The sequence below is a fragment of the Lactuca saligna genome, chromosome 5 (genome assembly GCF_052625555.1).
Source record: "Lactuca saligna cultivar CGN05327 chromosome 5, ASM5262555v1, whole genome shotgun sequence".
Taxonomy (NCBI): Eukaryota; Viridiplantae; Streptophyta; class Magnoliopsida; order Asterales; family Asteraceae; genus Lactuca; species Lactuca saligna.
Genome location: NC_136421.1, coordinates 172,925,157 through 172,997,245, shown reverse-complemented (window position 1 = coordinate 172,997,245; position 72,089 = coordinate 172,925,157). Strand labels below are relative to the sequence as shown.

Genomic DNA, 72,089 nt, shown 5'->3' with positions numbered 1-72,089 from the left:
CAACAGGGGAAGTTGGGGAGGACGTCTAGACTCGTCGAGTCGCCTTTGTACTCGACGAGTCCGGTCAAGTTGACCATTGACCAGAGTTGACCTGCATGTAATTTCGTAGGGTCAGTTGTCTTGTTTGATAAGATTATTAATAAGGGTATATGGTATTATAGGGAGACTGCAGATCGGCGGATCGAGTACGAGTAGTTTCAAGATTTGATAGCTTACATTATCACGAGGTGAGTCTTCTCACTATACTTCACCCGGAAGGGTTTGACTGTGAGATCGGAAGGTCGTATATGATAGGTGCTATTTATAAATAGAAAGGTAGTTGCTATGCATGATATATATGTTTACACGGGCCGGAAGGCGATATGTTATATGACAGTAAGGTCAGGTATGATGTATGATATATGTGCTATGTGTGTTATATTAAATGTATTATATGTTGTAAATGTTATGGGCCGGAAGGCAATATGTTATGGGCCGGAAGGCGATTATGTTACGGGCCGGAAGGCAAAGTGTTGTAGACCGGAAGGTCAGGGCCTGGAAAGGCGTATATGTGTAAGTCGTATACTGGGGAACTCACTAAGCATTTATGCTTACAAGTTGTTATGTATGTGTTTCAGGTACTAGCGAGGACCGTGGGAAGGCGCCGGCATGATGCATACACACTGCTGTTATTGGAGATCTTGGGGATTTTTATATATGTATTTGATATGGAACATGGAATAAATACTTTTGATTGAATGAAATCACTTTATTTTAAATGAAAAATTTATTCGAAAATTTGCGTTGTTAGAATTGGTATCAGAGCCTTGGTTTTAGGGATTCGGGTGTACCTTCGGGTGTAACTGAACTCAAACCGAGGATTTGAGGGGAAAAAAATCTTTTAAAAATAATAAATACATAAACTTTTACAAATGGTAAAGTGGTAAGCAAGAAAGACGCAGTGTGTACGATCAGCCAGCGCCCGAACGGTAAAGATCCCTAGAATACCTTACAATGTTATGTTATGCACTGAATTATGAATTGTTATGCATGCTAGAAGACTAGGTATACATGATAGGACTAGAATGGCCTGTTTTGTGATGCTTTAGTCTAGGGAGGTTGCTTATATGAGATGATTGGTAGCGTGCAAGTAGATAGTGCATACTAGAGGTAGAGTACTCAATATTCGGGGTTTGGGGAGGAAGATTTGGGACGAATACTGATACGGTGTGGTCGGTAGTATTGGGCCCGTACTACCGAAGACACCGGGTCGGTGGAAGACCCAAGTAAGAATCCCTAGATATCGGAGACTGAGTAGGGTTGCGTTATCGAGTACAAATGTACTTGATGGAGTCTCTGATAATTTTATGTTGTATTTCAGAGACATTATGGTTACAACACGCCACGGAGCGAGTTCGAGCGGGGTGAGTGACGAGGAGATTCGTCAGATGATCCAGGAGGAGGTAGCTGCGGCGGTTCGGGCTGAAATCCCGGAGATGTTTGGGTCCATTAAGACCACCCTGATGGAGGAGTTCGAGGAGCGGTATGCCGCACTGACCGAAGCTGCAGTCGCTGCCGCTACCGCAGCTGTGGTCGCTGCTAGGCCGCAAGGGGGCGATTCGTTGCTGTTTCGGGAATTCAGCAACACGAAACCCCCTGAGTTCGATGGGACGTAGGACCCGATTGCTGCAATAAGGTGGGTCGCTGATGTTGAGGGGTGCTTCTACACTTGCTCGTGCCCGGAGCACCTGAGGGTACGGTTCGCCTTGAACCAGCTCCGTCTGGGAGCGAAGAATTGGTGGAAGTTCGTGACGGCGAACTTCACTCAGGCGGAGATTTCAGCGGTGACATGGGAGAGGTTTATTGAGATGTTCAGGGACGAGTACGTTCCCCCAGTGGAGAGGGAACGATTGATTCAGGAGTTCTTGACCCTTAAGCAGGGTACTGATTCCGTGGCAGTGATCACGCGGAAGTTTCATGAGAGGGCGATGTTCTGCCCTGACCTGGTATCTACAGAGCAGTCACGGATGAGCCGGTATTTGGGCGTTCTGAGGAGGGATATCCGGGAGTTTGTGTCAAACTCCACCTATCGTACTTTCACTGAGCTTTAGGCGAACGCCAGGAAGCGCGAGATCGAGTTGGAGACTCAGGCGAGAGAGGAGGCCGAGTCTCGGCAGACGGATCGGCGACCGGCTCAGTCTCAGCCGGCAGCCAAGCGGATCAAGTCCGCTGATTCGAGGATGGGAGGTTCGAAGAGTCGTACTTGCGGAAAGTGCGGCAAGGGTCATGAGGGGGCGTGTCGATCGGGTGGTTGCTACAAGTGAGGCAAGGAAGGACACATTGCCAGGGATTGTCCTAAGGGGTTCTTGGTTTGCTTTCATTGCAACCAGACAGGCCATCGGAAGGCCGAGTGCCCGCAGCTTCGTCAGGGACCTACACCTACTACCAGGACTACCGAGACACGACCGGTGAAGGTCGAGGCCCCGAGGGCTCGCGGGAGGGCCTTTCAGCTGACTGCGGAGGAGGTCCGCGCTGCACCCGATGTTGTGGCAGGTATACTGTAATTCGCGTATTTATTTAAAGTTGAAATGTTATGCTTATGTTAATATATGTGTAGGTACTTTTATTGTGAACTCTATGCCTGCTCTTGTGTTATTTGACTCGGGTGCGAGTAGATCCTTTGTATCTCTAGCTTTTAGTCAGCATATCAGCATTGGTTGTGAGCCGTTAAGTCGGCCTCTGAGCGTTTCTATAGCGGCTGAGAGGGTGGTTTGTGCTACGGAGGTTCTTCGGGGATGCGTGCTAGAAATTTTTGGGGTTGCATTCCCGATTGACCTAATTCCTATTGCGATGGGTGATGTCTGTGTCATCGTGGGCATGGACTGGTTGAGCCGATTCAGCGCCGTCATCGACTGTGAGCGCCAGCTGGTGACTATACGAGACCCTAGTGGGGGAGTTCTTACGGTGTACGGCGAGGGTACCCGTTCGGGATCAGCTTTTTGTTCGGCCGCTAGGGCGAGACAATGTCTACAGCAGGGATGTAAGGGTTTTGTGGTGTATGTGATGGATACGCGGGAGGCTTCCGAGAGACCGAGGTCAGTGGAGGAGGTACCAGTGGTGCGCGAGTTGCCAGATGTCTTTCCCAAGGATTTGCCGGGAGTACCTCCTGCGAGGCAAGTGGAGTTTGGTATCGATCTGGTTTCGGGGGCTGCGCCTATTGCGAAGGTGCCTTATCGTCTTGCACCTCCAGAGATGCAAGAGTTGTCCTCGCAACTCCAGGAGTTGCTGGGGAAGGGATTCATTCGGCCGAGTAGCTCGCCGTGGGGAGCACCGATTCTATTCGTTAAGAAGAAGGATGGTTCACACCGGATGTGTATTGATTACCGGGAGTTGAACAAGGTGACGATCAAGAACCGCTATCCGTTACCAAGGATCGATGATTTATTCAATCAGTTGCAAGGAGCATCTTGGTTTTCCAAGATCGATCTGAGATCAGGGTACCATCAGGTAAGAGTGCGGGATGAGGACGTCCAGAAGACAGCATTCAGGACGCGGTATGGGCATTACGAGTTCGTGGTGATGCCTTTTGGGCTCACCAATGCCCCGGCAGTGTTCATGGACCTCATGAACAGGGTATGCAGGCCGATGTTGGATCGGTCTGTGATTGTATTTATCGACGACATCTTAGTATATTCGCGAACTAGAGAGCAGTATGAGAGACATTTGAGGGAGGTCCTTGAGGTACTGAGGTCGGAGAAGCTATATGCAAAATTCTCCAAATGTGACTTCTGGTTGCGGGAGGTCCAATTTCTTGGACATGTTGTTAATCAGGCAGGGATATTGGTCGATCCGGCCAAGGTGGAGGCAGTGATGAGTTGGGAGGCACCGAAGTCACCTTCCGAGATCAGGAGTTTCCTTGGGTTGGCGGGGTACTATCGGAGGTTTATTAGAGACTTCTCCAAGATCGCGGTACCGCTTACCAGATTGACCCGGAAGGGTGTCACATTCTCATGGGGACCCGAGCAACAGACTTCCTTCGAGACACTTCGTCAGAGACTGTGCAAAGCCCCGGTATTGGCTCTCCTGGAAGGGATGGAGGATTTTGTCGTATATTGCGACGCATCGATTTCGGGACTGGGTGCGGTGTTGATGCAGAGAGGTCATGTGATAGCTTATGCGTCGAGGCAGCTGAAGCCTCATGAAGCGAGATATCCCACACACAATTTAGAGTTGGGGGCAGTGGTGTTCGCTCTCAAGATATGGCGTCACTACCTGTACGGGGTTCGTTGTACTATATACACGGACCATAAGAGTTTGAAGTATTTGATGGATCAACCCAACCTAAATATGCGACAGAGGAGATGGTTGGACATGGTCAAGGATTATGACTGTGAGATCCTATACCACCCAGGCAAGGCTAATGTGGTAGCCGATGCATTGAGTCGTAGAGCGGAAAGCACTCCATTGAGAGACGTATGTTTGAGACTGACAGTGATGACCCCGATACTAGATGCTATTCGTGGGGCGCATGCCGAGGTTGTGAGGTCCGAGATGCAGAAGAAAGAGAGAGTCGTTGGGTTGATTTCAGAGTTCGTTAAGGATGGACGAGGACTTCTGACGTTTCAGAGTCGGATTTGGGTACCATTCGTGGGCGGTACGCGTGCTACTTTGATGGAGGAGGCTCATAGATCGAAATTCTCGATCCATCCCGGTGCTACGAAGATGTATTTGGACTTGAGGAAGGAATATTGGTGGCCTTGCATGAAGAGAGACGTCGCTTGGTTCGTTGAGAGGTGTTTGACCTGTCGTAGGGTCAAGGCCGAGCACCAGAGACCGCATGGTAAGTTGCAGCCCTTGGAGATTCCTGAGTGGAAGTGGGAACATATTACGATGGATTTCATCACCAAATTGCCGAGAACTGCCAGAGGAGCGATGCAATTTGAGTGATTGTGGATAGGTTGACGAAGAGTGCACATTTCCTTGCCATTAGCGAGAGTTCATCAGCGGAGAAGTTGGCGGAGTTATACGTGAGAGAGATAGTATCTCGGCATGGGGTGCCGATTTCGATTGTTTCAGACCGTGATGTACGTTTCACATCCACGTTCTGGAAGAAATTTCATGAGGAGCTGGGTACTAAACTGCATTTTAGTACCGCATACCATCCCCAGACAGACGGTCAGAGCGAGCGGACGATTCAGACATTGGAAGACATGCTTAGAGCGTGTGTGTTAGACTTCGGGGGTAGCTGGGATGCGCATTTGCCTTTGGCTGAGTTTTCCTACAACAACAGCCATCATTCGAGCATTGGTATGCCACCTTTTGATATATATGTTTACACGGGCCGGAAGGCGATATGTTATATGACAGTAAGGTCAGGTATGATGTATGATATATGTGCTATGTGTGTTATATTAAATGTATTATATGTTGTAAATGTTATGGGCCGGAAGGCAATATGTTATGGGCCGGAAGGCGATTATGTTACGGGCCGGAAGGCAAAGTGTTGTAGACCGGAAGGTCAGGGCCTGGAAAGGCGTATATGTGTAAGTCGTATACTGGGGAACTCACTAAGCATTTATGCTTACAAGTTGTTATGTATGTGTTTCAGGTACTAGCGAGGACAGTGGGAAGGCGCCGGCATGATGCATACACACTGCTGTTATTGGAGATCTTGGGGATTTTTATATATGTATTTGATATGGAACATGGAATAAATACTTTTGATTGAATGAAATCACTTTATTTTAAATGAAAATTTTATTCGAAAATTTGCGTTGTTACAATATATATATATATATATATATATATATATATATATATATATATATATATATATATACTTTAATGACTTATAATAAAATGAGAAGAAGAATAGAAAAAGCATACCTTCTTTGTAGATTTTGAAGAAGTAAACCAACTAGATGATGATGAATTCTGCACCTCAAGATTACTTAAATTAATGTTAATAGAGAACATCAAAAAGTATAGGCATAAGTATAGAATTGTGATTTTCTATTGTTATGATTAAAATTACAGCCCTTTGATGACCATGCTATGCTATCCATAGTATCTTTCCTTCCAAGAAAGCAGTCTCCCTCATTTATTTTCACAAGTATTTTTTTAAATACTATTATTATTTATCCATTCTAGACAACACTTAATCTGTATGTTGTCCTTTTTCTTACAAAATTATATCACAAGTTTATAGGAAAAGAAAAGAAACAGGATAAGTTTTTTTATCATGCAATTACACCATAAGTAGGCATGCACATGCAGAGTTATATATAATAGGAAATCAAAACAAGTACTTCATAAGAATCATGTGCCTTTACTGTACCTAAATGTTATCACCTCTAAGATGCTTCCTCGCCCCCTTTTCAAGCACGTTCACTATCTGTAGAAAAACCACACCAGATGATGTTAACCTTTTCAAATGTAATATATACATCCGAATCATTCAAGAATTTAAGTCCTAACTCTTTTACAAATTTATCATATAACCAATTCAAAATGAAGCAAGTTACCTAGAACAAATGCCTTGACAAGAATTACAACTAGTGATGTGTTTGATGAAGTTAATAAGCATATTATCATCTCTTGAATTCGGAAATCAACAATTGATTGATTTTCCCAAGTTATCACGAATATAATAATAATAATGGCTTACAGTTCCTTCTAGCATCTTAAGTAGAGCTTGTTGGACTCCCTCACCAGAGACGTCTATGCTAATGTTTAAGCTCTCAGCCTGTCAAATTATATTTATAGCAAAATCAAAACTTTCACATCTCAAAAAACACAGGATCACAATAAAGTAAATTGGTTAAAACCTTTTTGGTTATCTTATCAACTTCATCAATTTAAACATCCCTTGTAGTGCAGCTTCAACATTTAATTCAGCAACCTTGAAACTAAATGGAAACATTATATATCAATTTCAACTCTAGCTCTCTGTGGATCAAATATCACAAAAATATTATTTAACTTTTCATCTCTCATCTTCTATCAACTAACTAACAATATGAATCCGAAAATAAGAACAAAATCTTCACTATATTCGTTAATCACTCAAAATGAACAACAACCCTAGAGAATCGAGAGGCTAGCCTCTCCCAAAGGAATAATTTCTAGTTTTCACACAAATGATGCCTTCCACTCATTCTCCTTACTCCTATATAACCACTACATTAACATAAATGCCTAAAATGCGCATGCACTAAAGGATGCTCTTTATTTGTTAAGTGTTCCCACAATACCCTTTCCTGTAATAACCTGATGCATAGCATTTACATTGCCAAACACGATAGAAGAATGATAACAATTTGCCGTGGCTATGTGTAATGATAAAATCGAAAGGGAAAAACACATAATGGAAATGATAAAAGTTAGACACAGAAATGAAATGTAATTAGGTTGTTAAACTCAGAAAATGAGAAGAACAACAGAAAAGCATACCTTCTTTGTTGATTTTGAAGATGTAAACCAACTAGATGATGATGAAGTATAAACCTCAAAATTGCCTAAATTAATGTTAAGGGTGAACATCAAAAAGTGCATGCATCAGTGTATAATTGTGATTTTCTATTGTTGTGATTAAAATTAGGATAAATAATCATTACCATTAGTTTCAAGATCACTTTTTGGATGCTTTTTTGTCTGCAAACATTGACAAACAAGTTAACTTTCAAGAAAAATATTTAGTTTCAAGAAAAATATGACCAGATCCTTCTGTTCCTAACAAGGACCTAGGCATCAAATGAAATGTAGTTAGTAGAACTTCCTTAATACGTTTATACTACACGTCAATTTCGAAGTTGAACTAACAAACAATGATCATTGTTAAAATCATGAACTAACGAACAATGGAGATTTTCTATGATAATGAAGTGGCGGTTGCCATAATAAAGGAAATGACAGATCGCGGAAAATACCATTTCATTAGATATATAGTAGAAGAAGGTAACCTCATTGTCAAGAGCATGTCATCAGAAGAGAATCCAGCAGATCCCCTCACAAAGGGTCTGAGTAGGGTCAAGCACATAGATATTTAGAAACTTGTGGCAAAATAAATGAAATTGACTTTTGGTGATTAAGTAATGGAGATTTATTTATGAGTTGGATTACTACCTTTTTCTATTGTTTATTTTGTGTTTCATTTTGGATGTTTTACTTCCAGAATAATTGGATTACTAAAACTCCACAGTCATTCGTACTATTGGAAATAAGTAGTGAATTAAGGTTGTCATGAACTGGAATGTTGATTGTCTAAGGGTTTAGACATAGCAATGGTTTGTTGCATCATTCATGAGTACTTGAAAACAAGGATTTTAAGTATTGGATTAACCCACGCTCATAGAATTACTTCAAGGAATTTATCTCGTGTAAATCAAGACGATAATATGCTATAGTCATTAAACGGAGATATAAGAGTCGTGGTTTACAAATCAATTTCCATAGATAATATGTAAACGCATTAGTAAGTTGATGTTATAAAATGTATAATTATGCATGATTTGGTGAGTAAATAGAAAAAGCATATAATTTAGTGTTTATTTATTCCTTTTTGCCCTTAGGGGGAAAAGCGATATCTTTGGGCACCTATATGATTTTGGTGATTAACTTATAGTGTTGCGCTCGCCAAGACTAAATTGATGTGTTCGATTAGTAGTTCATTGTCATTACAAATCAGAAATCGGGAAACAAAGTATTGGACAATGAAATTGATTCTATTCCATGTCTCATGTCCACATGATATCTTGCAGAACAAAGGATTATATGATCACTTATCTTAGGAAACGTATCTGATTGGGTCAGAGTTCGACAACAGCTTTTGAGAGCTACAATTTGCTAATCAGTATTTTATATTTATATTGGCAACTATAGTTATTAGACTTATCCAAGTAGTAACCTGTTGGAATAGAACATAACTATAATTGGTATATACTTGAATTGATAGTAGCATAGTCCTTTTGGGTTGCCCATAAAAACTAGCAACTGGATAAATGATTTTGGAGAAAGAGGTTGATTTATTATTGATTAATAAATTCAAATAAATGATTTGTTAACATATTATGAGAATAATATATTAATTAGAATTAGTAATATTTAATTAATATTTAATCAGAAATTAATTGGAATTAATTTAATTTGGGATTAAATGAATTAATTAAAAGTGTAAGGACTGAAGTGCAAATGTTCAATAGTTGAGTAAGAGGCAATCTAGAACCCTCCACTATGCATGTACAGTTTCTTCATGCCTAAGGGATTTTAGAATAATCCCTTATGGATAAACAAGAAAATGGATAATTACCCAGTTTAAGATAATCTTAGATTAGAGCTTATCTGGGTTTCGTGATTGCATTATAGATATAGCCTCAACCTTATGAATTTCGGCCACTCTTTCTTTTGAAGGGATAACCAAATTTTCTAGCCTCTATCCTCATTCTCAATCATCTTCCTTTACTAGTGTCGGGTGTGAACCATTAGAGGCATAACATTTGTGACACTTTCTCTCAAGGCTCCAACAACACAAGGATTTGCATTGTTATTACTATATAACAATCAATGTATGATTCTTCTTACCCTATTTATATTTTTCGAAAATATACTAGTATTCCATGGTTTTTATTTTTTTGTTCAAGTTGTATGCTCAATAAGAGAAAGCATAGATCAATTATTAGGGTTCATGCACACACACAATTTCTATGTTTTGCATAATTCCCATCACCATGACCACCACCCACCACCACCACCTACCTCCACCAACCATACAACCCACCACCATTATCCATCACCATCGAACGACACCACCCACCACCATCACCCCCACCAACCATCCACCAAAACCACCATACACTACCATCACCAACACCATCACCCCACCCACCATCCAAAAAAAACCGCCACCCACTACCATCACCAACGCCAACTCCCACAACCAACCCTACCCCCACCCCCACCCTTACTACCCACCAAAACCACCACCACCCACCTAATGGGTTTTATACATAACAATCAATCCTATGTGTGCATACAACCCTAATTTGAGGATCTATGTTTTCACTATTAGACATACAAGCATTGAACATAAAAACTAGCTAGGAGGCACATGTAGTTTTTGAAATTAACATACAATTAGGGTTACGATACATACATTGATTGTTATACTATAATAACAATAAAATCCTTGAAGATCTTGAACTTTAAGAGCAAGTGTCACAAATGGCACACCTCTAATGGCTCACAAACAAACCTAGAAACCAACGAAAACTATAGAAAGAAAGAGGAGAAGAGAATTTTTGATTCTATGCCTTTTGGACGAGTTCATGGATGAACTATAATCCTATGGAGGCTTTATATAGGTGTTAGGAGGGTATTGGATAAGGCAGGTGCATCCAAGATAACCCTAATCCCTTAACTTCCTCCCTAAAGCATCCAAGGCACCCTTAGAGCCCAGTAAAACCCTAGGAACATCTAGAATTTGTTCCCCACTCTTTAGGGAGGTTCTAGAATTGCCCAATGCCCAACTATTAAACATTGTCACCTTTAGTCCGTGCAGTTTTAATTAAATCCTTTAATCTTAAAATTAATTTCAAATTAATTTCTGATTAAATATTAATTTAATAATATGATTTTTAATTAATATATTATTTCCATAATATATTAATAAATCATTTATTTTTATTTCTAATTAATTTATTAACCGCACAATAAATTAATAATCATTCTTCTCTCTCTAACAGTCATCCAATTCAATTGTCAGGTTTGAAGGCAAGCCAAAAGGACTATGCTACTATCAATTCAAGTACATACCAATTATAGTTATGGGCTTCGACACCTAATCCAACAGTCTTCCACTTGGATAAGTCTAATAAGTATAGTTGCAAGTACGACTTCAAAAATTGAAAAGCAAATTATAGCTCTCAAAGTCACTGTTGAGCTCTGACCTACTCAGTAATATGTCGTTAGATAAGTGATCAAATATTCCTCCATTCTACAAGATATCATATAGACATGATACATGGATTATAATAAATCTCTCCGTCTAAGATGTCTTTCCCGATTTCTGATTTATGACAACTGATTCAGACTACTAATTGAACACATCAATTGAGTCCAGGCTGGGCCAAGCACTTTAGTTGTCATCACCAAATCATCAAGGGGCCCATAGATATCAAGATAAACTTCGACTTATATGCTTGCACTATTTACTCATCAAATCCCACACAACAATATGTTTTATAACATCAATTTACTGATGCGTTTATGTATTATCAATGCACAACCGAATCGTAACAAACAACTTATATATCTCCATTTCAAGAATATAAGATATTATCATCTCAAAATTACTCGTGATAAAATCCATGAAGTAATTCTCTAAGTGTGGGTTATCCAATACTTAAAATCCTCATTTTTAAGTACTGATGAACATTGCAGCAAAAACATTTCTATGTCTAAACTCCATATATAATCTACAATTTAATTCATGAAAGTCTTGATTCACTACTTACTTCCAAAAGTATGATCGACTATGGATTTTTAAATAATCTAGTTGTTCAGGAATTAAAACATGCAAAATGAAACACAATAATAACCTAATTAACTATCGTTTTGAAATTGTTGAATATAAAGAAAACACTTATTATTTAATCACCATATTAATTAGACTTTATTAATTGTATAATGTTTCGATTAATCAAATAAACACATGAATTAAACATCAGTCATGCCATGTTCTAAACGTGCATACTATGTTTTTATATGGTCCTTCATTTGTGAACATATGAATTGGACATAATTCCAATGATGCTTATATCACAATTCCAAATCCTTATTACAAGTGTGAGAATTCCAAATTCTTGTCACCATTAAATGTGTTAGTCTAACCTTGCATGTAACATCCTTTTGTGATGGTGTGGTGTCAAAGTCACCGAGACATAGCCAATGATGTCACAAAATGCTCCATTGAAACTTTGTTACTTCAAACAATTTCATGGTAAAGTAGTCTCAAATTCAAGATAACTCCTTGAACACCTTCTTGACTTAAGGTTCGAAACTCACATATAGACTCTAATCATCAACTCCCACTATGGAAACCTTTCCATATTTCCATACAACAATCAATTCTGAATAAGAATCACTTCCACTCAGAATTATGTCAATATGGTCCGTCAAAATATCAATATACTTCCAATTGTCCACATGCAACCAATCCATTGGAATAACCTCATAATATTCTTGATAGTTGATGTTTGCAGACTCAACTAGTTTATTGTTACTCCTAAATTATAAATTAATCACACAAAACTCAGTGGACCTGTCAATTGGTGGTATAGATCTAGTAAGCAGGGTATCGAACTTAGGGAAAGGCAATTATACTAATTACTAAAATTATCTAAAAGCAAAATAGCAAATAATAAAAGAGGGGTTTTCTCTAGTTTTACAAGACTATAAACTTACTAATTAAACTAAATAACTAACTAACAACTAAGCAAGCAATGATCAACTAAATTCAATATCTAAAGGGACTTATGTTCACGTTCGAATCAATTGATCCTATGGTTGATTTAATCGTAATAGTGCAATGGATTAAACTTTTATTTGCTACCGATTCAACTGATTAAATTCACATTCACTATTCTAATCCTTAGAAAATAAACTAATTCAAGCAGTGGTCAGTTGTCTAAATTAATTAACTCTCTAGGTTATTTATTCGGGTTAAATAAGACTTGTAATTGTTAATCAAACTGGTCAATTCAATTGGCCTCTTGTTGTTGGTGTTGGGTTTTGACCAATCTAACACTTCCTAAGTGTGCATGCAACCCTAATAAACCTTTGATCTATGTTTGTCTAAATACATGCAAAATAATAATTTTTCCAAGGTTCATAACCTATCTAACATGGCATGGGGTAATTTTAAACATAAAAGAATTAGATGAGATTACATACCTTTTTGATGAGTTTGATTCTTAAGGAGTTTGAGGGCCAAGCACCAATAGTGTGAATGCCTCAAATGGAATCACAAATCACCACAAACTCTTGGAAAACTTTGAGAGAGTGTATACACACTTATAAAATCAGCCACACACAAACACACACACTCTAGTTACACTAGTTTCACTAGTGGCTATTTCATGCAACATAAACATGCTTATATAGTGTACATGATTAGGGTGAAACCCTAATAACCCATGACTTTTCCTTTCCCAAGGATCCATGGGCTAAAAGCTCCATGGACTTCCATATAAGCCTAGCCCATTAACTAATGAGTATTAGCCCACACCATATAAAACAATAGCCCACAATTTAATTAGTCTTCCTTTTAATCTCTAAATTAATTCATAATTAATTTAAGACTAACACTAATTAAATAACTTCATATTAATATATTATAACTCACAATATATTAATATACATATGTGTATAACTCTCATAAAATTATCCATAAATAGTTTGAATGAAATGCAACCTAAATGGACCATGCCAGGTCGGGTCAAGTATATACCAAATAAGTTATGGACTTAGACACCTTATCCAATAGACTCCCACTTGGATAAGTCTAATAACTATATTTGCGTACGTTACTTCAGGAACCAACCAGCAATCGTAGCTCTCAAAAACTCTGTTGAACTATGAAGCGCCATTTTAGATAAGTGATCATATAATCCTCTGTTCTCATGATATCAGTCGGACAAATACATGGAACAACGTCGTACTTATTGTCTAGCAGTTTGTTTCCCGATTTTTGATTTGTTTGACAAAGAACTTAATCAAACACATCAATTTAGTTCTGACCAGCCGGTACATAGGTCACAACAAATCATCAAGGGGCCCAGATATCGCTTTATATTTCTAGAAGGAACAGATAAACTTCGACTCATATACTTGTTCTACTATTTGTTGAATTGTACACAAAGGCACGTTTTATAACATCAAGTTACTGATGCGTTTACGTGAAATCAATGCACAACCAACTCATAGGTAACAACTCATATATCTAGGTTTGAAGATTTATATGATATTACCGTCTCACGATCACTCGAGATAAATTCCATGAAGTGATACAAGTGAGCGTGGGTTTATTCCAATACTCATAACTTATGAGCACTCATGAATGTTGTAGCAACCATTGCTATGACTAAACCCATTTAGCCATCTACAAACCCGATTCATGACAGTCTTGATTCATACCTACTTCCAACATATGAACGACTGTGGAGTGTTTAAATAACTTAGTCATTCGGAAAGAATAACCTAACTATTTTGGAAGTCAAAACATGCAAAGTGAAACACAATAATAATCATATCCAATATGGTTTCAGAACCTTTTTGAATATAAACAAAACCACCTTTTATTTATCACCATATTGATTACACATTATTCATTGTATAATGTTTCAAATACTCAACTTAAGACTTGAATAAAAACAACAGTCGCCCCATGCTCCTAGCATGTACACTTTATTTTTCTAAACAATAGTTATGCTGTCACACCCCGAAAACCTAAGGCGGAAACATTTCCGGGGTTGAATCCAAGTTGAGTATCAAATCCAATGTACATATTAAGCAAAGTAAACAACCATTACATTACATATCAAAGTTTACATTTGTTCAAAAGTAAAGTGTTACAAGTGTTATACATATATATATCATATGAATAAAAGTAGAGACGAGTCTTCTGTACGCTCCGTCTTCTCCAAAAGATTTGCTAGGTACCTGTCTAATGTTGACCTGAGAATACAAGCAGTTTGAAAAGCAGCATAAAGCTGGTGAGTTCATAAGATGTTTGCTTTGTGAAAACGTACGAGTTTCCTTTAGTTCATCGAAAAGTTGTTATCCAAGAAAATCTCATATTTTCTTAAAAGAGAAGGTTGGTTGATTGTTAGGTTACATGGTTCTGGTTGTTTAACTATGATCCCAGGAAAGTCCCATACTTTCCTGATTGTATATTACTAATTGTGAAAGATGTATAGTTGTCTAGTTTATTACTCCTTTTTAGTTATGTAATGTTTCCCGAGGAAAGTCCCGTACTTTCCTAAAAGTAATTTTTAGTTATTGAATTTCAATATACTGATTTATTACCATTCGTACCTATTGTATTAACTAGGTATTCTGATATCCTAATAGTATTCTCTCGAAATATACTTAAATACATATCTTCATATTCGTGTTCTTATTCTTAATCATATTCTTGTACCTATTCGTGTTCGTATTCGTATTCGTTACGGTATTCTTTTCCCTATTCCTACTCCTATTACTATTCGTATTCATATTCGCAGTCGTATTCGTATTCGTAATCGTATTCGTTTCCCTATTCCTACTCCTATTACTATTCGTAGTCGGATTCGTATTCGCAATCGTATTCGTATTCGCAGTCGTATTCGTATTCCTTCTGTTCCTAATTATAGTTTTGTTATCCATTCTATTTCTAGTTATAGATGTGTTATTCGTTCTGTTTCTAGTTATAGTTTCGTTATTCGTTCTGTTCCTAATTATAACTTCATATTCATTCTATTCCTAGTTATAGCTTCGTATACGTTCTATTCCTAGTTGTAGTTTCGTTATTCGTATTCGTATTCAAATTAGTTATAATTGAAAATTAGTATATATTATTCGTAGATTATGAAACACATTTTAGATTAGAACATTTTATCAAGAAATCTATGATTAGTTTGAAAGCTAAATTCGTAATTCGAACTATTTGATAAACACAGTTATTGATATTAGAACATACAGAATGAAAACGATTAAACTGAAAACAATAAGTTTGAGTACAAGATTTCCTTGTACTTTTGCTTGTATTCCCCCCGTGAAAACAGGGAAAACAGTTGAAAAAGGGTAGGGGTATGAACTCACCGGACGAGAAATGTGACGATTTGTATGCTAAGAGTTGATCTAGGGCTTGTAAATACATGAGGTTCCTAATTATAATGTAAAGATACACATTTGTATTTAATTAGGACTTAGATTGGTTATTTGATAAGGACAATTGTTTCTAGTCGCGAAAACACCCCGATACAAGTGTTTGGAGGGACCCGGGTGGCGTTTAGGGACGCATATAGTTAGGATAATGAGTTGGGACATCAAAGGAACACTCCTTAAGGAGTTTACGGCCACATGACCCTCTACCCATGAGTTTACGGCCATAAACTCATGGTGGGGTGAGTTAAGGGCAAAAATGGCTTCAAATTACTGAAGGGAATTTTCTAGTTTTGGATTTAAAGGCTTGGAATGGATTTAAATCATCAAAATGATTAATTTATGGGAGTTTACAGCCTAGCATAGGCTCCTGGCTGTAAACTCCTTAATTCTCATGAAAATGGTGTTAAATGATGCTAAAACAAATCACATGTGATTGATAATATTGTTCCAAGGTCTTATATGCATTTGTTTGAAGTTTTGAAAGGGTTTTTGGAGTTTACGGCCTATGAGACTGTCACACCCCAAAACCAGGAACGGCGGAAATGTTCTGGGTTGGAGGACGTCATGTATAATATCAACAACAATGTAAAGTAGTAAACAAGTAACAACAATGTAAAGTAGTAAACAAGCAACAACATCATCCATTGCATTAATAATATAATTATTATACAAATGTGTTCTGTCAAATTTTGATAAACACTAAAGCATAAATCAAATGAAAGATAAGTCTTGAACAAGCTCCATCTTCCTTTCTCCTTGCATCGGTACCTATTTATGATGACCTGAGGATACAAGTAATTTTGAAAGCGAGTATCAGCTTTAAAGCTGGTGAGATCATAAGTATTTAGTGTCTTAATTTGTATGTAAGAATATGTAAGTATATGCATTGAAAGTATTTAAAGTGTATATGAACTGTATGTGTTTGAAAAACCCTAGAATCCCTATGATTCCTATTAGTAACAAAAGGAGTCTTCTACCAAGACCTAACTGTTCTGAATGTAGTCTTCTACCAAGACCTAACTGTTCTGAATGTAGTCTTCTACCAAGACCCAACTGTTTTGAATGTATGTGTGTCTCTTGTAAGAGGATGTATTTTCCAAAGTATAACTATCATTATTCAAAAATATAGTTTGTACAATAATGTTTAAGTGAGGTTATCACTAAAAATATGTAATGGAAAATCAATGTAGTACTATGGTGTAGTGTCGAACTACAACCGTACCTATTACCTTAAATCTAGGGTAATACTTCCAAGTACTGTAGTATTTAATAAAAATAACTACATCGGTACTCAACTGCCTTATTTGAGGGATAAGGTATAATGTGATGTCTAGATCCCAGACTATACGCTCCCCTATCAAAGGGATTTTGGGACCTACCCACGACCCCTGCATGAATGCAAGCCGTGAGCATCCACATTACCAAATGATCATATATACTCGATATAACTATCACAATTTTGGTGTGATTCATCAGTATAATTAGATCCTGAATTGGTTCCGTGCTATAGCACGTAGTGACGTCTGTTCTATGTATATGTAAGTGTACTCATGTAAGTGTGATCATGTAATTGTACTCAAGTAAGAGCGATCATGTAATAGTACAGTAGTGTACTGTAATGTTTTACGTGTGCTAGCTGTAATGTGTGTTCTCTCTATCTAGGAGGTATAGTAATGTAATCATTCTAGTATTGTTGTATATGTTCTCGTTCTAGTATAGTTGTATATGTTCTCGTCCTAGTATAGCTGTATATGTTCTCGTCCTAGTATAGTTGTATATGTAATGTACTGAAAAGTTCTAGAAAGTATTGACTCATGAATAAACTGACTCGTTGTATGATATCGCGTTCTAGTAATGGTTCTAGTATCTTCCTGAACTACCCATATGGTAGCTTTCTAGTAATCTAAGTGGTACGTATGGACATGGATGTATACCCTTGCTACCCAAGGGCATATGTTGAACTGGAAGGACCTTTTATGACTATATATGTACACATGATATATAACTAATATTTAAACGACCTTCGGACGAATACCCAATATCCCACCAGACCACATCTCAAGGCGCGAAAAGGAAATAGGGTGGATAGCCTTCCTAAGTCTTTTAAACATTTCTTATATAACTATACATATAGAGGCATGCAATTTATAATATAAAAGCATAAATAAGTTTTGTAAGACATTTGAAATATAAGTATTATTTTAAGAAAAGATCGACTTGATGTCAATCTATAAAACAATTTGAAGGCATAAGTTTAATAAAACAGTTTAAGTATAAGGAAACATTTGTTTGAAACACAGTTGTAAATAAGTTTGAAAGGAAATGTACGGAGTAAGCTGTACAGTGTAAAAAGGGGTTTAAAACATATAGAATGCTTATAAAAAGTCATTTGAAGGAAACTGTTTGGTAAAACGGCTAATGAGTAGCCAAATCATTTGAATGATGTATATTAATCACATGTGATTGATGTAATAAGTAATATAATCCTACTTGCTAATCACATGTGATTGACATAATAAGTAGCATGATTCTACTTGTATCCCCCCCCCCCCCCCATAAAACATTTAAAAAGAGTTTAAAACATTAGTTAAGGGGTATGAACTCACCTGTAGTAAGTGACTGGAATTGAACGGACTGTTATCGTACGGAAGGATCGGACAAGTGCTTGGTGTCAAGTGGAGACTTAGACACACACAATGATCCTAATTACATATGAAAACATATGTATACAAATAATTAGTGATTATAACACTAATTATACAAGCAATAACATTTAAACGCGAGGAAAACACTTTTGGTCAAGTGCTAGGAGGCTAATGGGTTGCAACAAAGGAGTGCAATGCCCCTAATGTGAGTTTAAAGTCAAAAGACCATATTCATTGGAGTTTATGGCCCAAGGAAGTATGTTCCTGGCCGTAAACTCCCAACCAAGGCTTGGGATTGTACTTTCAATTACTACAACCTTAGTGGGAATTGTTTCAAGGCATATACAAGTGTTTGGGCACCATATTGACTCCTTTGGGGAGTTTACGGCCCAAAGACCCTTTTCCCTTGGAGTTTACGGCCGTAAAATCCCTTGGGAGGGTGATTTTGGTGCTATCAAGTCCCTATAATAACTAGGAACAATTCTAGGCTTTTGTACTTGGCTTTGGAAGAGTTTATGGCACCATTTGGTACCATTTCTTGGAGTTTACGGCCATAGAACATCTTGGGCCGTAAACTCCCTCAAACATAGGGTTCTAAATGTTTTAGCTAGTCCATAACTCATCTAGGTACTTGTCAAAATTGTCCCTTGGCCTTAGGAAGTGTTTAGGGTGTCCTTTGACCCCTTTAAAGGAGTTTACGGCCCAAGAATTACTCTTGGCCGTAAACTCTTCAACACATGTGCTTTCCTTATGTTTTCTAGGTCCTAGATACTTTAGGGTATTTTTCTAACATGAAGTCCAAGCTTTAGGTGCCTTAAAAACACCAATTGAGCATGTTTTAAGGGAGTTTACGGCCATAGAACATTTTGGGCCGTAAACTCCAAACTTTTGGGTGTTTCTTGGCTGATTTCTTGTACCTAAGACACTCCTATACATGTCCAAGGTAGTTACTAAGCACGGGGGACAATCTAGGCTCGGTTTCGGGAGTTTACCGCTCAAGAACACCTTGGGAAGTAAACTCCTAAATCGGATGATTTAGCTATGTAATCTATGTTATGAACACATTTAAAGCTTTCTAACACTTCTAGAAAGAGTTACTCACAATTTGGGATAAAAACCCGAAGATCCATCAGAGAGAAAATGGCTTTTCTCTAGTTGGAATTGTGAATAATGAATGAATTTGGTTCAGAAAACTATTTATAGTCCTGAAATATTTTGGCAGAAAATATTTCTATTCTCGGAATGGATTCTAATGATCTAGGGTAATGGAATTTACAGTGTTGCACAAAATCCTAGTGCAACCACTCTCCGAATAACACTTTTTGGTGTAAAACCCTGAAACTGCCAAACATATATTCTAAGTCTGAATTCTTACTGTAACTGCTCTACTTCTATTGGATTGAAATGGTTTGATTAGAATGGAAAATTTCAGGTTGTCACAGAGACCCCTCTCATGGCCGTAAACTCTCTTAGAGAGTATATCCATGTGTTTTAATGCCAAAAACTTGTTTGTAAGGACTTCTAAAATTCATTCCAAGGCTTTATGGGTGATATAAGTGCTAAACAACACTTAAAAAGGAATTTATACCATATTTTAAGGACTTTACGGCCCAAGCATATGCCTTGGCCGTAAACTCACACAAACCCCTCAAACGTTATGTTTAAGGTGTCCAAATGCTAAAACCAATATTCTATAATTCATATCTAAGCCTTGTTTGTGATTTGGAAGGGTTTAAGGTCATGAAAACCCCTTTTACTTGAGTTTACGGCCCAAGCTTGTGCCTTGGCCGTAAACTCCTTCAAACCTCTCAAAATCCATGTTTTAAATGTTTTAAGTCCATATCTTGAAGTCATTTAGCCATATCTAGGTCCCAAAATTGTCTAGGAAGGGGTTTAAGGGCTCAAAACCCTTCAAACTTGGTGTTTACGGCCTAGGCAGCCTCCTGGGCCGTAAATTCATATATTGTGTCCCATTTCATGTTTAAATCTCGAATTTGGAAGCCAAAAATGCTTTAGATTAAGGTTAGGAAGGTACCTTAGGGATTTGAAGCCTTAAAATTGAGTTTTGGACCCTTAAAATTGGATTTTAAGAGAGAGGTTAGAGAGAGAGTAGAGAGAGAAGGAAAAAGCTTCAAATGAAAGTTTTAACACGTTTATATAGTTCCCAAAACTTGGACACGGTGGAATTCTACCCGATACCGGCATTAAACGGGGCTTTTGGTCGCACCCGATTAAGTTACCGTCACCCGGTGGGAATGTTTCTAACTTTTTGAAGTAAACACTTTTGGGTTAATTTCATGAGTTCCTAAGGGGTTTGGACACTCATTCAATTATAATAAACATATAAATTTTAAATTAATTTAACCCAAAACGAGCACGAAACGAATTTTCTAACGGCGAAATTTCACGGGTAGAACAAGTTTTCGACGATGGAAAACTTCGGGTTGTTACATATGCCATTCTCCAAGTATGCACACTATGTTTGTCTATTCTCCTTACATTGTGATGTAGATCAATTGAACATGATCCCAATGATACTCATTTCACAATCCCAAATCCTTATTGTAAATGTGAGAATCCCCGATTCCTATCATTTACCAAAAAATCTGTTAGATTTTAAACTTTTATGCAATGTTCCTCTTGTAATGATTATGCACAAAGTCACCAAAACCTTGTCACCAGTTATTACAGAGTATTCCAAAGAAGGTCAACTTCTATGGAACAGAAGTCTCATATTCAACGTACATTGCTTTGAACATCCTTCTTGCATTAAGGTTTTCTAATCTTACATAGATTGAATAACCTCCACCTATGGAGACATTTCCCTAGTCCCATTTTGACTATCACTTCCGAACAAGAGTTACTACTTTTTTAGAACATGTCAATACGGTCCTTTCCGACAACTTACATCATACTTCCAACTTTCCCTAAGCAACCAATCTTTGGCAAACCTCAGATTGTCCTCGACAATTGCTTAATCACTTTAGTCATATCCAGTTCTAGACTTTTCCCTTCTAAATGCCCTGAGCATTTGGAAAATTTAGAAAGGATGAATATTATAGCACATGAAATCGATCCTATATCCGAAGCATATGGGACACGATTCATGATGTTTGACATAAAGACATGATACTAGACCAGTCTTTTGCAACAATATTTTTTATTTGTCATGTTTTCAAAATTTAACTATGAAGAGGGATGCCGTAATAATAATCAAATTTTGAAAACGCAATATATATAGAATTTCTTCAAGTCGAACCATTCAGACACAAAATTCATATATATGTCCTTGACTAAAGATGATTAGAATCTCAATCTAAGCTTCTAGATTTGAAATGAAGTATAATTTTCTCTCCCTTAATTATAGCAAAATGGCTTTTTCAACCCCTGCAACTTCACGAATTGAAACTTTTGTTTTTCTATAATTAACATTAATAGCTTGCAACACTAATCATGATTATCATGCTCCCACTAACATGATGATTATTTGCATAACACTTATGCTCCCACTAGCTTTGACATGTATTCAGAAATCGGTTGGACTTCTAAAATTTAGATTCATACACCCTTTCTTAGATAGCTCACATGTGTGTCTAAATAATTTTTAGAACTATGAAAAGGGATGCCGTAATCATAGTCTCAATTCCTTAGACCTTTTCCATTTCTCACAAGTCCATGTTAGTGTGCCGGTTAACCACACGCGCTCCACTAATGACTTTTGAAAATGCAAATAACACAATTGCTATCTACTTAAAATCTACTTAGTGAAAGCGTTTCCTCACCATCATTTTCATGAATCGGAGAGAAACCTTATGACACTTAGATTTTAAAGTGTATGAGTTCCTATCCATGTGAATTTGTCAAAACCATAATCACAAGATAAGGTTAGTGACAAATTCAGCCTTACATGGATTAAACTTGTTCAATCTTAGTTTCTTGTCACCTTGGTATCAAAAGGCCCACCAATGCTTCCAAGTTGAACTCTGATAACTCACATGCAAATTCAACTTATTTGAAGTAGGTACAGAAATAAGAATTATGTCAACATGATAGGTTGCAAACCTTAAGTCGTGTGCTAGTGATAAATTACAAGTTTTACTCTTGATTAAATCTAGAAACTCTTTTAGGATCTTTAAGGCTCCCACTGACCCCTTGACATATAAGTTTCCCCAGTCAAGAACCATTCCTTGACAAAACAAATATTCAAGGGATAGTGCGGATTCTTATCAAGACTAACACTTCACACAATTGGTCTTAGTTGGTCTTTGTCTCATCCAAGACAACACAACTTACCAATCTCAAATGTACAAGAGTAGAAACATTTTACACTACATTTGATAAGTGTTAATAAATCTTCCTTTATGTCACTCAAGGTTACAATCTTGGAGTATGAATCTAAGAATTGTTTTGGAACGAAGTATGACTCATCTTCTTGATTTTAACCAATCCAACAATTCATGACCTCTCTTCTTAGCCATAATAATGCACTAAGACGTCCTTAGAGTATGAATTTGTGATATGGTTTCATAATCATTAAGATGATCACGAAATATGATACTAAAGTACTCTCCCATCCTTTCAGATTTGAGAAACTTTTATCTTTCTGCCTAATTTGATTCTTCTCATTTGTTTTGTCATACATTGTATCCTTTCCAATGTTACAGAATTATACTTAACCTCATAAGTATAATCATATTTACTAATCTTTAGTAAATAATGACAAATCAATCTTTGTGGTGGACCTTGACCAGTGCACACCCAGTGTACCTAATTCCTTAGTCCTTCAATTGACTCACATATACATGTGATCAAAGAACTAGCCTTAATTTTCAAAGATGAAAATTCTCATTCATCATACAATACAACTTGTATGATTCCAAGTTTCTGTCCAATTGAAACTTGGGTGATGAAAACATTCTTCATTTGGTAAATTCAGACACTACCACAAATGAAAGAATCAAATCCACTTTCCAATATTGCTATTACTGGAAACATATAAGCAACAATTTTCCACAGATGCCATTGTAAGGATATTTTTTTAAAATAAATAAAATTAAAACCCTTTTTTTTCTTTTTTTTTAAAACTTTGCAGAAAAACTTATCCTTACAATCCACATGAAAACCTTGTTGTTATCTATTCATAAGCAATATATTATAACTCTTAAGGAACAGCACAAAATTCTGATTACCGAACCATGCGATCGAAACCCACCTTCGCAATCAGAATCAACATATATACTTACTTTAAGCTTCCTATCTTTTCTTTTGATTCTTAAAAACATCAACATGTGACCCATTCATATTATGTAATAAGAATCTCCAAATAGGAACTTAATAGAGTTAGTCAGTGGACTTTAACTAAAGTAGAGTCAAACTTTTTTGACTTGATCAATCTTATGATCTTTCAGGTAAATATGGCAGCTTCGCAATCAATGCCCCTTCCTTTGGCAACAAAACACATGGACCCTTTGGTAATGGCACATGAGACTATCTCAGACTTAGCCTTTCTCTTTACCATTTGGTCAACCGAGTTGACTATGGCCGATCCCTTTCCATTGGGAAGAGAAATATTTTTCTAGATATCCAATGCCACCATTGTCAATGTCCATTTAAGACTTGGGAAGTTGTTCTTTTAATCAAATTTGCTTTACTGGTGTTCCAAATCATTGCTGATTCCACAACACCAAGCAAATAGATAACATCATTAAGGGTGATGTCATAGTCTGTCTCATAGTAGTCCCAAAGAGACTCACTATGTTACTAAGAAAGTGATTGAACATCCAACTTTCACGAGACTTTGACACCCAACTCTCCCGGTTTGTCAATATGTGACTTTATCTCCAAGATGTGAGCACACATAGACTATGCTTGCCAATAGGGATTTAGTGACTTTAAACTTTTGAAGAACTTGTGGGTGAGGGAGAATAATTGGAGGAGGTGGAGGAAGTGAAGCATGATGTTGAGTGACACCATCTTCAAGAGATTTGGGAAGATCATAGTTGTCTGAACCAGACATCTATAATGGGAGAAAATCAAGTTAGTTGATTCAAAATCCTTAATATAACACCCAATATGAAATATTAAGGCTAGGACCCAACACTATATTTTATAATTTGGAAGAGGGATGTCGTAATCCAAGTTATAAAAATATTTGAAGGTAGACGAATGACGATTTACCAATTCCCACCATGAAAAACGAAATAATTTATTAGGTTTTAATTGGATTGAAATTCCTAGATCTATTGAGATTCATTGAACTTTTCAATGGCATGTTTCAATCTCGAGTGTGCCCTCTCAAATTCTATGACTGGGATGCCGAGGATCACAAAACAAGGTGTGAATAACCATACCAATTCACTTGGTACCCTTAATATTATCACCCAATCAATGTGCCGGTTAACCACACACGCTCCATTGATCTATGACAAACATTAAGTCACCCTTCGTGATCCTTACTAGTCCAAGTTAGTGTGCCAGTTAACCACACACGCTCCACCAACGACTTGGTAAGGTACAAAGTCTGAATTCCATGGGCTAGCACCAAATTCACATTTTTTCCTCAAGTAACTAAGATTGGGAATTACATAAAAAAAAATATTTAGTTACTTTATAATAATCATTATACTTTTAATGAGAATTTAAAGTCATTGTCCTACCCGTTCGGCTAACGACCCTCCACCGATCAAGCAATCGGTGGGTGAGAGTGGACACCCATTAAGTCGCCATTTTATAGGCAACAACCTTATACCCACCTTATAGACCGGTTTCGTGAATGAGGCCTACTAACGGTAAAACGACTTGTTCTTATATATATATATATATATATATATATATATATATATATATATATATATATATATATATATATATAATTAACCATTAATGTTATAAATAGTATAAGTGTTGAATTTTAACTTTTAAAATTCTAAGTGTTGGAATTAAAGTTTATTAAAGTGTGTGAAACTTTTCCAAATTCCAAAACTTGAGGGCAAGTTTTGAACAATTCATAAACTTTTGGATATTCATAACTTATGAGTTTTAATTAAGTGTTTTAAAGCTTTTAATGAAGAGTCTCTTGGAAATCCATAACTTGAGGACAAGTTATGGAGTCCATAAAACATTTATGGGAAAATCTCTTCAAGAAAATGTAACCTACAACTTCTTAAAAAAACATTTAAAAGAAAACCTCTTGGAATTCCATAACTTGAGGACAAATTAAGAATTCCATTAAAACACATTAAGATCAAGAATTAACTAACAAACAATTTGCAAATAATTCCTATGATCTAACAAAACTCATATGAACATGAACATCCACATCAACAATTTCAAGAATCATATGAACACATATAAAATTGAAATTTTGATTATAAATTTGAAATTGGTCCACCATCATCATTACCACATCAAAAACAGGTTTTATGAGTCCAAAACAATTTAAGGTAATGATTCTAGACCAATTCCAGCATCAAAACTCGAAGATATGTTGTCTGGGGGTCCAACTCGTCGAGTGCATGAACCAACTCGCCGAGTTGGATGAGTTTTGCCTTGGACTCGTCGAGTCCCATCATGGACTCGGCGAGTCAGCTATGCAGACAGCATAAAATCTTCGATTTTCAGCAATTTGCATCAAGTATTCTAACAAGCAAGCCTAGGCTCTGATACCACTGTTGGGTTTTGAGCAATCTAACACTTCCTAAGTGTGCATGCAACCCTAATAAACCTTGGATCTATGTTTGTCTAAATACATGAAAAATAATAATTTTTCCAAGGTTCATAACCTATCTCACATGGCATGGGGTACTTTTAAACATAAAAGAATTAGATGAGATTACATACCTTTTTGATGAGTTTGATTCTTAAGGAGTTTGAGGGCCAAGCACCAATAGTGTGAATGCCTCAAATGGAATCACAAATCACCACAAACTCTTGGAAAACTTTGAGAGAGTGTATACACACTTATAAAATCGTCCACACACAAACACACACACTCTAGTTACACTAGTTTCACTAGTGGCTATTTCATGCAACATAAGCATGATTATATAGTGTACATGATTAGGGTGAAACCCTAATACCCATGACTTTTCCTTTCCTAAGGATCCATGGGTTAAAAGCTCCATGGATTATCCATGGACTTCCATATAAGCCTAGCCCATTAACTAATGAGTATTATCCCACACCATATAAAACAATAGCCCACAATTTAATTAGTCTTCCTTTTAATCTCTAAATTAATTCATAATTAATTTAAGACTAACACTAATTAAATAACTTCATATTAATATATTATAACTCACAATATATTAATATACATATGTGTATAACTCTCATAAAATTATCCATAAATGGTTTGAATGAAATGCAACCCAAATGGACCATGTCGGGTCGGGTCAAGTATATACCAAATAAGTTATGGACTTAGACACCTTATCCAACAGTTGGTTTATCAAACAAGCTCACACATTAACTTACACATTCTCTAATTAATCCTAGTTTCATATTCACTAATCCTAGGCATATAATAAAGTGTTCACATAAATCACATGAGGTAAACAATTAAGAGACGTTCATGCAACCTAATTATCTTCCTATTAATAGAAAATCGTTATGGTTAATGCATAAGGATCTTTAACAAGCTTAATTCAACAAAATCACCAATTAAAAGTTAATCCTACATTTAATAAAACCATAGTCTCAAAATTGTCTTACCCAAACAGAAGCTAGCAAGTTTATCTCATAATTAAGATAGTAGAAAACTAAAAAATGAAATTCACTAACATAAACATGGTTTAAGTACTAGATCTAGTTAAGAGAAATAAAAGTATGCCTTAGTTATCCTTCAAAGCTTGAATTGGTTTGAATCTTCACTCTTCCAGATGTCTTTTTTCACTCTGAATCACAATTCCTCCTTCTAGGGTTCTTAGTAGTCCCGTCTATCCATCTGGAGGGTTTCTTTTATAGATTCGACTCGACTCGTCGAGTCCCTCATTAAAGTCCCGTGTATGGAAAGTCAAAGACTCTCCTGCTTCGCGAATCTTCTTGGGAACTGATTGAGTAGACGTCCCTACTCGTCAAGTCCTTTGTGTTTTTGGCATTTTTCTTCCTTTGTTCATTCCAAAGCTTCCCGATAGCCACTCCTACTTCCTTTTGCTCCTGAGCACTTCTTTTGTACTGAAAATATAATTAAAACATTATTAAGTACCTTTTGTCCATAATATGAAATTAATATGCTAATAAATGATATAAATCCATATTAAATATAGGGCTAGACATGCACATATCAAAATACTCTACACTTTACTTTTTCTTGCCCCCAAGCAAAACTGAATTTTAAACATACTAGCATAACATAAGACAATCCCAATCAAACCCAACCATTATGCCAAGACCGCAATGCATGCATTTGTGTCTAAAATTTTTTCTAAGGTGTGACATCCCCAATCTTTTGGCCAGAAAAGACCGATTTGTTTATGCTTTGTTTTATAAATCAGAGTAATCGTTTAAAGAAAACGATTGCGGAATTTGTTCCTAAAACAAGATATGATAAAAACTTATCAAAACATTTCTCAAAGAGAATGTATTTTCATTAAATAATGAAACCTTGGGATGTTATGTTCCGATACAGACACATAAGCATAAATAGAACATACATTCATTTACTCTAGTGATTTACATCTCCTTTATTTCTTAAGGATTTACCCTAAGAATCAACTATCCTTTATCCATTTATTCCTAAGGATTGACCTAAGGAATTGACACAAATTCCACCACTACCAAGGTCCACAAATTACGACTAGTAAACACTTAGTTCAACATACTTAACAAACACCTAGTTCTAACACTCCTAGTGAACAATTAATTCAAAACATCTGATGAATACTTAGTTCTAAAACACTTAGTGAACACACTCAGTTCAACAACACCAAGTGAACACATCTAGTTCAAAAATACTTAATGAACACATTTAGTCCAAAAATACCAAGTGAACACACAGAGTTCGGAAATACCTAATGAACACATTAAGTTCAAACACCAAGTGAACACATAGAGTTCAAAAATACCTAATGAACACAATGAGTCCAAAAATACCAAGTGAACACATAGAGTTCAAAAATACCTAATGAACAAATTGAGTTCAAACACCAAGTGAACACAAAGAGTTCAAAAATACCTAATGAACACATTGAGTTCAAACACTAAGTGAACACATAGAGTTCAAAAATACCTAATGAACACATTGAGTTCAAACACTAAGTGAACACATAGAGTTCAAAAATACCTAATGAACACATTGAGTTCAAACACCAAGTGAACAAATAGAGTTCAAAAATACCTAATGAACACATTGAGTTCAAAAATACATATTATTTCGTCTCACATCAACTATTTCATCTACCCATGTTCTAACCAACCTATTTGTAGATGCAAACACATATACAATTTAAATCTTTTAAAACATGTATAAAACATTATTTCAACATTTATCTCAAGTAAACAAACAATGTATAAACACCTAGCACGTACTTCATAGCAAATACTTCAGATTTATGCGGTAGAAGAAAGTGAATATACATTCACACATATAACAACAAAATATACACATAACACGTATTTTGTATAAAGTACTTCGTATTTATGCGTTAGAAGAAAGTAACCACACACTCACTTGATCAGAACATGATCGAACAGCACTACGACTTGTAGAAGTAGTATTCTTCGGTGAAACCAAGATCACTTCACACACCTAGTTTCTCGTGGGCAGAGCTTCGGCTCGGAAACTCTTTTCTTCTCGGGATCTTCGGGCTTCGGGACTTGCTTCGGGTCTCGGGGTTGATACCGGGGCTTTGGGGGGTACTTCTTTGCATGTAAATTGATGTAATATGGGAGAGAGATGAGAGAATGAGCAACCAAACTCGGCTGGCCCTTCAAATCTATTTATAGGGCAAAACTGGCCCTTGCCACATCGTGGGCTTGGTTATCACTGCATGCGTCATCTCAAGTTGCATCTGGGGGACTCCCGGAGGTGTCAGAAGACCTGCCACATCGTGGCACTGCTTGCCACGTCGTGGCACTGCTTGCCACATCGTGGTCTCTGACACAGCTTTAGGCTTCGCGCCCCGAACTTTAGAAATTAATAACGTTCGCATACGAACTCCGTTTTCGATGTTCTTTATATCGACGTGAAGGTGAGATTATGCTCTACAACTCTCGTTTAGACTCCATTGGCTAATTTTGAATTTATTTTTAATATATTATAATTATATTACTTATATATTATTTTTAGTAGGCCGGGACAGGAAAACTCCGTTCGAAATTCATAACTCCTTCATCTGAACTCCTTTTTTGCTTGTCTTTTTGTCGTTGGAATACTATTAATGAGATCTTCAATTCTCATTTAGAAAGTTTTGGCTAAATATCACTCGAACTCAATCTAGAGTTTCGGGCTACATACTGTTAATGCTGAAACTTCAAAAAATCATAACTTCCTCATCCGAAGTCAGATTTAGACGTTCTTTTTATGCACGCTCTCGGCGTAACGTATTCTACGACTTTTATTTAGATCGTTGAGGCCAAATATCGCTCTAACATAAATTCACTATTTACATTGTGCTGTGTCGTGCTGGTTCTTTCGCAAAACTTCGACAGGTCATAACTTCTTCATTATAACTCGGATTTTGGCGTTCTTCATATGCAGGGAAACCTTGTGACATATAATACAACTTGGTTAAGATTAATCCTTCTAAATAATCTTCCATCAAAAAGTCATTTTTGATGCTTATCGTCTCTAATGTGACTAGCCCGGATCTACGGGCGTTACATAAGGAACCCCCCATTTCTAAATACTCACCATCCTCATAAACACTCGCCCACTTCTTTCGAACAATGCTCAATTTATGCATCTCTCTGAATGCATCCACAGAAAACCTCCTAACCTCAATGTATTTTTGGTAGAGCATCCGAAGCATACATAATCTATAAAAAAATACAACTTTTTTCGATACCACTATGGAGCTCTTTGGAATTCTTCGCTTCTCTGATAATTTTATCTTGATTTCTTTGAATTCACCATCTTCTTTGATTTTTGGTATCTTCACTTTTTTCTATAGAATTTTGATCTTCAATCTTCATACTTTAATCTTGATAGCTCCAAAAATTCTAACAACTTTTTAATGTAATTCTCTCTCTCTCTCTTTTTCATGCAACTCACTTTTTCACTCACATCCTACATGCTTAAGCAGGGGCACTCAACTTCAACCCTTATTGGTTAAAGATAATAATTTTCCTGGATACATTTCTGGTACACGATGCTAAACATATTGCATCCCTCAAACTAAGCGAGGTTGTGTTTTTGTCCCATGATTTCACTAGAATAAAGGAGGCCACAAATGCATTATAACGTATATAGGCTCAACTAAACATTTGGGTCTTCATGCAATCATCAAACACAATACAAGCATGATTCCTAATTGCTTTACCAAAATTTTCTAGATTAAGATCCTAGCAATTTTAATGCAAAATTTTCAAAATTTCAAAATTTAACTAAAACTTTAACTAATGTAACCAACCCCCTACCCCACACTTAATTTAAGCAATGTCCCCATTGCATATTATGCTTGATAAAGAACAATAAAACAAAGAGGAAATTGGAACAAAGTCCTCTATGATGGTAGTTGCGAGGTTGGCCTTCTTCTTTTTAAAGTTTCATCTTCAATTGACTTTTGACATGGAAACAGCTCATCCATGCCTTGGGTGTCAAGTCTTGTGTGGCAACAGCTCCAAAAATACGGGAAAAACTTTCAGAAATCTCCATAAATGAATCTTCTAGATAAAAACACTTATTGTAGGAATATTTTCGTCAATCCTGAAATTAACATGTAAAATTCGTAGACACTCGACGGGTCAGTAGTCAGACTCGCTGAGTTGAGTCGTGAAAGTGCAGAATTCGTGTTTTTACTCTTGGCCTCATCGATTCAGTAGATGCACTCAGCGAGTCAAGTCTTGTGTGGCAACAGCTCCAAAAATACAGGAAAAACATTCGGAAATCTCCATAAATGAATCTTCTTGATAAAAACGCTTATTGTAGGAATATTTTCGTCAATCCTGAAGTTAACATGTAAAATTCGTAGACACTCAACGGGTCAGTAGTCGGATTCGCTGAGTTGAGTTGTGAAAGTGCAGAATTCGTGTTTTTACTCTTGGACTCGTCGAGTCAGTAGATGCACTCGGCGAGTCAATCATTGGTTGAAAAAAAACTGTTTTCTAATCCGAGTCTTTTGATAAATTCTAACCACTTCAGAATTATATAAAATCTAATATTTGTCTTTAGTAATTAGACTCAATTGATCGCTCCTCATGACCGGACTTGATACTTGAACTTCACTTTTGCTTCCGCCTAGCCTCGAAAATCCTATTACTCTCGAGACCCTTTGTAGGAAAACCACTTTCCAAATTCTGTAAAGACACTAAACAAACCATGAGAAATTAAAATCCTAATAACTAGAAGTTCCAACAAACAAATAAAGAAAGAAAAACAAAACAAATTGTTCAACACAAAAACACAAATAAAAACAAATCAATCTTCATCTTCCTCCTCCTCATCATCATCATGTATTGCCCCGCTCCCACCGGCTCCTCCTTGCCTTGCGTTCATCCTCTCCTCCCAAGTTGGTATATAAGGATATTGGCCCCCATCCACATCTTGGATGTTGAAATGATTGAACATTTGGATAAAGGACCGATTGGCAAAATTCACGCCCCTTCCCAAATCGTCTTGATATTGTCTTCCTTCAACACTAAACCATTCTAGGGGTATTTCATCCTCCACCGGAATAACCGGTGGATCGGGAGGTTCTTGCCCGCGTCTTTACCTAACTCTCCTACCTGGCTCCTCGGGTCCTATCACAGCATCATCATTGGGAATAGAATAATGTCCCCCTCCATAATCCTCAATAACTCTATCCCTTCGAAAAAGAATAGGATTAAAGGGATGGGTCGAAACCACTGTCATTAAGTTCCAAGCGCCACTAGTCATCAACCCATAAGAGTGGGATAAATGTGTCACAAACATGCCACCATTAATTTCAGAAGTCTTGTGGTCCTTGACCGCCCCTTCAGCTAAATATGAAGCCACGCACCATGGAATGTTGCAAAAGGTGTTAGGTGTAATGATACTCCAAAGATAAAACACATCAAGGTTAGAAACCTTATCATCATCTTTTCTTTGATTAATGGTGTTTAAAATAAGGCGGTGAATAAGGCGATGAGTAGGTGATCATATGCTCCCTTCTTGAGCCGATTTAGGAATGTAGACTTTGTTGGCAATAGTGTACCACCAACTTGTGCATGTGACACCATCCGGGAACACTTTGTGGCAATTCTCTAAGAAAGTACGAAATGCATTAGTGTAGATCAATTGTAGGTCATAAATCCCCAACCTCCAAGCTAATTCCACCATGGAACAATGACGAACCTCACCCCAAGACAAAAAGTAATATTCTCGGGGTTATAATAATCGTCCCCACCCCGGAAATGTATTATGGAGAAAAATTGCAAGCACAACTCTTGATAGACTGGCTCTTGGATACGAAAGATACGACTCCACCCATCACACATGATGGACTCCCCATTATGAACAAATGTCTTGACTAAATAATGAGCCAACTCCTCTTCGTAACGAACTCTCCCCAGCCATTCCCAATCAATCGCATTGGGGACACAAAATTCCTTTTTCCGGATTTCTGCAAGCTTCTTCTTCCACTTCGTCATCGTAGATTTGGACTCGATTGATAGAAAATTCAACCAAGGAAATCCCCCTTGGCTTCCTCTTGAGCTCTGACCCCGTGAAAACATGTTCCTGCATAAATGAGTAACACAAACAACCATAAAACGAACATAATAATTAGACAATAAACACTGAATTGCATCAGACATGACTCGCCGAGTCCGTAGACCGACTCGACGAGTCGTACGAACTGCGCGAGTCTGTAGACGAGTCTGTCAAATTTCATCCATAAAAATCAAAATTTACTGCAAGAGTTTTTCTAGGGATGTATTTAGAGCATAGTAGTATAAGAAATTTCACCCCTAATATCCTAATTGGGTCAAAATCGAAACCCTAGAAATTCTAAAACTTCAAAAACGGGTTTTCTTACCAATTAACACTTCCAATCTACTAAAAATCAAAGCTTTTACATAAATAAAGAAGAAATTGAGTACCTTTCTTGCTTGATAGAGAAATAGAGAGAAAGAGATGGAGAAAGGAGGCATACGTCGAGTGTCGGATGGATGAGTGTGGAATGGTTACCAATTAGGGTAAAAAGCCCTGATTTTATATATATAAATTTTTTTCAGTAAAAATAAACCTAGTCGTCGAGTCAGGGTCCGACTTGGCGAGTATGGTCGCGATTTTGCGATGCAGGATTTTGAGACAACTCGTCGAGTAAGTTACCTTAATCGTCGAGTCACTCGTTAGTTTTGAACTTTTGATATATATTTCTATAAATTTTATATAATTTTTATTCCTGCTTAAAAATATATCCAACCTACCCCACACTCAGACCATGCTTGCCCTCAAGTAATCATTTTGAACAATTAAGAAGATGAAAATAGATAAATCCTAAAAATGAAAAAGAAAAAGAAAAGTTAAAAGAAATAAAACTCTAAGAAAAGGTTGTCTCTCATTAAGCGCTTCGTTTTGAGGAGTCGTTAGTTGGACTCCTTCCCGCTCTACATTTCTTCGTTGTCCTTCATCAGGAATTCACGCTTAATATTTGGTTGTTTAAACTTCGTCTTATAAGCATGTATCTTTCTTTTATATGCTTGACACAATTCTTCTTTCTTTTTCCTCGTACCATCTTCTTCTATAGCATAACTGATCCGTTTCTCAACCTTCTTCCTCTTCACCACATTCTTTGGACCCATCTTTTGTACTCCTTCTTTGTCAATCTTGATTTCCCATACAATCGCCACTTCATCATCACTTGATATGAAGGAGTCTTCCTTACTTTCATCACCTTCTAAAGAATCCGGTGGTTCAAATGTAAGGACTTCACATTTAGTAGAAACTTGGGCTTGAGGCTTGGTTCTTTTGAGTGTATTTGACTCGATCTCTCCATTAACCATGAGTGACTCAATGGATGAGTTATTCAATTTATTGTTCCAAGCCCTTGAATTCTCATTTTCTCCCAAACTTATCCTCTTGTCAAGTTGAATTGCTTCTTCTTCCCTCATCGTGTCAAGGTAAGCCAATTGTGCATGTTGGAAGTTAAAATTTTCAATAATTTCAGCCTCTTCTAATGGACTTTCCAAAGGATCAAGAGAACTATGCACGTCAAAGCCAGAAAGGGAACTTGTAAGCAACAAGACAATATCTTCATGATTTTCAAGTTTCTTTATTGGACTCCTGGAGTCAGTCGATGCTACTCGGCAAGTCGGTGAGGCGTCCACAATTTTTGTTGTTTCTTTTGAATCAGCTTCCTCTAGCAACCTTTCTATCTCCTTCAAATCTTCTCTAGCATCGAAATTTCTTTTAGAAGGTAATAGAAAGTTGTTCGGATGTTCCTCTTGTAAAAGCGCAAGCTCTCTTTATAACACTTCATCATCCAAATCCACTAAGGAAACTTCTCCTTTTTTCACCTCTTCATTCTTTTTCTCTTCTTCCACTTTAGACACCACTGAATCGTTTCCTACCCTAAGTGTTAGTGTAGACTCGAACACATCGACTATTGAACAAGCGGTATTCGAAAATGGCCTCCTAAGAATGATTGGAACTTTAGGGTCTTCTTCCATGTCAAGTATTACAAAGTCTACGGGAAACACAAATTTATCAGCTTTGATGAGAAGATCTTCGCACACTCCTTTTGGGTGTATTATTGTCTTATCGGCTAGATAGATCTTCATACGAATCGGCTTTTGCTCCGGCAAATTTAGCTTCTTGAGGAAAGGATATGGCATTAGATTAATACTTGCACCCGAATCGGTCAATGCATGTGTATACATTATGTTCCCAAATTGACAAGGTATGGAGATGCTTCCCGGACCACCCCACTTTCCTGGCAGTTCATTCAGAAATACTTCAACAACTTCTTCCATATTTTGTCTAGTAGTGAAGAGGTTTTTAAGCAAAGTTGCATATTTAGGTGTTTGAAGTATCGTTTCAACAAATTGAATGTTCACTTGGAGGGTCTTCACTTGCTCCATAAATCTTCTATGCCGTTGAATCTGCTCAGATGGTATGGCTCGGATTGGAAATGGAAAAAGTGGCTTGTAAGGTTTCAAAAGAGAACGATTTTTCTCATCAGGCCTCAGACTCATCAAGTCCATGATGCCGACTCGGCGAGTCGAGTTGTGTTTGCTCGAATTGCATTCATCTGTCTCTTCTATTTTCTCCTTATTGGGTTTCTTCTGAATAGCAGTCAGAGGAGTGAAAATTTTGTCAGAATTAGTGGTTATCACATTTAGATGCGCAATTTTTGGATTTTTTCCGGTATTGCTAGGAAGTTCACCGAGTGTTCTTTGATTGATTTGTTGCGCACGCTGACCTATCTGTTTCTCAATGTTATGAATGGAGGCTTGCTGATTCGTAAGCAAATTTTGTTGATCTCTCATCATAGCTTGATGATCTTTAAGCATCACTCGTTGCTCCTTCAATTCAATGTCGATATCATTGTGCCTCTTTTTGGATGCAGCTACAAACCTTGTGAACATCTCTTCCAAATCAGCTCTCCTTTCCATAACCGACTCCTCCTTTTGATAGAAACCCCGTTCTTTTTGCTTGTATTTCTCCTCCTTTTCCTTTTTGTACTCGTCATACGAGAGCCACTCCTTCTTCAGTTTCTGCCAATTATCATCAAATCTATGGCCACTAGAATAAAATACTTGGGCTTTCTTGTTTCCATTCTCATCCAAATCACAATCTTTAGTAAGATGAGGTCCGTTACAATTCTCACATCCAACCCGAATAGCATGGATTGTTTGATCCGTCTTAGTCATCCTCCCATCTAAACTCTCCATTTTAGCCATCATTTCCACCATGCTATCATTACCAGTGTTCACCACCCCCTACTTACTTCATTTCGTGGGTTATGATATTCTCTAGAGTGTTTAGAGAATTCCTCTATTAATTCCTTGATCACTAGGGGTGGCTTCTTTGTGAGCAGTCCTTGCGAGTCAAGAAGCTGCCTTGTAGTCACGTTTACCCTATCATAAAAGATAGATACTTCTTGATGACTATTAAGATCGTGATGTGGGCAGTTCCTTAGTAAGCCCTTATATCTCTCCCATGCCTAGTATAAGGATTCCCCAGCTTGTTGTTCAAAGTTGGCAATGGCTTTCTTTAATTTGGCTATCTTTGAAGGGGGGCAAAATTGATCAATGAACTCTTCCTTCATTTTAGCCCATGTAGTGATAGATCCAGGAGGTAATGATTTGAGCCAATCCTTTACAACACCTTTGAATGTAACCAAAAGCATACGAAGCAGTTACGTCTCGTGAGGCACATTTGGAACATTAAAATAATCAGCTACATCATTGACCTCAGCCAAGTGTTTATAAGCATCTTTGTGATCTTTTCCATAAAAGGGAATCTCCTTTAGTTGAGCAAGTATATGACCTTTAAGCTCAAAGGTGGAAGTTGCAGGAATTGCGGGTTGCACAAGTCCTGGGCCGGTATCGTCACGAATTCTCTTCTTCCATTCCCCCATGGTAACTTCATCGATGTTAGCCATGGGATTAGCTAGTTTGCCTTCAAAGTCACTTTCTTCCTCAGTTTTGGATTCGGAGTCGTATTCGAATTTGGCCTTTTTTGGATTATCTTCAATATTCTCTAACTTGCTTTCCTTGCTCTTTTGACTGTTGGTCTCTCCTGCCTTCTTGCTCTTTTTCTTCCCAAAAACCGTTTTCAAGCTCTTGAAGGGTGAATTCGTCAATGTATTAGAACTTTCAACCTCCTTACCTTTTTTTTCCTTAAAGGGGCTTCTAGGTCTTCAAATAGAGGAACCAGGGGTGTTGGATCCTATGGTCATGTAATACCTGCAAACAAAACAAGAAAAATGCGTAAAAGGAATAAAAAAAAACTAAAAACGAAATAGTTATTTAGCGATGGACTCGTCGAGTCTGATCGTAGGGACTCGGCGAGTTCCTTGCAAATACAGTAAAAATTTTAAACAAACTTTCTAAAAAGCTAAAAACTGAAATTAAATTATAATCCTAAATCTACTAAAAGCTGTAACTTTGTGCATCATAAATCTCACACAAAGGATCGATAACAATAGTAATCAATTTAAATTTAGAACCGTTCCTTGGCAACGGCGCCAAAAACTTGATGTGTGTGGACCCAACTAGTTTTATTCCTACTCCTAAATTATAAATTAATCACACAAAAGGCAGTGGACCTGTCAATTGGTGGTATAGATCCAGTAAGCAGGGTATCAAACTCAGGGAACAACAATTAAACTAATTACTAAAATTATCTAAAAGCAAAATAGCAAATAATAAAAGAGGGGTTTTCTCTAGTTTTACAAGACTAGAAACTTACTAATTAAACTAAATAACTAACTAACAACTAAGCAAGAAAAGATCAACTAAATTCAATATCTAAAGGGACTTCTGTTCAGGTTCGACACAATTGATCATATGGTTGATTTAATGGTAATAGTGCAATGGATTAAACTTTTATTGGCTACCGATTCAAGTGATTAGATTCACATTCGCTATTCTAATCCTAAGAAAATAAACTAATTCAAGCAGTGGACAGTTGTCTAAATTAATTAACTCTCTAGGTCATTTATTCGGGTTTAATAAGACTTGTAATGGTTAATCAAACTGGTCAATTCAATTGGCCTTTTGTTGTTGGTTTATCAAACAAGCTCACACATTAACTTACCCATTCTTTAATTAATCCTAGTTTCATATTCACTAATCCTAGGCATATAATAAAGTGTTCACATAAATCACATGAGGTAAACAATTAAGAGATGTTCATGCAGCCTAATTGTCTTCCTATTAACAGAAAATAGTTATGGTTAATGCATAAGGATCTTTAACAAGCTTAATTCAACAAAATCACCAATTAAAAGTTAATCCTACCATTAATCAAACCATAGTCTCAAAATTGTGTTACCCAAACAAAAGCTAGCAAGTTTAGCTCATAATTAAGACAGTAGAAAACTCAAAAATGAAATTCAATAACATAAACATGGTTTAAGTATTAGATAGAGTTAAAAGAAATCAAAGTATGCCTTAGTTATCCTTCAAAGCTTGAATTGGGTTGAATCTTCACTCTTCCAGATGTCTTTTTTCACTCTGAATCGCAGCTCCTCCTCCTAGGGTTCTTAGTAGTCCCGTCTATCGATCTGGAGGGTTTCTTTTATAGATTCGATCCGACTCGTCGAGTCCCTCATTAAAGTCCCGTGTATGGCAAATCAAAGACTCTCCCGCTTCGCGAATCTTCTTGGGAATTCGTCGAGTAGACGTCCCTACTCGTCGAGTCCTTTGTGTTTTTGGCATTTTTCTTCCTTTGCTCATTCCAAAGGTTCCCGATAGCCACTCCTACTTCCTTTTGCTCCCGAGCACTTCTTTTGTATTAAAAATATAATTCAAACATAATTAATTACCTTTTTTCCATAATATGCAATTAATTAACTAATAAATGATATAAATACATACTAAATATAGGGCTAGACATGCACATATCAACAATTGTTTAATAGCTTTAGTCATACCAAATTCTAGTCCTTTTCCCTCTTAATGCCCTAGGCCTTTAGAAAATCAGAACAAGTGAATATTATAGCATATGTAATCAATCCTATCTCTGAAGCATATGGGATTCGATACATAATGTCTTATAGAAAGACTTGACATTTGTTCAGTCTCTAGCTATAATATTTCCATATATGAAATTTCTTATGTTGAAACATTTCAACACGATATTCATATATGACAAGACTAAGTTCTATCAAAATTCTTCAATCTAAACTTTTAGATTTGAAATGAAGTATGAGTGCCTTCTTCCCTAAATCCTTTTGTAGAGAAATAATTCCTAAACTTTGCAATTTGCAAATTTGAAATCTTTGTTTCCTACAACTAGTATTGTCAACTTGCAATAGTTAGCATAATAATTATGCTCCCAATAGACATGTACCCAGAAATCAATTGGACTTCTAGAAATCAATACTTTTTGACTTTTTTTACTGAAGTTCGGATTTCTAATACGTGATACTTCTATAAGTCTTTAGGCAAACTTCTCAAGCTCATACACCTTCATTAGATAGCATATGTGTGTGTTTAAACCTTTTCATAACTTATAGCAATATGTCATGAACGTCCAAACTATTTCTTGTCATCTCTCATAATTCAAACTATGAAAAGGGATGTCGTAATAATATAGGAATTTGATAATGCAATTATCACAACTGCTAACCATAATGATACTTATCAAATTTAAAATCTTACTAGAAAAAGTGTTTACTCATAATCATTTTCATGAACTAGAGCAAAACCTTTTTCCACCCCGATTTTATGGTGCATGTGTTCCTATCCATGTGAATTTATCAATTCCATGTAAACGTCCAAACTATTTCTTGTCATCTCTCACAATTCGAACTATGAAAAGGGATGTCGTAATAATATAGGAATTTGATAATGCAATTATCACAACTGCTAACCATAATGATACTTATCAGATTTAAAATCTTACTAGAAAAAGTGTTTCCTCATAATCATTTTCATGAACTAGAGCAAAACCTTTTTCCACCCCGATTTTAAGGTGCATGTGTTCCTATCCATGTGAATTTATCAATTCCAACCTATAATCATATGATAAGGTTGAGGACAAACCAAAATCAAATTTTATTTTCCTTTTATGGACTGAACTTTGCTTATTCTTAATTTTTTGCCATCTGGTAGCATAAGGGCCAACCAATGCTTCTAAGTTTTCAAACATCTCACTCATATTGATCAATGTACTATCACTGACCAACGTTCTATTCCCTTTACAGTCAAATGAGAACCATAGAACTTATAAGCATTACCAACTCAATTGGAAGGTTCACAAAAACAAGCAGGTCGTGTGCTAGTGATAACTAAAAGGTTATTTTCGATTGACTCTTGAAACTCTTCAAGATTAATAAGACTCCCACTGACTTCTTGACATATAAGTTTTTCTGTTAAGGAACATTCCTCGACAAGAAAAAACAAATATTCAAAAGTTTGTGTGGATTCTTCTCAAGAAACATCTCATGAAATTGGTCTTAGTTCATCTATTGTTTTAACCAAAACTTTACAACTACCAATTCCAAATGTGCTAGAGTAAGAAAACATTACTACTCCACATTTCATGAGGTGTTATAAACCTACTTAGTTTGAAATAAGCTTCAAGATACGATTTGAAGTTACTAGAGCATGACTCTAAAACTTGATTTGGAAACGAAGTATGACTCATCTCTCGATTAAACCATTTAAACAAATTTTGACTCCTCTTCTTAGTCAAAAAATTATACTAAGACATTCTACGAGGATCAATTTGTGTTATGGTTCCATAACCATTAAGATGATCATAAAACATGATGCTAAAGTACTCTCCTCTTTTTTCATATTGGAGAAACTTTTATCTTTCTGCTTAACAGATTTTTAATATTCGTTCTACTACTCTTTGAAAACTTTTCAAGGTTCTAGAATTATGTTTAATCTTATAAACACAATCATATTTACTGAACCATCAGTAAATCATGACGAATAGACTTAACGTTCTTTGTAGTGGATCTAAATTGTCCACATCAATGTGTACTAGATCCTGTAGTCCTTCACTTGACTCACATAAACATGTGATCAAGGAATTAGTCTTAATCTTCCAAAGATACAAATTCTCATAAATTACACAATTTAAATTATATGAATACAAGTTTCTATCCAATTGAAATTTAGGTGATGAGAATTCCTTTTCACTTAGTTAGTTATGACATTTCCACAAGCGACATAATTAAGAATCAAATCCACTTTAACATTGCTAATAAAAAAAATATAACCACCAATTTTCATAAATGTCGTTGCTAGGAAATATAAAGTAAATAAATCAAAAATTCACTTTATTGATAATAAGCAGAAAATTTTGTCCTTACAACGCAAATGTATGAAAGCTATGTTTATAGATATTTCCTAAGCAATCTGTTAATTTATCACAACTCCTAAGAGTAGCTTCTAAAATCTGACCATCGAACCATGCGATCGATATCCATCTCTCACGATCAGATTCAGCTCACTCTCCTTATAATTCCTTCTTTCTCTTAGATCCTCCAAAACATCAAAATGTAATTATCACATCATGTATTAAGAATATATGAATAGGAACTTAACAATAGAATTAGATAGTGGATGTACCTGAAGTAGAGTCACACTACTTGACTTTACCATCTCTACGTTCTTTTAGGTAATCTAAGCAACTTCGCATCCTACGCCCCTTCAATTGGCAATAGAAACAAATGAACCTTTCAGGAATAGCACATGAGATTATCTCAGAATCAGCCTTTTTCTTTACCATATGGTCAAACAGTTTGACCTTAGCCGATCCCTTTCCATTGGGAAGAGAAACCTTTTCTGGACTAACAATGTTGCCATTATCAATGTCCATAGAAATTGGGAAGATAGATCCTTCAAACACATTTGCTTGATTTGTTCTTTTAAGAATTTCTACTTTAGTAGTAATCAACATATATGTTAGATCAATTAGGGTCACGTCATGATCCCTCATATAGTAATCTGACTAAATGTTTCAGGAAGCGAAACTAGAACCAAGTCAATGGCCAACTCCCTTGGGAAAATGACACCCAACATCCCCATTCTGTTAATGTGCGATTTCATTTTCAGAACATGTGTACATACAAACTTTCCATCTTGATGTTTATTTGCCAGTAGGGCTTGAGTGACTTCATATTTTTTAGCTTGAAGAAAACGTGGCTCATGGAGAATTATTGGAGGAGGTAGAGGAAGGGTTGGAGAAGCATGATTACCAGTTCCACTATTGCTTGTGGCTGTGAACGACAATTTGGTCGCATAGTCCTTCACATTAAGCAGATCTGGATAGCGTAAAGAGGCGTTGGTGTTACAGTGGTTCCGATGGTGGTCGGTGGTCATCCAAATATATTTTAAGATAAGATAGAAAAAAAAAGGAAAGAAAGAGAGAGTGTGTGTATCGGTGTGTGAAATAATGATATCTTATAAAAAAATAAAAACATAATCATTTTTAATAAATATAAAGTACGTTTTTCTAATAAATATTTAAATTTATAATACTTAAAAATCTAGATTTGTTTTTTTATCATTCTCAAACTAATAATTTTTTCATTTAAACAGACTTATATATATATATATATATATATATATATATATATATATATATATATATATATATATATATATATATATATGTTCAGGTTAATTTGTGACCATGCTAATTTTGTGAGATCATGATACCAAATCTAAAAATAATTTTAAAATGCAAAATAAAAGAAAATTTTCAAAAAAAAAAGTTATTTATTATTTTCGGAACTTTAATTACTTAAAAAAATAAAAAAAAAATTATCATTTTTTTAAAAAAAAATACGTGAAATATTCTAATAAAATATTACACTGTAAATATTGTAATATGATTTTTAGAATGTTAGAATATTCGACTATATAATATTCCACTTGAATATGTAAAAAAATATATATATTTTAATTTATTTTTTTGGTATTTTTTATTATTATTATTTTTGGAAAATATAAATTCCAAAAATAATATTTGAAATTTTTTTTTGAAAATTTTCAATTATTTTGAATATTAAAAATATTTTTTTAATCTACTAAATGAGTGATTAGCATTACATCTCATGATCTCACAAAATTAAACAGTCTCATATGAACCTAACCCTAATTAACAATAGATGGTAAATATATTTATGTAAAAGATATATCTCAAAGTTTTATTCTAACTTATCAATTAAGTTTACACACCACAACCACATTAATTCACTGTGGTGATCACTGCATCCACAGAGCCACACCCTCCGCCTTATAATGTATCTTAGCAAGAATGAGTACATAATTGAAATCATATGTAATGTATAGATTTATGTAATTAAAACTTAATGAGTAAATTACATGAATGGTCCCTATGGTTAGGGGTAATTTACACGTTTAGTCCCTAACTTATTTTTTTAACTCGGAAAGTTCCTACTGTTTGTTTTTGTTACGCCATTGGTCCCTACTATTTGTTTTTGTTACACGTTTGGTCCCTATCTAACTTAAAAAGACTATTATTTAAATATGGAAAAATAATAAGGTGGATAAGGTAAGGTGAAGGGGATGGGTTTTGGGGTGTGTTTATTTAAATAAATTAAAAATCAATGGCAAAATAGTATTTTTAGGTAAGATAGGAACAAAGCGCGTAACAAAAACAAACAATAAGGATCTTCCGAGTTAAAAAGATAAGTTAGGGACCAAACGTGCAAATTACCCTAAACCATAGGGACCATTCGTGTAATTTACTCAAACTTAAATAATATCTTATAACATGTCTAAAGACCAAAATACGAATGATAATACAACATTCGAGTGAGCCTTAGCCAAACTTTTTACTATTTTTTTAGGTACCTTGTCCCACTATGTTTGATCCTAAGTACAACACTGATTTGATTATTCATAAAATTCGAACGGTGTAATATCAACTCATATACCATGATATGACATATTAACTTTTGATTCGGTATTGATTTAATCTATTACCTAAAACGACCCGATTGGTTTGATTTAACATCTTAGCAACAAACAAGAATTATAGTTTTACCCTAAAACCAAAAATTAAAAAAAAATTAAAAATAAAAATTAAAAAAAAAAAAAAAAAAAAAAGACTTCAATACAGAAATGCTAAATGTTAACGGACTCATATAAATGAGATGAGGGTGACCAGAGAAAGCTCCCTAGGCATCAATGTTGCGATTGTAAGGACGCGACGATGTGTCCTTTGTTGGACCATGAGTTAATTTGTGGGGACTGGAACAGTGCAATCATAAAAAGACGAGGGTGATGTTTCAATAATAAGAACCAAGCAAGAGTCCTAAGCTCCTACCCTTTGTTTGGCTCTCTTCATTTCGATTTTAAGTTTAGATCTAAAAAATAAATTATAAAATTATATCCCATAAAAAATGTCTCAAAATAAAGGTGAGGAAGATATATGTAGTCAATTATCAATAACAATGAAATTTTTTTTGTGTGGAATTGATTGCAATATTAAAATCATAACTACTAAGCACATATGTTCACAAAGACTATATATATATATATATATATATATATATATATATATATATATATATATATATATATATATATATATATGGGGTTATGTTATTTTGTTTCTAGTAACTATTGTGTGTCAGAATTAACAGATTTTGACCATCTGATGGAATATAATCAAAGGTTATGATCTGAGGGTCTATGATAGTATAATATGATAACATATACCATATAATCACACAAATTTCAGCATAAGGGCATTTTAGTCAATTAACCTACGTTAAAAAAGGAAATTTTTGGATTTTTAGCGATAATTAAATCCTTTATTTTTAAAAATCTGAATATTTTAAATTAATTCAAAATTAAAAATCCGATTTTATTCTGTCAGAATGATAGAATGTTAATCATAAACTAGTAAATATATTTTTCGATTTTACTCTGTCAGAATGACTGAATGTCAACCATAAACTAGTAAATACATTCTAAAAAGAATACACAAAATCAATTCTTGAACTAAAAATATACCAAATAATTACATTATATGATTGTGATTCATTGAATAATAACAACATTCTAAAAAAAAGTAAAAAAACATTAAAATCTAACAAAAACACTAATCTATTCCGAGATAATATTATTTTTTAGCAACACTTTATACATTGTAGCATAACACATTCTGATATAATACACTCTCGTTCTCTATGTTTTCTTCCTTCTCCACATCAATGTTTGCCTCTTCAAAACCTAAATCCACAAAGAAAACATAATCAAGTTTCAAAATTTTAAAAATTCAATGCATTCTAAGAGAATAAAAACTATAAATGCTAACAAATTGTATTAAAGGCTATAAAGTTTGATAGAATATAGTAGAAAATAAAAACTATAAATTATGACAGAATGTAATAGAGACTATAAAGTTAACCATAAAGTATCACAAATTCATTACCAGTTACACAAAATATACTTGTTGTTGACAATTATTCTCAAACATTCTAACATAATACATTTATATAAAATAAATTCTAATAGAATATATTACATAATTCAAGATCTCTGATTGAATACATAATTCAAGAGTTGTGATTGAATCATCAACACACATTTGCATTCATTCCCAGTCATGAATTCAAGAAACAAACATACATTTACATTATCGATTTAGAAAATATGAACACCAATTTTGACTTTTTTGAAACAAAATCCAACTTCCGACTGTGAAGTGCAAGTTGTATCAGAATATTTTCTTCAATTGAACATAAATAAACCATTGAAGAAATCGAATTTAATAAGATGATGAACACAATCTCGATCTTGAATCAAAATCGAGATAAAATCAATCTCGATTGAGGTCAATAATTTCCAGTTATATCCCCTAGTTGTTGGATTACCGAACTAGAGAAAGAAGAACAGGAGGCTACCGGAGCATACCTCTGTCCAATTACCTGCAATCGCCAGGATTTCCTTACCGTTCGCTCCTCGCTTCTCATTCGCGTTCACGAACCCCACAGCAGCGCCACTGCTTCTCTGCATCCCCTTCTTCAGCCTCATCGAACCCAGAGTCCATCATCAATTGCAAGACAAGAGTATGTGCTCCCTTTTGGATCCGTCGATTGTAGAAGACAAAGCAGAATCGGTGATGGTGATGTGTTGATGCCGATGATGAAGTGTTCGGCCACAAACATAACTAGGTCAAATATATTTAGTTTATTTCCTTAATTGAATGATTAGCTTATTTCCTTAATTGAATGATGTCAATTAAATGATTTCCTTAATTAAAAGTACAAAAGGTCCAAAATACCCTTTAATGATTTATTTAATTATATATTATTTCTTGAATTCTCATTGGTGCATTTAGGCACACAATAGTTGCTAAAAACATTTGAACCTACTCTCTCTCTCTCTCTCTCTATATATATATATATATATATATATATATATATATATATATATATATATATATATATATATATATATATATATATATATATATATATAACCCTCCAACGCGGTAGATCAGTTATAGTCATAAATGATTATGTAGCGTCAAACGTTCCTTTCACCTCCGCCACCTTCCCCACCACCACAACCGCCACTGCCACTAACACTAGCACCACCTCAGCTACCATTCAACCCCGTTCTTGCCACCTCCGACATTTATACCATCAATATCATTTGTAAGATGATTCACAAGAAAAAATTATTAGATGATTCATTTGTAAGAAGTTTTTTTTTTCTACATATTTTTTTCTTGTGAATCATCTTACAAATGAATCATCTAGTGATTCATTTTTTTTGTTCGTCAAAAAAATATGTAGAAAAAAAACTTCTTACCTTCCTACAAAAAAAATTTCTTACCGGATCTATATATATATATATATATATATATATATATATATATATATATATATATATATATATATATATATATAGAGAGAGAGAGAGAGAGAGAGAGAAAGAGAGAGAAGCAATCCCAACAATATTTATTTTGCCTTAATCCACTTTGTGGTACGTTGGAAAGAGACAAAGATATACACAATACACATGTTTTTTAAACAAAATATATTTTCTTAAACAATGTTAATCATCCTCTTTAATAAATGAAGAGTTCTTTTTTTTTTTTTGCACATTTTTCACAATCTCATTCAATTTGTAAAATTTCATTTTGTAGTTATTTTGAATTATTTTTTTTTCAAAATATCATGAGTTTTTCTATTTTATTAAATTTCATATAAATTTTAATGTAATAATTACAATAAATGTAGTAATAACTTGATATCAATTTCATTAATAAATTTAATCTTTAATTTCAAAATTACTAAAATCAAAGCTCATTGGTTTCTTTTTTTTTATTTAAATTATCCGTTTAAATTTAAAAGATAAAAAACATTTATATTCTAATAATTTATTATTTTTCTTATTTTCTTATAAATTCAAAGTTTTAAATTATTTTGACATTTATATTTATTTATTTTTTTAAATTAACCCTTTTAATATATGACTCTCACAACTAGTTACCTTTATATATATATATATATATATATATATATATATATATATATATATATATATATATATATATATATATATATATATATAAGCATAATTTTTTTATAGTTTCAACGATTTTAAATATCAAAATTAATAATTTTTTATTCTTTATAAATAAACATCTATATTGATATACTTTTAACATATTTTTATAGTCTCAAATATCATGATTCAAAAGTGAATAATAATGCATTAAATTTTTATTATAATATATTCGTTATTCAGTTATTCATAAAACACAATTTTTTTCACAGTTTAATTATCATTCATATATGAATATAACATGTAATAAAGTTTTTGTTACCAAAAATATATATTTTTATACCAACTTTCGTGACATGTTATATTCATATATGAATAAAAAATATATTAAATCGTCATATGTAAATAAAACTTTTATCATATTTTTGTTATAGTTTATTTGTTATTCATATATGAATAAATAGTATCTTAATAAAAGATATAGTGTTTTGAAGATTCGAACTACTTATTCATATGTGAATAACAAATGAATTGTAACGAAATTCTGATATAAATTCTATTTACATATGAATATAATATATGAGGAGAGCTAATACAAGTTTTATTCAAATATGAATATAACATGTGATTATTTATATATGAATAATACTTAAACGGTTAATTCATATGTGGATAACGAATATGTTGTAATAATATTCTGATACACTTTTTATTCACATATGAATAAAAATATATTTTAGGTAAAAAAAAACTTTATTACATAATATATTCATATATGAATGATATTTAAACTATAAAAAGTATACGTTTTTTTTCATAACTGAATAGCGAATGTACTGTAATAAAAATCTGATTCACTGTTATTCACTTATGAATTACGAGAGCTGAAATTATATAAAAAAATTTAATGTTAAAAATATATCAATATAGATGTTTATTTACAGGAACTAAAAAATTATGAATTTTGGTAACAATACGTTATTAAAAGTTAAGAAAAACAAAAAATTAAGGGTTTTTTTATTATTATTTTTTTATTTTTGCATATATTAAGGTAATGATTAACATAATTTAAGAAAATATATTACAACTTTGAAAAACACAAGTGTATTCCTTTCTTTCTTTTTTCGCCGATACGATGAGAGATTTTGCTGCAAAAATAAATGGTTGATTGAAAATGATTCCCTTATTCTCAATATTTTTTATTTTCTCAATTAAATTTTCCCTTCTCTCTCTCTCTCTATATATATATATATATACACACACACACACACACACACACACACAAACGAACCGAATGAACAAGAACTAGGGGTTGTTCATATTCATTCGTTTAAGTTAGCCAAACAAATAAACAAAAATAAACGGATAAACGAATGAGTTTTCTTGTTCATATTTGTTCGTTTAACAAATTATATTGTTCGTGTTCGTTCGTTTGTGTTTATGAACATGTTAAATGAACATAAATAAATGAACAAAAATAAACAAATATAATTGAGCCTATATGAACATAAATGAGCATATAATATAGTGATGTAATCAAATATAATTAAAAATATATGAAAATAAAAGGAACTTATATAAACGAACATAAAAGGAACTTATATAAACGAATGTTCACGAACATAATCGAACGAACGAGACCATTGTTCATGTTCGTTCGTCTAATTAAACGAACGAGAATTTGTGTTCATGTTTGTTCATTTATTAAATAAACGAATATAAACGAAATTTCCGTCGAACGGTTTACGAACAATTCGCTGAACGTTCAGTTCGTTTCCAGCCCTTATATACACACAAACACTAAATTTTCTACCCTAAAGGGTGAGCGTTTGACCCGGTTGGACCGGAGCAATATTGATAATACGGGTCGATAATCGGTTTTTCATATGTGGCTATATGCCTATATCAATTCTGGATATATAACCGACACTGACTTGGAATTTGATGTGCCAAAATCACTTCCTAATCCGAATACTAATCATATATAATTTCAGCCGCACCCATCCTTTAGATGACATTGTGAACACCAGAACTAACCCACACCCAAAAAAAAAAAGGATCAACTCCAAAATTGATCATCTTTACATCAGATTCAAGCCTTGTTGATCAAGATCTTAAAGAATAAAAAACAATATTTGATGATTCGACACACGATTTTAACAGAACTCAAGTAAGTTCTTATGTTGCAGATATTCTTTATTTATACTTGTATAAAGTAGATTACTATTGTTATTTGATTTTTTTTTTTATTATAAATTCTGAATTCAGTAGTAACTAGTAAACCAACAATTCAATTTTAAACCGTATCGGTTTATCTAATACCAGTTTTTTAAAACTCGGTTCAGTTTCCGTTTTATTGTTCAAAGTGTTTTTTTTCTTGTGACATCTACATATATTTATGCATGTGTGTAAGAACTATAAGAAAACAACACTTACATAGAAGAAATTTAATTGATATTTGAAGTCGAATACCTTCTTCCAATAATAGTTAAAAATGATTTTAACATACCATATATAGAACTCAAACTTATCTTATTTTTTATAACCAAATACGAAAAAACATTATCTATGTTCTTTCATCAATTTATCTTTCAAGTCTTTTGAACTTCATTTTAGTAATCAAATATTAATATTGTATCACCTACAAGTCTACAACCATCAGCCACCCATTTTTTTTTACTTATTTTCGAAAAAACTAAATATAATATATTTAAAAGTTGAATCACTAAAACACCACCCTACCGATCGTTATTGCGGGTATACCAACTATATCATGGTTGGTCCCGTGTTTAGATTGGCCTTTTTCCAATTACATGTTCTTGATAAGGCTTTCACCTGCAATGTATTATGAACTTGATCAAGGCTAATTATTCCCTGTTTTCTTTTTCTCTTAATTGATCAAAAATTGTATCATATATATAGTTGACAGAATCCAAAGCTACAACAACAAATTTGAGATGAACAACAAAAATGAACCATTCAACACAAGAATTAGAGAAGAAGATGTCCTAAGTCCTAACCATATGATCATGACCAATTACCTCAAAGAAAAATATGAATCTTCGATGGTTAAAACATATGCATTAAAAGAATATGACCATTAATCAACCTCAGTTATTGCCATGAATAAAAGGAACTCTTAGAAGTATATAAGAGAACCTAAGAATACAAAAACACCAAGCGTTTGGAGCAAAGGGTGCATATGTATCTTCTTTTAACGATGTTGCAGACTGGAACGAAGCAAAACCTCCATTTGTGAGCGCAGTCGACGGCTTCCACTTTACCACCACATTTTGGGCACGCACCAGGCGCTTCCTGTCGGCTTAACTCCTTCTCTTCTTCCTCACACACGTACTGTAGTCTCATTTACCCCTCTCCTAACTTTCTTTCTTTTCTTTTTATGCTCCTTCGTTTTCTTAGCTATTATATACATATATATATATATATATATATATATATATATATATATATATATATATATATATATATATATATATATATATATATATAGAGAGAGAGAGAGAGAGAGAGAGAGAGAGAGAGAGAGAGAGAGAATTGAATGCTGTAGTTGGAACCAAGTACTGGTTTGTTTTTGTCCGCTTGTATTATTCATCCAACTGATTTTATTCGAGAGAGAGTTTGCAGGGAAAGGATGGTTAAAGACAATATTGGACAAAAGTTGGATTGAATAAAGAAAATAAAAATCATGAAAAAATAGTAATGTAACTAATTATCGCTGTACGAAAGTTTTCTAATGTCGCTTCTGTCGCCGTAATAAGAATATAACTTAACAGTTAAGGTGTTGTTAGAATACATATTGCGTGAATGGTCGGTCGTTTGCGAAGTGTAAAATTAGATAGTAAAAATTTATGCAAATAAATATTAAAATTAATAAATGTTATTGATATTTATAACATAACACCTTTCAATATTCTGCACTAATATTACATACTATTCAAAATAGAATATTTTCTTTTTTAGGAATATATTAATGTTGTTTTGTTTATTTGAGGAGTTCTTTTCTACGAAATCTAGAACATCCAACAAGTATCACGAAGTAAACGATGAAACCAGTGTTCTAAACGGCACACGTCAAGGCTCGCCATGACATGAGGTGTGACGTCATCATTATGATAATCCTCATAACATTATTGTTAGGGGTGACGCGTGACAAAGCGTGATATAACGAGTCATGGCGTGTAATGACGTATGTTTTTTCGTTTGAGACACGTTTTTTAATCTCTCTCTATGTATTTTCTAATTTGGGATACAAGTATTTTGTTTTTTTTTATCTTTTTACTTTTAGTTATTGATATAACACTTCTAAAAAGTAGTTATATTTAATACAATTTTATATTATCTGGTAATATAATTATAAATTAATAAAAAAATGTCGTCTTACATCACGTCTTGAAAAACGTCATGGCTCACCATTACTCGTTAAGTTTGAGGTTTGACCTTGCCACCATACTACGTCTCATGCCATATAGAACCTTGGTCGAAACTTATGTAGGTTTATCACCATAAATCTCTCTACCTTTCTTTTTCTATGTTTGTGTGTGTGTGTGTATATATATATATATATATATATATATATATATATATATATATATATATATATATATATATATATATATATATATATATATGCCAATGGAAAATACCCAAAGTGACATTTATATTCATTTTGGTGTCTATAATATCAATTAAGTAACAAATTTGATGCACTTATTATTTTTTAAATGTATATCTATGTATCATATTATTTTTCCTATTCCAACATCGATAAACTAAAACCATATAGACGTAGTTTTGATACCAACATCTAATTTCTATAAGACTAATATAAATGTTTGGTTGAGACTAATTGTATATATACAAACAAAAAATTATGAAAGCTAAAAAGATTACATTCTCATGACTTGAAAAGGAGCATGATAACTCATTGATATCGGTTGTACCGGTACTACATTAAAATATACATAAAATGCCTTTAGTTTACATGTATTATTTTATAGGATCAAAAAGAAAACCATAGCAAATGAAGTCTAACATAGTTAGGTGGGTGCATCGGGTTTAATACACATGTAAGGTGGATGTGATAGGCTCAATTCTTGTAGTCCTAAAAAATTGTCACATGTGGGGAAATTTTCCTTTGAAACCTCTATGGGGTTGGGTTTGCCCTATAAAAGGGTTTGAACTTCAGATGCACCTTGAAATATTACGAATAGGCTTCCACTTAATCGTTTGTCGTTTCCAAAAAACCATGACTTTAATGGAAACTAAAGCCAATTAACATGTAAAACAAATTAAATATAATTTATGTGTACCAATACATTTGCTAATATGGATTCAAATTTTCAATACCTTTTGGGCTTCAATAAATCCACATTGTGGTCCCAACGCAATATTCCATGTATTCTGTTTTAATATTCTTAAATATTAAAATGGGTTTTACAAAAAAACTCTGAGAAAAATAAAATTTCTAACATGTATGAATACATATGGAAGTGCCAAATAGTGAAGATGGAAATAATTTTCATTGTTGAAGGAGGATGATGAAAACCAAATCTATTCAACGAATTTAAAATGATCAGTAAGTTTGTGTATCCATAACTCAAATATGAAATTAGTACCTACAGTGAATGCAATTTGGTGCATGTCTATGAAAAAATGTCTATCTGAAATATTACATGTGACATACCGAAAGGAACCATACACTGAAGAATTTGTAAAAAATAAAAATAAAAAATAAAAAATAAAAAATAAAAAAACTGGAAATTTATGTGAAAAACAATACCCACATAAAAGTATTTTTCCTCCTCTAAAGGTACTTAATCGTTGCGAAATATGACAAAGATGTTTATGTTATTCACAGTAATTATATTTAGTATTCTTATGTTTGTTATTGTTCATGTTATTTTATATTAAAGAACCAATTAATAACCATTATTAGAAAGTCTTTTGAGTGGTATTAATTAAATTAGGAGGTCTCTAATGCATAAGAATGAAGGAAAAATGATTTCATTATATGATACTAGATGAATACCCGCGTGCTACACCGAGTATATGTTTTAAATATAACAATGACATTGTTGTTAACTTTTCTATAATAGTTCTTATATTAAGTTGATATAAAAACATTGATTATATTTAACCATACAATAAAATACACATGTATCAATACTACATAATCTCAATCGTTTCAATAGCACATACCCATGGGTTATTCCTTAATAAAATTAAATATAATATATGGTTAAGTGTTATTTATAGTTGTTATTGTGATTAGTTATTTTAAAAAATTAGTCGGTTAACATATTAATTTCTATCATTTTAGTTATTCAAGACATCAAACATTGTTTTTTGTTTTTAAAGGTAACAATATAAATTTTTATATAATGTTAATTTTAAGTTCGATGTTGTACGTTATTTTTAAGTTAGTTATTTGGAAACTCTTACCATTTTTAAAATAATTTTAGAAATATTTTTAGTTAACTTGAGATTCCAATTTAGGTTTTGCATTTAACACGACAACTTATAACTTTGTTGATTTTACAAAGTACTCTTTAGATTTTCTTTTAAGTTTAATTGAAATTTCGTTTGAAGTTAACTCTTTAACGTTATATTTAAATTAATAATTTAAGCATTTTACACAAATTATTAAAATTTGTGACTTTAAAATGTTAATGATTTACATACAAAAACATATCAAAACAAATAAGTTTGTTGAGCATCAGCGCTACCGGTTGATCTAAAACCAATTGGTGTTAGAAATGGCGCAACCTTACCCCCCCCCCCCCCCCTAAAAATTTTCTCCTTGAGAGAATCAAACCCTCGTCACTAGCTCTGATACCACTTATTGAGCATCAGCGGTACCGGTTGATCTAAAACCAATTGGTGTTAGAAAGGGCGCAACCTTACCCATATAGCACATTCAGTCCTCCAGGACCGGACATTCTATTGCGGCACTCCAGGCCATCGTACGAGGGTTTGCTTGATGTCATTTCTGACCCCCAACAAAGTTAACTATAATATATGAAAAGTTAAAGACATAATTTTATAAGTAGAACTAAAAGATGATGTTTTAATATTAAAGTTTAGTTAATTCAGGTTTACAAATAGTTATAAAAGTAATTTTAAAAATATTTTTAGTTAATTTGAGATTACAATTTATGTCTCACATTTAACACGACAACTCATAACGATTTTGATATTTACGAAATAGTTTTTAGATTTTCTTTTAAGTTTAATTGAAATTTCGATTGAAGTTAATACTTTAATATTATATTTAAATTAACAATTTAAGTATTTTATACACATTATTAAAATTTGTGACTTTAAAATGTCAATAGTTTACATACAAAAACATATCCAAACTAATAAGTTAAATATAATATATTAAAAGTTAAAGATATAATTTTATACGTAGAAGTAAAAGATGATATTTTAATAGCGAAGTTTAGGTAATTTATGATTACAATATAGGTTTTTCATTTATTTAACAATATTAACAAATTTATAATCATTATTAGAAAAAAATTGAAAAGCCATGAGAGTTTCAAATACATGTAGTGAAAAGTATAGTATATATAGATATAAACTATTAATTAAGAAAAACAAGTTGTATTATAGGTAAGAACACTTTTATAGTGGGCTAATAGCAAAAAAGCAAAGTGTTTATCTCAGTCCTCGTACATAGGCATCAATAACTTTTGTAACATCCCCATTTTCATGGCTAGAAAAAACCGATTTTATTTATGTTGTATAAAAATCAGAGTACTTCTTTTAATAAAAATGTTGCGGAATTTGTTCCAGTAAAACATGATAAATACGTTATCAAAGCATTTCCGAAGAAAATTATTTTTTATTCATTTTAAAACATTTAAGATGTCATCGTCAATACAGTAACATAAGCATAAACAGAACTTACATTCCTTATCACTAGTGATTTATATCTCCTTAATCTCTCAGTGTAATGTGACTTCATATCAACATCTGTGATATAAATAAACTCAGTGGGTCAGGTTGGGAAACCTGGTGAGTACATAGGGTTTTCAACCCACAATAATATAATTATTATGTTTAATCATCAAACAATCAACTTAATTACTCATCCCCATTATCTTCTTCACAATTAAGGATCTACCCTAAGAATCAAATATGTATTGTTCATTCATTCCTAAGGATCATCCTAAGGAATAGACACGAAATCCATCGTTGCCAGGGTTTACTCAAGAGGCACTAAATACATAGTTGCTAGGGTTTTCTCAACAAGCACTAAATCCATAGTTGCCAAGGTTTGCTCATCAGGCACTAAATTCATAGCTGCCACGGTTATCTCGTTTATCGATAGTATCGCTTCCGAGAATCCACTCACAATACATGTCAATGGGTTGTTATCTTGTTTATCGACAGTATCGTTTCCGAGAATCCACCTGCAATACATGTCAATTGGTTTTTAGAGTACAACTGGTGAATACACAATTTAAATAACTGTTGTGTCAAAAATATGGTTTATACTTTGCTTTTCTATGAAATTGTATTTTTACGTAATACCTTATGTGTTTACGATCAGGTTTACGACGAAGTGGATATTCACGGCCGTAAACCCTGTTTACGGCCGGCCGTAAACCCATTTACGGCCCATGTTCACCAAACCCATGTTTCTCATGTATAAATATAAGTGTTAGGGGTGAGAAGTAGATTGATGAACAGAAGAGAATAGAGGGTCTTATGTGTGTGTATTTGAAGGTATTCTAGAGAGAGAGAACAGAAAGTGTGAGTTAGTGTGTGTGAATCTTGCATCTGGATCTTATTTCATATCAATATATACTTCATCATCATCTTCTTCTCCTTCTCTTCTATTTGATCTGACATCATCCGTTTGATTGGGATTCCGCACCATCAAACGGATCTGATTGATACATAAGCATAAGCAGATTGGGGACTTACAATTGGTATCAGAGCGAGGATTGTATCAGTCAATTTTGTCAGATTTGGAGCTTATTTGATCTTATTTTCGAAAGCTCTTTGCGTTTTTGGATAGATCTTTGAAAAATAAGGGGGGTTTGTTCTTCGCTTTTTTCATAAAAATAGGTTTTTGATCGAGTTTTGGAGAAAAATGGCGTTTTTTGAAGGGTTTACGGCCATTGAAGGGTTCTCGGTCATAAACAGTTTGCGGCTAGGTTTCTCGGCAGATTGGGGACTTACAATTGGTATCAGAGCGAGGATTGTATCAGTCAATTTTGTCAGATTTGGAGCTTATTTGATCTTATTTTCGAAAGCTCTTTGCGTTTTTGGATAGATCTTTGAAAAATAAGGGGGGTTTGTTCTTCGCTTTTTTCATAAAAATAGGTTTTTGATCGAGTTTTGGAGAAAAATGGCGTTTTTTGAAGGGTTTACGGCCATTGAAGGGTTCTCGGTCATAAACAGTTTGCGGCTAGGTTTCTCGGCAGATTGGGGACTTACAATTGGTATCAGAGCGAGGATTGTATCAGTCAATTTTGTCAGATTTGGAGCTTATTTGATCTTATTTTCGAAAGCTCTTTGCGTTTTTGGATAGATCTTTGAAAAATAAGGGGGGTTTGTTCTTCGCTTTTTTCATAAAAATAGGTTTTTGATCGAGTTTTGGAGAAAAATGGCGTTTTTTGAAGGGTTTACGGCCATTGAAGGGTTCTCGGTCATAAACAGTTTGCGGCTAGGTTTCTCGGCATCGGCGACTAGGGCTTTGGAGTTTACGGCCTCGGAGTTCACGGCCCGAGGTTCACGGTCCTCGCACATGTACAGCCGCAGTTTGCAGTACTCGGTTTGCGGCCAGCAACTCGCACTCCTTCTCTTTCAACAACAGCCTCGCAGCACATCAGATTCCTCGCCTCGCCTTCACATATAAAAAATAGGAAGCAGAAGCGGAGGTGTCGGGGTTCGAACTCAAGACCACTGGTTCATTACCTCAGCGCTTTACCCAACTCCTCTAGCAACGCATTTGTTCCCTCCCTCCCAATTTTAATTGAAAAGCACACCCTTTCGTTCATAACTTCGCATTTTTTACATTTTTAACCCAAAAATCAATTTTCTTTATTTTAAAATTCCATTTTCAACCCTAAAATTTTAGTTTTTAATTTTTGATTTTATATTTTAACTTTTGACCTTAAAATTTTGACTTTTACTTTCAAGTTTGATATTTGACTTTGAACTTTGACTTTTTCGTTTAACTTTTAAATTTTCAAATTTAGCTTTTCGGTTTGACTTTTCAAGTTTGACTTTTTATATTTGACTTTTAAGGTTGACTTTTGAGGTTTATAGTCAAAGGGAATTTTTAAATTTAAGTTTTATTTTAGCTTCGAGTTGTGATTTTAATGGCTTTTGAAGTCAACAAGGAAATTGAAGACATGAAAGAGAATCGTCAGGATATGTAACGACAAAAATTCAACATGTTCAACTACATCCCTGGAGAAACCCTGGAAGCTCAGCTGCAACAATTCACCACTCTCTCTACGGAGATGAATATAGCTGGGATCTTCTTGACTAAGTCTGAGATAAACAAAAAAACTGCTAAATTCACTTCCGAAATCATGAGATATGAACGTAGCTTTCATCAAGAAGACAAAATATCTAAATAGTCTTAGTAATGCTGATGTAATTGAAGAGCTTGATGCCTTGAAATGTGGAGAAACAATGAGTTTTGCAAACATCCCAGTCAATGAAGTTTCATGTACTCCATCTTGTGAAGATACGATTAAAATTCTTCGTGAACATAATGATTTGCTAAAAAAGGAAGTCGGGGACCTAAAATATGAAGGATATCAACTTAGGAAAGGACAAAAACCCCTGAAGGCTTAATTAGAAGCAAAAACCAAAGACTTTAGGAAACTTCAGGAAGAGTATAGAAACAAGTGTGAAAATTATGACTATATTAAGAGACAACTTGCTGTTGTAACTGAAGAACTTGAAACTTTGAAAATTAAGTGTGGAAAAATAGATATTAGTTTCAAAAATTATATTGCGTCAAGTCAGACAGTCGAGTCCTTATTTGAAGCCCAATTAAAATTCAAAGATAATCAAAATAAGGATCTAGGGTATGATAGTGTTCCTCCATCTTTCAATCATAACTACACATCCATCCCTATTACACAGGAAGAAATTGATAGGGAGGCACATCTTCAATATAGAAAACTAGTTGGATTTGTGTCAGGAGGTATTTAGGTTGAAAATACTAATGTTTCTACTTCATGTGTAGGTAAATTATCAGAATATGAGAACAAGGAGAACACTACTGAACAAGCCAATGACTCTTTGAACTCAGAATCTGTTCCTTCGAATTCTGTTACTCCTAACAAACATGCCGTTGAGAAATACATGCCACCAATTCCAGTAAAACAGAGCGCCTGTTGTAACTGTGCGTGTGGGAACAATAAGAGTCGAGACAAGGATACGCCACCAGGGGCATGAAGAAACAACTTCACAATGAAGAAAAGGACATGCTTTCACTGTGTAACACCTGGACATATTGCCCGAAACTGTCCAAATTGTGCATACGTTCCCTACTACGCACAAGGCTGCAGAACGCGCCAAGAGGGAGATACTTCAAAAGAAACCCCTCAAGTAGACCTGGCAATTTGATACACGATATGAGTTTTCCGTGTATGTGTTTTAGAAATTCGTGTTTCGTGTTTATTCGTGTCTGACACGTATTTTAAATTCGTGTTTCATGTCTTATACGTGTCAAACACGAATTTACCTGTTTAGACACATATAAGACATGATACAAATTCGTGTTGACACGTGACACATATAAACATGTATATACACATATATATACTTTAGGGTTAAATTTAATATTTATAATTTATTAGGGAACAATTTTGTAAAAGTCAATAATTAGTTTATATCCATAGCTTAAAAAAGCAATTAAAAACGTGTCTATTCATGTTTTTTCGTGTTTTCGTGTAACACGGCTAAAAAACGTGTCTATTTGTGTCGTGTCACGTGTCACATGAATTTTTTACGTGTCGTGTTCGTGTTTAACAAATTCGTGTTGTGTAAATTTGTGTCTGACACGAATACATGACACGCAGACACGAATTGCCAGGTCTACCCTCAAGGTCACATTCATACCATGGTGACTGGAACACACAGAAGGGAAAGAATCCGAATCCCAAGGGCAAGCAGGAAATGCCGGCCAAGAAGCCCAATCCAAGAGATGCTCCAGTGAAATAAAGACCGGTTAGGTCAAAGTCATCTCAACGGCCGACATCAAGATCAAAACCAAGTGCTGAGGCACCCATCCGATCCAACAAGAAATGGGTTAAACCCGACTACAAATGGGTACCAAAGGTTCAATCTCCCAAATCAATTAATGATTCTAATATTTCTACATCTTCTGTTTGTGATAAGCAGGATATGTCATGGGAGAGAGTATCGTGCGTTTACGACAAAGGTCGACCCAGTTTTAAAATGGACTGGGTTCCAAAGACCAACTAATCCCACTCTGTGTCAGAGCAACTATGGAGGCATATCATCAGATTTCGGTTTGTTGGTAGTGGCTACTCCTGTCATATGATAGGGGACATCTCTCAAATATACAACACATAGAACTTTGTTCAAGAGTATGTGTCCTTTGCGGGAAAGGAAAGAAAGGAGGAAAGGAAGAGATCACAAATGGGGTTAATTCTTAATGACATGAAGAATTTTCAGATCGGTTTTGAGATTATGTGTGTTGTTCTCAGACCTTCTGGATGCAAATTCAATCGGTGAATTACGATTTGCGTTTTCTTCTCTATACTCCTGAGTATATCTTACACTGATTCGTTTTAAATACAAATTTTCATTTTCTTAATAGTTTTTCGTTAGTAGTTTTTATTGGGAAGTGATATAAAGATAAAGTGATAACAGGAAGTCTAAAACATGTGTAAGGGACTGAATCTGAATTGTCTAGACTCTATGTTCAATGTGTTGGTAGGCACGAAGGATTTGACAATGTGGATTTAGTTAGGATTGTTTGGACTGACCATATGATGCTCGGGTAGATTGAGCAGTGAGATAAACACGGGAACCCATGGAATACACTAAATTAATACACATCTAGAACAGTGGCTTAACTTTTCCTTGATGTACGGACTTATGTCCTTAATTCTGGTTATGATAGGGCGACTGGGGGGGGGTCTGATAAAGTAAGTTTGTAGGAAATTATTTTCTTGCTTTCTATCTGTTAGTCATATGTTGCTTCCTCTGTGTGCTTGGAAGAGATCCGACCTGGAATGCAGCATATGCAACTCTATTTCTATGCATCTTATTTATCCATGAAATTATTCCTATCTGTTAGCCATATGTTGTCTCCTCTGTGTGATCGGAAGATCCGACCTGGAACATAGCATATGCACCCTAGTATCTCTATAACCCTCTATCTTTGTTAGTTATATGTTGTCCCCTCTGCGTGATTGAAATAGATCTGACCTAGGACACAACATATGCATCTATCTCTAAATCTTTCTTCCTCCTTAATAATTGTTTACTCACCTACAGTAAGGAGTGTTGGATTAGGTGTCTAAGCCCATAACTATAATTGGTATGTACTTGAATTGATAGCAGCACAGTCCTTTTGGGTTGCCCTCAAACCTAGCAACCGGACAAGGAAATTATGAAAGGAGAGATATTAATTTATTATAAGATTAATAAATTAATATAAATGATTTTATTAATATGTTAAAAGATTAATATATTAATAAGAAATCATTTGGTTTAATTAGTTGTTAGCCAGAAATTAATTGAAATTAATTTTGGGGTTAAAAGAATTAATTATAAGGTGCAGGGACTAGTTTGCAATTATCTAATAGTTGAGTGGAAGGCTCTAGAACCCCCTTGGATAAGGGTGGACGAAATCTTTAGGGGAAACCCTAATAATTTCGTCCATAGGGGCTTGGATAAGGCCCTTGGGTTTGCTTAGGCCCTAAGCAAAGGATAACTAGGGTTTTCCTAAACCCTAGATCCCTCAGCTATATAAGGAGCCTCCTGGTTCATGTTTTGGTCACTCTTTTCTTTGGAAGAAACCCTAAGGGCCGAAATTTTGCATACTCCCTCTTCCCTCTCTCCTCTAATTTCCTTCTTGCTAGTTTGGGTGTGATTCCATTAGAGGCATTACACTTGTGGTGCTAAGCTTCCAAGAAGATCAAGATCAAGATCAAGGGAATCATCAATTGTTTACTATAACAATTGAAAGGTATGTAATTACTAAACCCTAGTTTGTAGATTTCGATTATAGCCTCTCTCCTCTAGGGTTCTTGTTTTGCAATTCAAAGTTGTATGTTCAATAGATAAAACATAGATCCAAAGTAGGTTGCATGTGAACTTAGGAATTGTTGTCTAGTTTATTTGTTTTACCTAAAACCCATCAGTGGTATCAGAGCCATTATTTGTTTTAAATTGAATTGTCATAATTGTTGAATTGCAAATTAGGGTTTATAGCTATTAAACCCTAAAGGCCATTTTTCGATTTTTTGGGTTATGGATCAAAAGTTTTTTTTGAAAACCCTAGCCTCCAAAGAGCCCTAATCGAAATTAGGGTTAGGGTTTTGAAAACCCTAGCCTCCTCCCTTGTGAATTTCGAAATATGCTAGAGATTTTAGGGTTTCTTGTTTTGGATAATTATTACTTGATTAGATTAATTGGATAATTATCCTTTATCCCTAATTTTCGAAATTTAGAAGGATAAGGATTAGGATTAAATTAATTGATTAATTTGATTAGATAATCCTTACAAGATTTAATAAATTAATTAAAAGTTAATTAATAGATAAATATTAAACCTAATTGATTGGTTTATTTAAATTTAAAATTTAATAGTTTAAATTTCGAATATTTATATAAACTCTTGGAGTTTTAAAATGTTTTAAAACACACCTTATATATATATATTATAATTAAAAGTTAAACATTATATATGTATAAGAATATGGTCAGTCAAATCGCTAGTATGCCTCATTCACGAAGCTAGTCTATAAGGGGGGTATAAGGAAATTGCCTATAAAATGGTAGTTGAATGGGTGTCCACTCTCACCCACCGCTTCCTTGATTAGTGGAGGGTCGTTAGCAGAACGGATTTGATAGGACAACTACTCCTCATTAAAAGTATAATGCTATTAAAGAAAGTACTAGAACACTATTTTTCAAAAATCCCAACTCTAGTTACTTTACGAAAAATGTGAAAAGTATGCTAATCCATGAAATTTCACATTATGCTTTATTGGTCGTTAGTGGAGCGTGTGTGGTTAACCGGCACACTAAAAGGCACTAATAAAGAGTAGTAATGGGTATCTTATAATTATCATTTTGATGGAGCGTGTGTGGTTTACCGGCACATCAATAGTTAATGATAAAGACAATAAGGTTACCAAGCACATTTGCATGGTTATTCACATCTAGTTTGTGATCCTCGGTATCCCAGTCACAAATAGTAGAGCATAATCCGAGATTAAAACATGCCATTAAATAGTTTTAATGTATCTCAAAAGAATTAGGAATTTCACTTCGTTTATTTTGTCTAATGGTGGAATTGGTGAATCGTCATTCACCTACCTTTATGAGATTTGAAATTGGATCTCGGCATCCCATTTCTAAGTTGTAAATCGTCATAGTTGGGTCCTAACCTTGATATGATATCTTTGGGTTATTATATTGAGGTGTCTTGGAATCTAACTAAAACTATCTTTCTTTTCAGATGTCTACTCCTGGAAACACTTCTGCTTTATCATCCTCCAGCCACAACTTCTCTCTACTAAACATCTGCTCCAAAGTCGTTATGGATGGCTCCAACTATAACGATTGGATGCGTAACATCAAGATGGCGCTTAGATTTGAGGACAAAGAGTATGTCCTTGAAAAGGAGCTCAAAGAACTTGATGAGTCAAAAGCCACTCCCGAAGAGTATGCCGCCTACAAGAAACACTATGATGATGCTACCAAAGTGGCATGCATCATGGTTGCAACCATGTCCCCAGAATTGCAGAGGTACTATGAGGACTACTATCCCTTTGAGATGAACAAGGACCTTATGGAAAAGTACCATAAGCGAGCTCGTCAAGAAAAGTTTGAGGTGGTCAAGTCACTCATGGCTTGCAAGATGAAAGAGGGGGAATCGGTTGTATCTCATGTGCAAAGAATGCAACGCTACATAGAGCGTTGGTCAAGCTCAACATTCACTTCGATGAGGAATTGGCCATTGACATGGTCTTGAACTCGTTGCCTGATTGTTATGGTCAGTTTATCTTAACTTACCATTTGAACAACACTGAGCAGACCTTGGCCCAATTGCACAACTTGTTGCAGACAGCTGAGGCAGGGATGAAGGGTAAAAGTATACCCTCCACACCTGCAAGTGCCCCTGTCTCGGCCATTGGACAGGGTAAGGGGAAGAAGAGGAAAGGCCCTCCCAAGCAAAACTGGAAGAGCAAGGCTCAAGCTGTGTCATCTAGTAATGGCCCGAAGGCTAAGCCCAATGGTTCCACTCCCCATGTTTCTGATCCAAAAGAGGCCACTTGCTTTTACTGCAATCAAAAGGGGCATTGGAAGAGATCTTGCCCACAATATCTGCAAGATATCAAGGATGGCAAAGTGAAGCCATCCTCGGCAGGTATTTACACTATTTCTGCTAATAACTCATTATCTTCTCGTTCATGGGTCCTTGATACAGGATGTGGTTTTCATATCTGTTCTGATTTGCAGGGGCTAAAGGAAAGTGAGGACATAGAGCATGGGAGGATAAACTTGATCATGGGGAACAGAAAGTCTTCACCAGTGACCAAGATCGGAGTTTATCAATTATTGCTTAGTAATGATGTTAGATTAGACTTAATAAATTGTTGTTATTCGTCTGAGATGACGAGAAACATTATTTCATTTCATGCATTGTTCAGACAAGGTTTTAAATATTCTTTTAATGATTTGAATAGTTCAATTTATGTTTATAAGAATGGTGTTTTTGTGTTTGAAGCTTTACCTTGTGATGGTGTGTATGAAACAGTGACTTGTGTTGATAGCTTAGGAAATAGTGTACTTAATATTGACTTGTCTAATAGTGTAGACAAGGCATGCTTGTGGCATTGTCGTCTTGGACACATTAACAAGAAACGCATAGCCCAACTCCAAAAGGATGGAGTGTTGGAATCATTTGACCTAAAATCAGATGATATGTGTGAATCTTGTCTTTTGGGAAAGATGACAAAATCGCCATTCACAGGGTCTTGTGAAAGAGGTGAAGGTCTGTTGGATCTCATACACACAGATGTGTGTGGGCCCTTCAGATCAACCACAAGGGATGCTAATCGATTCTATGTGACTTTCACTGACGATTATAGCAGATATGGTTACATCTACTTGATCAAACATAAGTCAGAAACCTTTGAAAAGTTCAAAGAGTTTAAGCATGAAGTCGAAAATCAATTGGGCAGAAAGATCAAGATACTTAGATCCGATAGAGGCAGGGAGTATCTTAGTACCGAGTTTAACGACTAGCTGAAAGAATGTGGGATAGTCTCACAATTGACTCCTCCTAGGACACCACAGTTAAATGGTGTAGCTGAGAGGCGTAATCGAACCTTGTTAGACATGGTTCGTTCTATGATGAGTCGTGCCTCGCTTCCTATTCACTTCTGGGGGTATGCCTTAGAGACAGTTGCCCACATCCTCAATCTTGTCCCTACAAAGAAGGTTGCCAAAACACCTCACGAAATGTGGACAGGGAAAGTTCCCTCGTTAGCACATATTAAAGTCTGGGGTTGTGAAGCTTTCGTAAGACGAGAGACTCACGACAAGCTAGCAGCTAGAAGTGAGAAATGTGTTTTCATTGGTTACCCAAAGCAGTCTTTTGGATATTTGTTCTACAGACCTAGTGAAAACGTGGTGTTTGTAGCTCGAAGAGGAGTCTTTCTGGAAAGAGAGCTCATATTCAAAGAGGACAGTGGGAGTACCATTGACCTTGAAGAGATTCAAGAGTTAGCCAATGAAGGAACCTTAGATGACACTAGCACTCAACCAGAGGAAACAGTCCCTGTTGAACCGGTTGATAAATCATTACCGCTTCGAAGATCCACTAGGGTGAGTGTGCCACCTGAGTTGTATGGTTTTCATATTACTTCAGATGGTGACACATTCATAAGTGACAGAACACTGGTAAACTTAGATGAACCAGTCACTTATAAGGAAGCAATGGCAGGACCAGAGGCTTCCAAGTGGAAAGAATCAATGGACAGCGAGATTAAGTCCATGTATGACAACCAAGTTTGGAATTTGGTTGATAGTGCACCAGGTCGGAAGACAGTTGGGTGCAAATGGATCTTCAAGAAGAAGACAGACATGGATGGGAATGTGCATACGTTCAAGGCTCGACTGGTTGCAAAAGGTTTCACTCAAACCCCAGGGGTTGACTATGATGAGACTTTTTCGCCGGTGGCTAAGATTAAGTCTATTAGGATATTGCTCGCCATAGCTGCCTTTCATGACTATGAAATCTGGCAGATGGATGTCAAGATTGCCTTCCTTAACGGGAAGTTGGCTGAGGATGTTTACATGAGTCAGCCAGAGGGTTTTGTTGATGCAAAGTTTCCTAATAGGGTATACAAGCTTGAGAAATCCATTTATGGATTGAAACAAGCATCTCGCAGCTGGAATCTTTGCTTCCATGAGAAAGTCAAAGAGTTTGGTTTCTCTAGAAGTGAAGATGAGTTTTGTGTGTATATCAAGGCTAGTGGGAGTATAGTAACTTTTCTGGTGTTATATGTCGATGACATATTACTCATTGGTAACGACGTTCCAACCTTGAATGAAGTTAAGTCTTGGCTTGGAAAGTGTTTTGCCATGAAAGACCTAGGAGAAGCCGCCTATATTCTTGGGATTAGAATATTGAGAGATAGAAAGAAGAGACTAATTGGACTTAGTCAGAGCACATACTTGGATAAGGTACTAAAGAGGTTTAGTATGGAAAATTCCAAGAAGGGAGAGCTACCTATCCAGAGCAATACCAAATTGAGTAAGACTCAATGCCCGAGTACAGATGAGGAAATAGATGACATGAGTCGTGTACCTTATGCTTCCGCTGTCGGATCGATCATGTACGCTATGACATGTACTCGTCCTGATGTGGCATTTGCTTTGAGCATGGTCAGTCGCTATCAGGGAAACCCAGGTAGAGCTCATTGGATAGCCGTGAAGAATATACTCAAGTATTTGCGAAGAACGAAGGACTGGGTCCTTGTACTTGGCGGCAATGATACTTTGAGAGTAGATGGTTACAGTGATGCCAGCTTTCAGATAGATAGAGATAACTTCCATTCTGAGTCAGGCTGGGTATTCTTATTAAATGGAGGAACAGTTACTTGGAAGAGTTCCAAGCAAGATACGGTGGCTGATTCTACTTGTGAATCAGAGTACATAGCAGCAAGTGAAGCGTCGAAAGAAGCAGCTTGGTTGAGGAACTTCATCGGGGATCTTGGAGTTGTTCCAACCATCCAGGAGCCTATGGAACTGTTCTGCGATAATGAAGGAGCGGTTGCCTTGACAAAGGAACCGAGAGATCATGGTAAAACCAGACATATCGACAGAAAGTACCATTTTATCAGACATAGAGTAGAAGAAGGCCATCTTATAGTGAAGAGGGTATCATCTGAAGATAACCCAGCAGATCCCCTCACAAAGGGTCTGAGTAGGGCTAAGCATATTCAGCATGCTCGGAGCATAGGACTGAAAGATGATATTAGTTTTAGTAGTTAGATTAGTTTTGTTCTGAAACTTGTAACAAAGTAAATGTAATTGACTTTTGGTGATTAAATAATAAAGTATTATTTATAAGTTTGGGTTCTACCTTTTGTCAATTGTTTATTATTGTGTTTCGTTTTTTGCATGTTTTACTTCCCGAATAATAAGATTATTCAAACTCCACAGTCGCTCGTACTTTTGGAAGTAAGTAGTGAATCAAGACTGTCATGAACTGGATTGTAGATTATCTAAGGATAGACATGGCAATAGATTTTGCTGCAACATTCATGAGTACTCAGAAATTGAGATTTGAGTATTGGATAAACCCTCGCTCAGAGTATTACTTCATGGAATTGATCACGAGTAATACTGAGACGATAATATCTTATAATCTTGAAACAGAGATATATGAGTTGTAATTTGCAAGTCGGTTATGCATTGGTAATACGAAAACGCATCAGTAACTTGGTGTTATAAAACGTATTATCATGTATGATTTGATGAGTAAAAGATACAAGCATATGAGTCAATGTTTATTCGTTCCTTTTTCCTTAATGGGAAAAAGCGATATCTGTGGGCCCCTCGATGATTTGGTGTTGACTTATGTGCTGGGCCCAGCCAGGACTAAATTGATGTGTTCAATTAGAAGTCCTACATCATCACTAATCAGGAATCGGGAAACATAGATTCTGGACAAAGAGGTTGATTGCATTCCATGTCTTTTGTCTAGGGATATCTAGCAGAACGAAGGATTATATGATCACTTATCTTAGGACACGTAACTGACTGGGTCAGAGTTCGGCAGCAGCTTATTGGAAGCTACAATTTGCTGGTCAAATTTAGAAGGCATACTAGCAATTATAGTTATAGACTTATCCAAGTGGGAGACTGTTGGATTAGGTATTTAAGCCCATAACTATAATTGGTATGTACTTGAGTTGATAGCAGCACAGTCCTTTTGGGTTGCCCTCAAACCTAGCAACCGGACAAGGAAATTATGAAAGGAGAGATATTAATTTATTATAAGATTAATAAATTAATATAAATGATTTTATTAATATGTTAAAAGATTAATATATTAATAAGAAATCATTTGGTTTAATTAGTTGTTAGCCAGAAATTAATTAGAATTAATTTCGGGGTTAAAAGAATTAATTATAAGGTGCAGGGACTAGTTTGCAATTATCTAATAGTTGAGTGGAAGGCTCTAGAACCCCCTTGGATAAGGGTGGACGAAATCTTTAGGGGCAACCCTAATAATTTCGTCCATAGGGGCTTGGATAAGGCCCTTGGGTTTGCTTAGGCCCTAAGCAAAGGATAACTAGGGTTTTCCTAAACCCTAGATCCCTCAGCTATATAAGGAGCCTCCTGGTTCATGTTTTGGTCACTCTTTTCTTTGGAAGAAACCCTAAGGGCCGAAATTTTGCATACTCCCTCTTCCCTCTCTCCTCTAATTTCCTTCTTGCTAGTTTGGGTGTGATTCCATTAGAGGCATTACACTTGTGGTGCTAAGCTTCCAAGAAGATCAAGATCAAGATCAAGGGAATCATCAATTGTTTACTATAACAATTGAAAGGTATGTAATTACTAAACCCTAGTTTGTAGATTTCGATTATAGCCTCTCTCCTCTAGGGTTCTTGTTTTGCAATTCAAAGTTGTATGTCCAATAGATAAAACATAGATCCAAAGTAGGTTGCATGCGAACTTAGGAATTGTTTTCTAGTTTATTTGTTTTACCTAAAACCCATCAAGGAGTCCTTAGGAAGTTGTTGATAACCAGGGTATATCGGGAAGTGGGGAACACATTCTAATGCAACTAAAATTGAACCATTTAGAGGTTGCATGTAGATCTCGCTGCTTAATTTTAAGTGGATAACAATACATGTGGTTGTCGTTAGCTAAATGGTTTATTTAAGAAAATTTGTCGACATTCTTCGTGTTTAAGTGAACCTCAATACCGGCAATTGACCAGATCTATTCATGAAAGTGAAGATACTAATAAACAAGTTCAGGCTGTCTCACAACTTTGATCCCAAATATTTTTCTTTTTGTTAAATTTGTTCATAGTTTTCCTCTATGCACAAATTTAGGGGGAGAATTAAAATAAATAAATAATAAAATAAAATAAAATAAAAAAAAACAAAAATCAAACAAAAATCAGAAAATTCAAAATAAAAAAATATAGTGTTATATTCTGTTTTACTTCTTGTTCAAGAAAATCAAAAATCCAAAAATATTTTGTTTCTGTTTTATTTTTTTTAGAAAATATGAAAAACCAAAAAAAAAAAAAAAAAAAACAGAAAAAAAAAATTATTGTGTGCTAAATTTTCTTTTAGTTTTATTTTGACTTGAAAAGTGAATTCAGATAAAGATGAAACTCATGGAGTTTGTGTCGAAGATTTCTGAGTCAATGCTTCATCCATGATCATCGAAGAATTCTCATTCGAAGGAGCAAGAAATGAAGATTATTCTTTCGACATTCAATCTTTCAACCCTAGAAACAAGGTGAAGCTGAAATTGAAGATTATGTGACGGATTGCATTGAAGCCTCCTCAATCAGTCTGCTGATATCTTAAACCTGCTGAAGTGATCCAGAATATTTGTTCTCTCTGATGTTCTCTCTGAAGATTCTCAAGCTAAAACCACTATCTTTCAAGAATCAGTACATAAAGCCTCCTCACCTAATGTGAGTTCACTGTCAAATTCTGAAGAAAAGCTCAACTGCTCAAGATGAGGTCATTCATTGAAGATTCATATGTTCATCTTGATGTTGTGAAGAAATCGAAGATAAACGCTGAAGCCAATCTCCAACTGAAGATTAACAAGAAAAGCCAGCTACTTTTTAGGGGGAGCTTGTTGGGTCAATTAAGAAAAGAAATCTATAAACCAAGAGGGAGATTGGTGGGTCAAAAATATGGTTTATACTTTACTTTTCTAGGAAATTGTGTTTTTATGTAATATCTTATGTGTTTAAGGCCAGGTGGGTATTTACGACCGTAAGCCCTGTTTACGGCCGATCGTAAACCCATTTACGACCCATGTTCACCAAGCCCATGATTATCATGTATAAATATAGGTGTAAGGGGTGATGAGTAGATTGATGAACAGAATAGAATAGAGGAGCTTATGTGTGTATATTTGAAGGTGTTCTAGAGAGAGAGAGAACAGAAAGTGTATGTTAGTGTTTGTGAATCTTGTATCCGGATCTTAATTCATATCAATATATACAAGATTCATCAAACGGATCTGATTGATACACAAGCAGATTGGGGACTTACAATAACACCTAAAGGTTGCGAGCCTACTAGTGTTCCACTGGACTGTCTAGAATGGTACGTGATGGTCATCCATACTCTGCTAGATGATATGGCCAACACCTGGATAAAAGGATTCTCTCATGGTTCACATCTCACACTTATGTCATGGTCTATGTCACCTCCCATCATTTTGTTTTTGTCACACATCAACTATTTCATCTACCCATGTTTTATCCAACACAATTTGTAGATATAAAATACATATACAGTTTAAATCATTTCAAACATGCATAAAATCGTTCATCCAGCATAGATAACAAGTATACAGATAATATGCACACATAACACGTAATTTATATAAAATACTTCATATCTATGTGTAAGTTGAAAGTAACTATGCACTCACTTGAAAAGGTGGTTACTCGGTACTTGGGCAACACTTCGTTGTCTTAAAACAATTTCCCTTGACAAAACCTAGTATCATTACTACTAGGGTTTAGTCTAATATTAACCGAGACTAATTAATAGTCTTGCTATTATTACTATTATATAAGCACGAAACAATGTTACTCAACCACTATGTACAGACAGGGGCCGGACATGAAACACCGGAGGGCAAGATCATTTCGGCATATAGCACTTCTGAATCCAGCAACCCAAGCGGCCCTTCAAACCAAATTCCCCGTACCCCGAATGGTTGAAAAGACATTATTACAACACTTATATAACTCATAATAATAGCCTAAATACTCATTATAAGGTCCTAATAACATTACTATATTGAAACATAAGGTACACTAAAGATAGGGTAGGCGTAGCTCACTTACAACGGGTTTTCTCGAAAACCGGGCTTCGTTGGAGCAGAGTTCCCAAGCCAAAAGGATATTTTCTCAGGGCTTCGGGAGCCTTGGGGCTTCCTTCGGGTGCTAGGGGGTTTACTTAGGCATAGGGGGGTTTTAGGGGCTTAGAGAAAAGAAAGTGAAGTTGGGAAGGTGTAAAGAATGAGGAAACCTGGCACCTCTATTTATAGGCTGGAATCCTGCTCTACTTTTCGAGTAGGAGGTCTTACTTGTCGAGTCCATGTCCAGGTGTCACCATTTGGTGGCTTGGCTTGGGGAGAAAGCCTTGGCCCATATTCAGCCACGTCACCCGATTTTGCACTGCACTCGATTGACTTATAAACTCCGTAAATTTCACAAACGAGCTCTGTTTTCGACTTTCTTTATATCCATGCGTAGGT

General features: G+C 35.1%; 1 long non-coding RNA gene and 1 other non-coding gene across 3 annotated transcripts; both read left to right on the top strand.

Annotated features, from left to right (window-relative positions):
- The first annotated feature begins 36,782 nt into the window (after positions 1-36,782).
- On the top strand, positions 36,783-36,889 carry LOC144999068 (small nucleolar RNA R71). The gene has a single exon (XR_013660593.1). It is a non-coding gene; the product is annotated as a small nucleolar RNA R71 (small nucleolar RNA).
- A 12,911-nt stretch (positions 36,890-49,800) lies between these two features.
- Positions 49,801-64,758, top strand: LOC144998294 (uncharacterized). 2 transcript variants are annotated; one of them, XR_013660234.1, is made up of 5 exons: positions 49,801-50,016; positions 59,086-59,489; positions 59,924-62,064; positions 63,562-64,473; positions 64,566-64,758. It is a non-coding gene; the product is annotated as an uncharacterized LOC144998294 (long non-coding RNA). The 2 variants fall into 2 exon arrangements; XR_013660233.1 differs by having other exon boundaries at positions 59,086-62,064.
- Positions 64,759-72,089: the final 7,331 nt, after the last annotated feature.